The 72,089-nt window shown below is 38.4% G+C and overlaps 2 long non-coding RNA genes across 2 annotated transcripts in view; both read right to left on the reverse strand.

The window, feature by feature from the left end:
* Positions 1 to 37,568: 37,568 nt before the first annotated feature.
* Positions 37,569 to 58,979, reverse strand: LOC147579793 (uncharacterized). Its single transcript, XR_015251817.1, has 4 exons — positions 58,736 to 58,979; positions 56,320 to 56,415; positions 51,477 to 51,520; positions 37,569 to 37,652 (listed from the first exon to the last, which is right to left on the reverse strand). It is a non-coding gene; the product is annotated as an uncharacterized LOC147579793 (long non-coding RNA).
* Positions 58,980 to 67,425: 8,446 nt separating this feature from the next.
* The window catches only part of LOC147579794 (uncharacterized), a 10,314-nt gene continuing 5,650 nt past the window's right edge, over positions 67,426 to 72,089 (reverse strand). The window contains exon 3 of the long non-coding RNA XR_015251819.1: positions 67,426 to 67,809. This is a non-coding gene — a long non-coding RNA (uncharacterized LOC147579794). The remainder of the gene's footprint in view (positions 67,810 to 72,089) is intronic.

Below are 72,089 nucleotides of genomic sequence, written 5' to 3' on the forward strand. Positions count from 1 at the left end.
CAGTTGTATCATTATTTCTCCTTTCCATCAGGTGTCATAGTGTTATATTTATTCATGTGTTTGAAAAGTGTCTGTCTCCCCCTCTAGATAATAAGCTTCATGTGAGTAGCAACCATGTCTATGTTGTTTAGCTTGTATACCCCAGTGACTGACTCATAATACGCTTTCTTTGAATTAATGGATGCAACTTTTACTCCCATTATGAGAGAATATTTAAATGCCCCAGATGTCTTTGTTCACACCATTGTACATATTATTTTTTCTAACTAAATATCTTCCCCAGTTTTCTCTGGCTAATTTCTGCCCATCCCTCAAGATGAATCTAAATACCTTCTTTGGAAATACTTCTTCAACTGTAGTCCAATAGAGATTAGTAAATAGAAGTCATGTGTTCCCAAAGTTTCCAAAGTTTACAAAAGCTAATATCACACAGCTAGATAGTGGCATTGATGAGACAAGATTTAAAATTCTATTGACCAAAATTATATCCTTTTTTTTTCAATTTGAATTGCGTATATTAAACCCCTACTACATGCCAAGACTGTGTTGACAGTTGAAGATACAAAGATGAAATATACTTAAGTCCTGCTACTGGTGTGCTTTAAGACAATGACATTAAACCCATACCCAGACTTATGTCTCATCTAAACCTCCAGAAGCAAAGCTGGCGGGTAGATTGTTTGTGAAGTGACTGCAAATTTGAGTATAGTTTCTGCAAAGCAAAGAGTCTAGGCTGGATGGAAGAAATAGCAGTTGCGGGCCCCGCAGCTTGGTCACTAACTTCCCACCTCACCTTGAACGCTTTCTCTTCAGCTCTCTGCACTTCAGCTGCCTCATCTGTAAACAATCTTCTGAGTTAAATTTTCCTATTTAGCATCCATAGACTCTCCAGAAAACTGAACAGTCCTTGAGAGCCTGACTCAGATTCTCAAAACCTCAGACAGGAGCATTTTGGGAAAGAGAATAAAAACAAACCATCTGAGGTCTCCATTATCCCAATGGAAATAACCCAAAACAATAAGCCCCATAGTCCAATTACATCCAGCAGGATGTTTTCTGCTTAAGTCAGTACCTGCTAATCATATGGCTAAGCTGTCACACAAAGTGATACATGCAAAAAACAGCCTTCTGGGGAAAGAGCCAAAAATCCTGTCTTCCTAGCCAAAGAAATCAAAAGAAGTGATTGCCTCATTCAACTCTCGGGGCTCTAGTGAGAAAGAATTGTTTCAAGCTAGGTAAATAAGTCTATCTTCATCTATGCATGTTCTCAAGGACATTCCACGGCTTATGAAAAGGGCCCAGAAAAATCTAGGGACACCATTAGCTCTGAGAGGTATCTCTTGCTTAATTCATCACTGTTCTTCATGACTGAAATCAAGGAAAACATTCCCCTGACCCCCATCCTCATTTGTATCACATGCCATCACTCTGTGCTCCCTGAATCCAGATGTAAGCCATTATCACAGTACTAATTATTTATTAGTTTCTTTCATGTCTGTTATCCTGGCTGTATAGTGAGCTACTTGAGCACAGGGACTGTGTCTAACTTGTCCTTTATTGTATCTCCCATGACAAAACACAGTGCCTGACACAGAATACAAAAAATATATTAAACAAGTAAATTGCACATTTACCTACCTGTCTACTCCGCTGGATTAGAAGCTTTCCAAGGACAGACTATGTGTCTCATTCATTTTTATATTACTGTTACTTAGATGCTGGCTCACAGTCAAATAGGCTTGTCGAACAAGTGAATGCACACTAAAGTGATGGAAGCACCCTTTCTATACTCTACCTCCCGTCTTTAGGCTGAGAAGGTTTCTTTAATGCCAGTTCATTTTGAAGATGTCCATTGATGCTCCTTTGTATGGAAGCCTTTACACACATATATATCATGCTGGAAAAGCTCAGACCTTGCATGTTATGGCATATCCTATATCCTCCTATAACCCTCTTCTCTATCTTTCCATGTAGCAGAAGTCTCAATGCCCTGAAATCCAAACACCCAGAGCTCTAGTCTCAGTTCTGCCACCAAACTCTGTGAACTGGGCATGTCATCCATCCTCATGGACTTATCTCGCTAACCTGAAAATAAAGGGGTTAACTAGTGAGTCTCCAAGGCTTCTCCCAAGAAATTTAATGTGTTATGAAGCACTAAAATAGGTCAAGCCCATGATCATATGACTATAATTGAGCAACTGTTCTGGATCACTCATCCTTTCTTACTTCTTTTCTATGGTGTCAGCTATTCAGAAGCAAAGCACTACATGTTTCAGGTTGTCACTGGAGTCTTGAACTCAAAAGACTTATCAGTGTGCTTTCCTGTTTCTTGAAGAGCACCCCCCCTCCTATATAGACTGACTGGAAAAGAGTGTGATATTAATAAATGAGGTCTCCAGACTCAGAGTGTGTACAATGTCAGTTAAGACATACTCAGCTTTTAGGGCTGAAACCTGAGGTCTATTGACTTCTTCTGCTGCTCCCCAATTCAAATATTGCCCTGGTGACTTCCCATCTCTTTCCAGTAAGATTCTCTTCTGCACTGTGTGGTCTTTGGTCTGATCCTATTTAAGTCAGGGGAGCCAAAAAAAAAAAAATCATCCAAGTGATACATTGAAAATACAACTAATCGCTCAGAGTGGACCTCAGCTGAAATGAACAACAAGCAGTATTCCAGATGGCTCATTTTTACCTCCTATGGTAAACTCACCATCTCTATAGTAGAAAAATCACCTATTCAATTTCAGACCCTAATAAGTGGAAAAGGAATATCCATTCAAGACAATCGTCATGCACCATGACCCTAAGAATAGACCAAGAGCAAGTATATTTTCAGTTAACAGGGGCTGATGGCCACCCACCTCCTTTCTTTCATATACACACATGCACACATACACACAAATGCTGTATCCAGTCATGCACAGAGAAGGAAGATGATTTTGAAAATTACTGTAAAAACAAATGGATAAAGAGGTTGCTTATCAATTCTCTAGCCTTTAGAAAAGGACTGTAGGGGAATGTTTTTTTCCAGCATAGACATTTCCTCAAAGTATACTCATCTCAGCAAGCAGAAATGTAAGTTACACTTTGAAAGATTGAAGGGTAACTCCTAACAGCAAAATGGGTTGCCAATTCAGTTCAGAAGTTGAAGGAAGAGTGCCACTTCTAGGCTAGTACAATATTGTGTAAGTGATTCGGAAGATAAGCTTCAAGGTATGGGCCAAAATCAACCAGTGTGCTACAACTGGATCTCTCACAGTAATGACATGTTTACTCTGTTTGGGGTCAAAATAGATAATCTTCCAAATAATATCCCTTACTTGCCATTCATCTGAAATAGTGCTTCTTAAGTTTCAATGTGCAAATGATTCACCTAGGACTCTGGTTATAATGAAGATTCTGATTCTGTAGGGCTGCCCCAGATCCTGAAATTCTGTACTTCTAACAAGCCCCTGAGTTATGCGGATGCTGCTGTTCCTTGGGCCACATTTGAGTAGCAAAGATGTCAAATAGACAATCACCCCTCTAATTCCAGTGATAATTTAGTTTCCCTTTTGTAGTGACAAGAAATAGGAAAGATTTGGTAGATATAAGAAAGGCTTTTTGTTCTCTAAAGATAGACTCCAAATGAAGTGTCTCTTCTATAATCATTTCCTATCCCCATTTGGTTACAATTATCAGAACATTATTGGTAGATAAATCATGAGTCACTATGGTTGTATAGTCAAAATACATGGTGAGAATATTAAGGATAATACATTTTTAGAATCACAGATCTCAGAGCAAGAAAGGCATTCAATGTTGGTTTGATCAAATCCCAAGTATCTCAGGTGGGACTTCCAGCATGGAGGAGAGTGGATCTAGGTCTCACTCTTATGGATGGCTGAGCAAAGATCAGAGCCCAACTGTCCTCTTACCTGCAAGGAAGTGGTTGATTTACTTTGAGTTTGTATTACTATTACTATTATTATTATTATTATTATTATTATTAAAATAGAGGGGCATAATAGCAATTCAGTTATTTCATTTCTTTTCACTAAAACTATATCTTGTTAGCATTCTATGAGATATGGTTTCAATAAACACACTTATTCCCAATTTAAAAAACTGAATAAATCAAAACAGTAGCAAAATAAGCAAAAAATTTTCTTGAGAGGACACACACACACACACACACACACGCACACACACACAGAAATGCATGAGCAAAGCTACAATGAAGTTTTTCTCAAATGGTATCCTGATCTGTCATTAAGCTAAGCTCTCTCCTAGTTTTATGTTTTATATAAACAAAATGTGACAGATAAAACAATGTGCTGTGTTGTTGTTATTTTTCTGTGTTTCCTTTCTTTCTGAGTTTGCCCAGTGTGCAAGCATTGATCTTCTTCTCATAGAGTGTTATATTGTTTTTTTTTTTGTTTTCATCAAAACAATTAGTTGCAGCTCAGAAGATATAATTCTAGCAGCACATCACAGAAAATCCTGTTTCCTGCCTGCTTTAATGAAGTCAGGCATCACGGGAAGCTGAAACACCAGGGAAAAGAACACGTTGTAAAGTATAATTGCTTTCAAGAAGAAAGACCTTCTCCTGTGGATCCATTTTGGATTAAGCATTGTAGAAATTTCTTTCTTTCTTTTTTTTATTTTCTGGCCCTTCTTTAAGGATATTTTGTGCCATGCCCTAGGCTGAGTTGCAAGGTTTGTCCAGCTTCTAGGAATGTTAATGCAGAAAATGAACTAAGATCAAACATTAATTTCCAGCCTGTGCCCTTCATCCCAAGAATGCTTTTCAGATACCACCCTTGCTAGTGTTTTGATGTTGAATCATTAAAGTTATCTTTGGCTGTCCCACACCCCCCCCCCACTTTGACACCTGCCCACCCACTCAAATCCTGCTCACAGCTCCACTTTTCCTTTGTTTTGTCCACGCCAACCCTGTTGGCCTTCTCTGAGTGTGTCAGGCTTGTTCCTGCCAGGAGCTGTTTGCCTTCACTGTAGCTTCTGCATGGGATGTTCTTGCGTCTCATGGTTGCATGCCTGGCTCTTTAGAGGGCGCTTCTCCAAACCTTCATTATAAGGGCACCCCAGCAACTCTCATTCACAGCATTCTGCTTTTATTCTCTCCAGAGCATTCATCACTCACTACCTAATACTTCTGTGATTGGTTTAGCCTTTTGTTCGTCCCAATAAAAATAGAAACACCATGAGATCAGGGACCTTTTCAATGGGGATCATCACTGCACTTTGAACATACCTTGGCACAGAGTGGGTGCATAATAAACGTTTGCTGAATGATCGAATGAACAAGCCAAATAAATCAATCATAAGGCATATGTTTAAAATCTCAGAATCTTAGCACAGCAAAAGAACTAAATGTTCTTATCATCTAGTCACCTGATTTCCAGAAGTATAAGGAGAACTCCAGAATGCTAAAACATCATTTTGGAGAGGGCTCTCAGGAGCCTCTGCAGCAGAGGGATGTCATTCATTAATTCTTTCAGCAAACAGTTGTTAGGTGACAGGCACAGTACTAGCTTCTTTGGAATCAAATGGTGGGCAAAGCAGACATGGTCTTTGCCATAATGACTCTTGGGCTGAAATGTGGGGAAAAGGGAGAGGAGGCATCAATACTGGAATGGGTTGGGAGAAACATTATTCTCCCCACCCAGTGCACTAGTATAAAGTGCCTAAGTCTCAGAGGTAGAGGAAATTAATACAGCTATCTAAAACATGGAAGAATATAAACCATAAAAGTGAAGGAAATAGGTGGTGCCAGTTATGAACTTCTATCGGAATTCCATTGTTCTGTGACTTGAAAAAGCATAAAGCCATCAAAATGGAAACTAAAATAAGAATGAACTCTAGGTGCCATCTCTCAGAGAAGCTTCCTGCCACCTCAGTTGAGTAGGACCCTTCCCACTCAGGAACTCACTAGGATCATGATTGCCTTGGAATTCACAAGGGCCAAATGAAAAATCCTATCTTCAAGACAAACAACCTAGACTAGAATTTTATTCTTCTGAAAATGATTATTAAGGAGTTCCTAGGGAAAAGAAGATAAACTGAACTGTGTAAGAGAAAAGTTTTATCATTAAGAAGGTGCAGCAAACCCTCAGTCAGCACTATTGAAGTGGCAAATTTCAAGGGGCCCACGTATAAAAAGTGTTATGCAATAGATAATTACACTCCAGTGGATGTAACTTAATCATAACACAATTAGTGGCAGGAAAATAAAAAATATTTCACACAAGCATTAAAATCTGCCAACTCAAACAGGTCTTGCTCACTGGCACATATCATAAGCAGAATCTTAACCATAATACAGTCTTCATTTTTTTCCCCTTGGAAACCACAAGTATGGCCTCCTAATTATTATCAGTGACTCGGGGAATAGAATGGGTAGGTTTGGCTGCAACACCTACCAAACATTGCATATTTATAATAAATTTAGAGGCTGGTGGCTGGTCTAGATTATTCAGGACAAATGCGCTTGACTTTTCTGAGGCTATAAATGGAGGGGGGAAGAAAGAACATTACTATTTCAGTTACTCAAATCTCAAGAGAATTTCTTTTTCTTATTGAATGTTGAAACTGTTTCATCCACCCTATAAATCCAAGAGTCATTGGCCTTGGTTTAGGGAGCCACCAATCCAAAATAAACAAAAAAGAATAGTTTTTTTTCTCTCTGGCTGTGTCTGTTTAATACCAAATTGACTATCAGCTTCAAAAATAATCAGTCAATTATATGAAAAGTCAAGTTGCTCTTAGTCCTATAGACACAGGAAGTAAAGACTGACAAATCTTTACCACTAGTGTTAGGTCAAGTTTACACTTTCCTTACAGCTTCTATCAATTTCAAAGGCCTAAATCATAACTCCACAGATCAACCCAGGATAGTGTATTCAATTCTTTGTGCTTCAAATAGCCTTCCCAATACAATGCAGTTTAAGCTCATTGGTGTCCCCATCGCTTATACCAGGGGATGGCAAATTTTTTTGCAAAGGACCAAATAGTAAAAGTTTATACTTTGAGGGCCACATATGATCTATCACGTTTTACATATTTTTCCTTTTGTGTGTGTGTGTGTGTGTGTGTTGGTTTTTACAACTCTCTAAAAGTGCAAAAAACCATACCTCGCCCATTAGCCATACAAAAACAGACCACAGGCCAGAGTTTGCCAACCCCTGCCTTTCACCCAAAGTCAATGTATATTAGGTATATACAGTCCAAATAAAAAGTGAAAGAAATGACTTTTTCTTTTGTTTTGAAGATCTTCCCTTTAAGGAAATTTTACTTGACTACTACAGCAGGGATAATTTTTTAAAAATGTATTACACTCGGGGCGCCTGGGTGGCTCAGTCAGTTAAGCGTCCGACTTCGGCTCAGGTCATGATATCACAGTTCGTGAGTTCGAGCCCCATGTCGGGCTCTGTGCTGACAGCTCAGAGCCTGGAGCCTGTTTCAGATTCTGTGTCTCCCTCTCTCTCTGGCCCTCCCCTGTTCATGCTCTGTCTCTCTCTGTCTCAAAAATAAAATAAACGTTAAAAAAAATTAAAAAAAAAATAAGCCCACAAACCTTAACTACACAAGTTTATTTTTCACTGTATAGAAGGATGGACATGGATTGTCTCCTACACACAGTCGTATAGGAACCCAAGCTGATGGGGAATCAACCAGTACTCATCCAGGGCTCCGAAGGTCAGCACTGATGATGCTAACATCATCCAGCTAGCAAGATGCTGGCATCCAGTTAGTAGACAAGGAAGAAGAAGGAGCACAGAGTAAGAAGACCCTTGTATAAACCACCTCAAGCTAGAATTGACACACCAATTTCCTTTCACATTTCATTGGTTAGAACCAGTCACATGGCCACACTTAGATGCAAGGGTAAGTGAGAAACATGGATGGTTTTCTTTTCTTTTCTTTTTTTAGTTTTTTAATGTTTATTTATTTTTGAGAGACAGAGAAAGACAGAGCATGAGTGGGGAAGGGGCAGAGAGAGACACACACACAGAATCCAAAGCAGGCTCCAGGCTCCGCACTGTCAGCACAGAGACCAACGTGGGCCTTGAACCCACCAGCCGTGAGATCATGACCTGAGCTGAAGGTCAGCACTTAACCAACTGAGCCACCCAGGTGCCCCAAAACATGGGTGGTTTTCCAACGAAAACCCTACACTACAGAATGTGAGCACAAATCTTGGTGGAGCTAGAGTTCTTGCCCCACTTGGGACTCCTAATTGTTTCCAATTGCTCCGAGGATCATTGCCCTTCAACAGGTTATAGCCAAAGTATTTGCATCTGCTTCCAGGGATAGACACACAGGCGAAAAACAAGAAAGCCATTGTCCAATTTTTGTTTGATCAAAGTAAACTTCCATAGATCTATAGTTAAACAGTATTCCTGAAAGGAAGGCTTTCCTGGACACTCAGAAAACTGTATTTTTACATGATACAAAGCAAAGCATGAAGACGTGACCACAGAGTAAACACAGGAAGGAGCTAGGATATGATGTAGAGAAACTTTTTCCCTATAAGTAATGGGGCACCAGGGTGGCTCAATTGGTTAAGCGTCTGACTCTTGGTTTTGGCTCAGGTCATGATCGCACAGTTCATGAATTTGAACCCTATGTCATGCTGTGGACTGACGGTGAGGAGCCTCTTGGGATGCTCTTTCTTTCTCTGTCTCTGTCTCTCTTTTTGTCAAAATAAAATAAACTAAAGGGAAAAAAGGAAATTTTAACCTATAAGTGAAAGGAAAAGCCCTTCCAGCTTGAATATGGGGGTGGGTGTAGGCTGGAGGCTTAGCAGGAACAGGACAAGGGTTAAATGTGGCTTCTGTTTTCAGCCGGGCTCTGCACCCCTGGTGTTTGGCTCTGAGTATGGAGACATGCCCACCTGAGGCAGTTGAGGTGGGGCTGAAAGGAAGGTATAAAAGGATAAGTCAGAGAGAGGGATGGAGGAGATTCTCTCAAGTCCCCATTGGCCAACTGTTTGTGGCCCTATGACCCAGGGAGGGATCACTAAACTAAAACTCTCCTGGATGTTAGGACAAGGAGGCTGCAGAGACCATGAAACTGGATCCTCATAGCGGTTATAAGGACATGCCATGGCCAGCAAGGATCCAGCTGCTACTGCGTTAACCAGAGATGCCTCTCCCCTCTGGGATGATGGGCCAGAGCTTCTCCAAGACCGCATGGCACAGAGGGGGAAAAAATAGGACAGAAGTGAGGTAGTGAAGCCTGAAATACTGAGTTTCCCATCAAAAGTGAGGAAGCTCCAAACTAAACAGTGACTGAAATAATAATGCTGACATTTGACTGCAAATTCAACCAGATTCAGTATATTCAACTGAATTTACTAGAATGCCATAAAATAAGATGTCTGCTCTAGGCAGCTTGAGGGAACCTGAGAATGAAATGGAGTTGAGTTATAGAAAACTAAAACGTTATAATTCTGTGCCCCTGAGTGGTAATGTGTACATTTGTACCTGACCCATTATGTTTATTTTTGTTAAATTGTCTTGTTCCCCCTCCAGCTGAAGGCAATATGGCAAAAACGCTTTTACCAACTATAAGAAAGAGTACCCTGAGTGCAATCTCACCATGTTTGACGTGAAAGCACGCTTCATGGTAGTGTTAGATTTGTGCAGTTATAAACATAAGCTTCAGTGTCAGACAGACCTGGTAGCAAACTGTGGCTGTGCTGTGTGCCAGCCACAAGGCCTTGAACTCCTTACATAGATGTTGAGCTTCAGCTTCTTCCATCATGGAACTCAAATAATCTGTACTTTACAAGGCTGCTGTTGGTTGAATAAGGATATGTATATAATACACTTACCATAAGGACCTGGCACATGATAAGTGCTCAAAAATAGGATTGCTGGCACCAGTCCAGCCCCCACAGTTTTGGATAAGGAAATACTAAGCCAACAGGTGCAGTGGTTCACCAAAAAATAACATCCGATATTAAAAGCATTAATTATACTACTCAAGTTTAAATAGAGAATTCGTTTTCAGAAAGTAGGTCAGAGTCCTGTATCATAATTGTTTGTTTTATTTTTACTGTCAGGACCATCCCTAGGGGCAGGAAATCTAACTCATAACCAATAACTGGCAAAGAGAGGCAATTATAGTATACATATCCCATGGATGTGTTTCAAGTTTAAGGCCAAGGTAAAGCTGTAATACTGTATTTTCTATAGAAAGATTTCTTTTAAAAACAAACCAAAAAGAAGTACTTTTGTTGAAATTCGGGAAGTTTTCCTATTGATTACACTAAGTATGAACAAGCTGAACATTCAAGGCCAAATTAGCCTTCAGTCCTTGGCAAAACCCACACATTCTCAGAGATACAGCTTAAACAGTAGTGGTGGTGTGCAAGTGGTAGATGGTGCATAGTAATAGCTAACATGTATTACCAAGCATCTTCCATGCGACAGAACTGTGGGAAGCATTTCACCACACATACGCTCGTTTTATATTTAAAACAATGCTATGTCCTGTTGCCATTTCCATTTTCAGATGAGGAGACTCTGAGAGGTAGCCAACTTACAGAGCTGATGGGAAGCCAGGATTTCAACCAGGAATTGACTCAGGACTAGTCTTGCTTTCCTTTTTTTCAGCTCCTGGGAAATTTTCTGTGTACTTCCCAAGTGCAGAGAACAATGATGGTGCCCTTCCCATTTTCTTCAAAATCTCTGTTTATCAAAAGCATTCCTTGGGGCGCCTGGGTGGCGCAGTCGGTTAAGCGTCCGACTTCAGCCAGGTCACGATCTCGCCGTCCGGGAGTTCGAGCCCCGCGTCGGGCTCTGGGCTGATGGCTCAGAGCCTGGAGCCTGTTTCCGATTCTGTGTCTCCCTCTCTCTCTGCCCCTCCCCGTTCATGCTCTGTCTCTCTCTGTCCCAAAAATAAATAAACGTTGAAGAAAAAAATTAAAAAAAAAAAAAGCATTCCGGGGGGTGCCTGGGTGGCTCAGTCAGTTAAGTGTCCAACTCGATCTTGGCTCAGGTCATGATCTCAGTTTCTGAGTTCAAGCCCTGCGTCAGGCTCTGTGCTGACAGTGCGGAGCCTGCTCGGGATTCTCTCTCTCCCTCTCTCTCTCTGCCCCTCCCCTGCTCTCTCTCTCTCTCTCAAAATAAGTAAGTAAACTTAAAAAAAAAAAAAGCATTCTCTTTCCTCCCTCTTTGAGACAGCATTTATTCTATTTTTTATGAATGCTTATTGCTGGATGAACAAAGATGAAGTATGACTAGGTCTAAGCAGTAAAAAACGTAACCACCCTTGTTCATGGTGACTGTGAAGTCCATCCTCCCTGAAAACTAGTCTGGCCACAATTGCACAGCTGGAAATAGCAATGGAGCTAGGAACACAAACTGTCACTCAACCTTCAAAGACCTCACACTTGACCTCTATTTCTTAATTTTATTTGTAGCCATGGCAGCAATGGCACAAAGAGAAACTCACAGATCTCTGACATTCACTCCCAATGCCAGAGTCTTTGGCTAATCAATATCTCTGAAATCTATTTGCTCATCAGCAAACTGGGACTTAAAACACCTGCAAACTTCAGTGTACAAAGATTCAGTGTGGAATGTTCGTGAAATGCCATGGCATCGAAAGGATGGATTGTCCCAAATGCCAGGGAAAGTACCAAACCCGTTAAGATGGGTTGCCAGACAGACACTGGTGAGGGATGATGTTATCCCCTGATGAAGGATTTAGTTCCAGAATAAATGGCAAAATTAAAATAAGACACTCTTGGCTGAGAGACTGTATATTAAATGTGTAATTGACCTAGTTCTTGAAGTGCTCTTAAAACATCATTTCCTTTGGTTCCAGATACTGGAAAATATTCTTCAAGGTGACAAAGTGTATGTAGGTAATGCTGCCAGTCCCCTTTCTATTTCTCAGAACCTTTGTTTTTCATTTTCTCTCTTGCTCATGAAATCATTTTTCTTCCTTTTCCCCCCACTTGTTCTCAATTATTGGATGATGAACTTTTGTCAATGATGACGTACAGCCACCTCTTAGTAGTAAAAATAAGATCATCTTTTTCTACAGTGAACCAATCTCTCATCCTCTAGACCATTTTCATCTCAGCATCTTTCAAGGGCCCCTATTCTTCTTAGGATGGAGATCTGTAACTCTTGGGTTGAGGTTGAAGGGAAAGAAATTAATCAGAGTCCTAGTCACTTAAAACTAGAAGGAATCTTAGCTCTCACCAACCTTACCCTCTCCATTCACATCCAGCTAACAGTGAATTTTTAACATGTACTAAGCTAGAGGTTTCATGACATTAACTAGTTTAATTTCATATGATCTCCACAACAATCCTGTGAGATCTCCATTTTAGAGAAACTGAAACAAAACACGGAGATGTGATTTGCTTGCCAAACAGCTGAGTAGCAACAATGTGCCTGCCTACACTGAAGGCCTTTCTCTCCCAGGTCAGGGAACCAACTCGTTCAAATTCAGACCAATGACAGCACACTGCCCATAAAATTCACAGCACATTGCCCAGAATAATGAACCATCAACAGGCTGAAAATTAAATTAATACGAAGACTAAATGCCAAGGTTAATATCCTTCAAAAAGAAAATTCTAATTAAAAGAAAAAACAACCCAAAGAATTCTTTTGTTGTATATGGTTTACATAATGGTCGTGCTTCATTTCTGACAGCGAAGGGTGGTAAGAAATGTTTCTCTCCAGATTTTCTTAAAAAAAGAATTCACCCAAAGTTAGATTTTTCCTTGTTTCGATGGTGCGAAAGATGAGATAGAGAACAGAGACTGATAAATAATTTATGAACAAGACTGCTTCACTTATCAGATTGGGTGATGAAAACTTCTTTGAAAACCCATGAGGAACATTCTTAACGGAAATTATTTGCACTTCTCTTGGGTCGTAGGCGTCTCCCCCCGCCGCCCCCCCCCCATGCTATTAGTTTGATTTTGGCTTGACAGTCACCACTGTGCAGAAATGTAGCAGCAAACACAATGAAAAGCCTTTCCACATGATTATTTTCGAAAGTAATAAGACATGTGTGACCTGGAAAATCAGCCCCTCCAACGCGTCAGGTAAGGAGCGTGGATGATTGTATTTTTAAAAACTGCCTCCAGCTTCACACCACAGAACTCAGAAGCTAACCTCTGTGGGAGTCTAGGGTGGACGTTTGCTGCCATCTACTGGTATATGATGGAAGAGCAACATATGCTTCTGGAGTCTCTCAAAAGATGAGAGAATTGAAAGGCTGGGGGGTGGGGGGAAACATTCTTTGTGTTAGGTAAGAAAATGCCAGGGCAGAGGAATTTCTACTACCAGTCATGGAGCCATATGTAACTTGTGCTAAATAATGTTTCATAGCAGCCCTCACCTATAATCTAAGGACTCTACCTGTAAAGAGAGATGCCACTCTCCCTGTCTTCACTCATAGCATGTCGGAATGAGTCTCAATTCACATTCATCCTATTGAAGCTTAAAACTGAGGAGAAAAATCGTAATAGTTTGGCTACCCATACGAGCTTTGGTTGTCAGAACAAGCTAACAATGACTATCTGCCTGGAACTTCAGGAAATGTACTTAAACTCTTTGAACATTATCTTCCTTATATGGAGAAGATCATATTCACTGCATAGTGTCAATGCTCATCTTTTATCCGATGTACATTTACTGAGATGCTGGCATGAGGATTAAATGTGGTAAAAATGCATAAAATTCCTTGCCAAATACCTGACACAGATAAGCTCTCACTAAAGGCCAGCTATTATCCCTTTTTAACAGTATCGTTGCTTACTTTCCTTCATGTGAGAATGATAAACAACTCCAGTTTGTGGTATTGAAGGGGAAAACTAACCAGAACAATCCTACTGGGTTATACACTTCTCTGAGAAATTAGAGTTCTGCATGTGTGGTGTGTGTGTGTGTGTGTGTGTGTGTGTGTGTGTGTGTGTGGCGTGCGCGCGCGCGCCTCCAGGAAGAACACAACCTGAAGGAAGGGTGGCAAGCTTAAAAGAGAAATACAGCTGTGCAGATTAGGCCATTCCGGCATTGATTTAACCTAGATGAGTAGTAGAATATATGCCAATTCCAGCCCAGTTATCACAACAACCTGAAAGAAAGTGAAATGATTTTCTAAGGCCAAGAAGTTTGAAAGAATGAGTGCATGTGGAAACCTTGAACGATTATATTAAAATCATTTCATTTTGTCCCCCATATTTATTTTATGAGCAACACATGATTTGGGCAGATATACAGATCCAGGGAACACTGAAAGGTATGTTCTTAGGAGGGAGAGGACCACTTCCTACCCATGTCAACAGATGATATACGTAGCATGTGATAGTTTTAAGCAATTACTTTCTTAACCTTATAATCATCACTATTAAGATTTGGGGAAATAATCATGCAACAGACATAAGTCTTCTGGCATGCTCACTATAAATATCTTTTAATAAGCTTCAGGAATGTGTTGAAAAGGGTAACAATTGTGCAGGATGCTATATTCATCACAAAATTTAATCCTGAATCTGTAGCAAGTCCCTACCTCTCTTAAGCACTTTATTTAAATCAGAGACCACATCATTGCTCAAAAAGTTAAAGGTTGCGAGAAAAACAGTGTGACGCAAAATGGCATACAGCAGAGAAACATATAATGAAGTGGATTTAAAGGACAAATTCTCAAACTGGGCTGCCAAGGTTTGGATCCCAGCTCTGCCAGGTACTGGATACATGAACTTTGGGCAGGCTGTAAAACATCTCTGTTCCCATATTTCCTCAACAGTAAAGTAAGGATAAAAACAGTGCCTCCTTTATGGAGTGGTGTTGAAGATTAAATGAATTTAATACATGCAAATCCCTTAGAACAGTGTCTGATATATAGTAAGCACCATGGGTTGGCTATTATTGTGGAAGAAAAGAACATTTGGAATAAACAGGTTTACAGGGGAAAAAAGGAAAAGGAAAGGAAAGAAAGGGAAAGAAAAAGAGAGAGAAAGAGAGAGGGAGGGAAGAAAAGGAGGGGGAAGAGACAGAGAGGAAGGATGGAAGGAAGGAAGGAAGGAAGGAAGAAAGGAAGGAAAGAAAGAGGAAGAAAAGAAGGAAGGGAAGGAGGAAGGGAGGAAGAGAGGGAAGAATGAAGGAGGAAGTAAGGAAGAAAAGAAAGAAGGAAGGAAGGAAGGAAAGAAGGAAGGAAGGAAGGAAGGAAAGAAAGAAAGAAAGAAAGAAAGAAAGAAAGAGGAAGAAAAGAAGGAAGAGAGGGAGGAAGAGAGGGAAGAATGAAGGAGGAAGTAAGGAAGAAAAGAAAGAAGGAAGGAAGGAGGAAGGAAGGAAGGAAGGAAAGAAGGAAGGAAGGGAAAAAGGAAGGGGAGAAGGAAGGAAGGAAGAGAAAGAAAGAAAGAAAGAAAGAAAGAAAGAAAGAAAGAAAGAAAGAAAGAAAGAAAGAAAGAAAGAAGGAAGGGGAGAAGGAAGGAAGTGAAAGGAGGTCTTTTAAAATTTTTCTTTAGGTTGGTGATTTCCAAAGTTTTTTTTTTTCTCTTTGTTTAGCAGCAGAATTATGTTTTAAAAATAAAATCATACCAAGTCCAAATATATAAAAGATGAAAGCAAAACCAAACTGGCTGGAGCAGGTGGAGGCCAAGCCATCCAGACATCCCTTGAGGAGCTCCTGAGACTCCACAGATGAACCAAGAGGACCCCAGAAACTGTAAACAGTGAGAAAACCATGATTTTTGCCATTTGTGTTTTTCAGCACAAACTTTTTTGGGAATAGGCTTGAGCTGAGCAAATAGAACCAGAAACACCAATGGAGAAAGACACAGAACCTCTCCTTGTGCCCAGGCAGGCATCTCACTGCAGGAACCAGTTCTTAGATTATATGGGCTGAAAAAACTAAATACACTCCAACCTCCATGAGTGCCAAAGAGGTTGGAGTGTCAAGTTCCCCTACTCTAGAATCTGTTTAGTTATCAGCTGTTCCCCATAGCACCAGAGGGGAGTAAGATATATGGAAGGTTATTGAACATTGTATAATGAAGCAAAATGATCTAATATAGGCAGTTAGGACACATCCCCCCAGGTCTTGGCGTTCAGTGTCCCTCAGATGATAGAGACCTAGCTAGGTGCAGGTAAGTTGGGTCTGATATCCAACCAGTAATACATGTCTGAGGATGCCAAACACAGTCCCTAATCAATTGTTCTTCCTTATGCTGACTACAGTCTTTAGAAGACGATGCTTCTGCTCACTCTGAAGTTTTTGGTGGTGGTCGTGCCCTCTAAAAAGTGTGGCTTTGAACTTCAGCCAGGAGCATCAGTGTTGTTTCTCGCATATGTCTGTCCTGAGAGACATTTCTTCTAAATGAAACTATTTCAGCATTTGGCAAAGAATTATTTTAGTTTCAGCACTTATTTAGTAGCTCCTTTCGAACATGCCAATAATCTAGTAAGTGTTCTCCATGTATGTTTTATTTCTTAAGTTTAAGGATCAAAAATCTTTTTTTGTCTTTTTATTATTGAAATACAGTTGGCATACAATAATTTATTAGTTTCAGGTGTCCAACATAGTGAGTCAACAAGTCGGTACATACTCAGTGCTCACCACAATCAGTATAATGACCATTTGTCACCATACATCATTTTCTAGAATATCTGTAGAAGATCAGTCTTCACCTCAGACAATCATTTTCAGCTTGTGCAATATAGACACTACATAGAAGTTTTATAATAAAGTCCAACCTATATTTATTTCTGTTTTTATTAGGGCATCAAAAAGTTTTTCTAATTGTACATGTTTTATTACACCACTTGACATTGGTGATGCTTCACTAAAAATTTTCTAATTGTTCTTCCTTTTTAATATATTCCAAAGACTGAAACTTCTTTTTTCAAAAATGCAATTTTCATTAGAATCGTTGAATTTTATGGAAGAGACTTTTCTGCCAGCTGCCAGAATGTTTCTATAACACATATGCAAATCCTCAAAAATTATTATTTTCCAGTGCTGATATATCAGTCCAGTTTTCTATTTGCTGTCTAAGAAGGTAAAAGGCATATGAAATAATCTGAGAGCCCCTCACATAAGAAGTTGAGGTAGAAGGATAAAAAATGGATGGTTGGCTGAATAAATGTAAGCTTATAAAGAATGGATGAGTAATATGAAGTCTAAAATCCCTCCATATTCAATATATGTAGATATAAATCAATAGGACTGGGAGAAAAATATTTACTTTCGTTCTTTTTGTTTGCTTAAGTTTTTATTTAAATTCCAGTTAGTTAACACACAGTGTAATATTAGTTCCAGAGTACAATATAGTGATTCAACACATCTATACAACACCCTCTGCTCATCACAACAATGTGCTTCTTTAACCCCATCACCTATTTCACCCATCCCCCACCCACTTCCCCTCTGGTAACCATCAATTTGTTCCCTGTAGTTAAGAGTATGTTTCTTGGTGTGCGTCTCTCTCTCTCTCTCTCTCTTTGCCGTTTGCTCATTTGTTTTGTTTCTTAAATTCCACATATGAGTGAAATCATATGGTATTTGTCTTTCTCTGACTTTGATTCTTGTAGTGACAATTCATCACTTATTTTGGCTACTTAAGCATCTGAACCCCTTTTCATGCTTGGAGAATTCCGCAGTTTATCATTTTGGGTGGACAGCAAAGACCATCTTTAGAAAATAGAAATGACAGCTGATTGCTTTTCTGGCATCCCTTCTTCCTAGGACTCAGAAGTTGATGGGCTCTTCCAATCAGAGTCACCCAAGCTGACTTTGATCCCATGGTTAGTGATACAAGAGAGCATGGATGAAGGACTCTTTCCCCCTCTGGCAGCAGGGCTGTGGTGGATGCAACATTGAACATCTGACCCAGAATTAGCAGTCATGCCAACTCTAGAATCTGGTGTTTAGCAGCAGGGACAGCAGTCTGTTCATCGGCTATGTTCTGAGCCATGCCTTGTTCAGAAAGTTTATTCTAGGGTTCATTCTTCTGGTCTTCCAGTAGATCTGTGAGCTACATGATACGCATAAACTCCATTTTGCCTGGCTTCCCTCACAACCAAGAACCATGAATTAATAACTTAAGACCTTTGAGCCACAGAAGTTAGCATTTACTAACATATTGACCCCAATTTTTCAAATTGACTTAGTTTTACTTAGCCAACAACACCTAGCTCCTTACATATTAGGACTTAGTCATCCTTTTTAAAATACTCAATGCCCAAAGAGCACAATGCCACCTACCTATGATATGTACTAAATCAAAACTGGTCAATTGATTGAATAACTGGTCAAAGACAAAAAGGAAGAAAATAATTTCCTGCTCTCTCTTCGCCATGTCACTCATGAGGATGTTTCAAGATCCTTTTCAACCCATTGAGCAACAACGGAAGGTAAGTAATTGCTTTAAAATAATGTTAACTAAACCCACAATTGGCTATGGTTATCAGTTCTCCTCGGAGTGTCCAGACTAAAATATTCAAAAAGAAACTAACATAGCAATTTACATGTAGCACAGTGCATTCACAAAAATCAGTTGTTCACACAGAAAGTTTGGATGTTCTTGATTTTCATCACCACCATTATATTTTCTGAGGTTCCAAATTTGAAAATGAAAACACTCATACTAGGTCACCTACAAGTCACTAGAAAGAAACTTCCAAAAACAGAAGATAATCAATGAGCACAGCATCTTACAAAACAGGAAGAGGAAAAGGCCCAAACTACAAAGCTTAATAAAATTAAACTTAGCAAAATTATGATTATAATGATTTCTTCAAATACAATAATCCATCAAATCTTGAATCAATAACTGGGGAGTGTCAAAGGGTCTGGTAGGAGGTGCTCAACAAATATTTGTCCAATAATGAATAAATTAAATTAATTTTCAAAATATTCCATAAATAATAGTGTTATGGTGAGGACCAAATCTAGATAAACAATCTTCCATACTTCCTGTGAAATTTCATCAGCCATATTGTTCCTTCCATCTGCCATTCATGATCTTTCTCTCCTCTTCCTATCCCCAAATATTAGGTAAAGTGTGATCTTGCAATCACTGTACAAATCCCAAACCTGCAATGGCTGTTAACCACTGGCTTTGAAACAGGCTGCAACTTGTAGACGACAGATTCTCAAACACTGTTTTCAAAGTGTTCTAATTTAACCTTTACGAATCTCTCCATCCTTCACCCGCAGACCATCACAATCACTCTGCACATATGAGACTCAACATGTTTGTTGATTCCTACTACCATGCTGCCCCTCAGCTGGGTGCCTTTACACAGTGCACAAACCACTCAACAGTGTGCTTGTGGTCTTGCTCATTCCTCTCTTAATCCTGCTCTATTTTTCTTTACAATACTCTTACTATTGGACATACTATATTCTTGTTTATTCATTTCTTATCTATTTCTCCCACTCATATAGCAGCTTCAGGAGGGCTGTGTCTCTTTTGTTTACTGCTGTATCCCTACATTACAGAACAGTCCCTGGCACATGGTAAGTGTTAAAATATTGAGCGCAATAATTATTTGTTGAATAAGTGAATTAATTAAATTATTCTTTAAAATAGTCTATAAATAATAATGCTGTGGTCAGGTTGAATATAGATAGTCTCCTATACTCTCCCTTTGAAACTCCCTCAGTCATTTTGCTCCCTTCCACCTGCCATTAACTCTTTTCCTATCCCCTGCCCCATACCCAAATAATAACATGTGATGTTGTAGGCCCCATGCAAATCTGAAAATACAATGGTTTTTATCCATTGGCTTTGAAACACATTGCAACATATAAAGAAGAGATTCTTCAAACTATATTTATATTTATATAATCTATATTTCTATATTAAAAACTGTTTAGCCTAGCATTGCTCTGCCTTTCAAAGAGTGGCTTGCAAATGTCTCTCTTGTGCTGGGCCTGTGGAACCCTAGGCTGAATTGGGGATGGACCATTAAGCCTCAGTTAGGTGAATGAACTGGGTCACAGTGAAGAGAGCAAGTTTCACCTCCCATACTCAACCAAACAATGATAAATGCTGCATTTTATTTTCCCAAGCATCATCTTTCAAGAAAGCAGTCAAACAAGTAAAAATTGGATATCTCAGCATAAATAATACTTTATCTCCGCTTGTCACTGATACTTGCTGCTGACAAATTGGTATAAATATTTGAAGTGCTAAAAAAAATGTGAAGTCATTGTGCTGAAACCAGTGAATACATTTTTGAAGAGATAAAATGAGTTTGGTCTCAACATGAGGAAAGACACTACCCCATAGAAATGGGGGCTTTCCATATCTGCCATTATGGTTCCAAACTTCTTTAGAAGAGAGGGAAGAAGAAAAATAAATGAGAATAAGACGAAGGTGGGGTGCCTGGATGGCAGATGTCAGGAAAGCATGGGACTCTTGATCTTGGGGCTGTGAGCTCAAGCCCCATGTTGAGTGTTGAGATTACTTTAAAAAAATCTTTAAAAAAATGAGAAAAAGGAAAAAGTCAATAACATAAGACATTGCTATCTTTACTCACTCCTTGGAGTAAATGTCTTCCATATCACTCATTTGGACTCCCCTTTAAATTAATCATCTCAAAGATAGACTTAATTTTTATTTCACCTAGCTATTAAAGTTATTGCATTAAATGTTTGTTAAGGAATAACACCTTTATTGCTTTTTAAATAACATTTTAAAGAATACCCTTTGATGTTAGTAAGTTGGTTAATGGTAATAGCAAGCCCCAGGTTGGTAAGAAAAAAATTAAAGATATTATACAGAGGCAAGTGACATATACAGGTTTCTTTCAGCTTCCTTCTTCTTTTGAATCCAGGATTTTGAATTTGGCTCCCAAGAGAAGCCCTCTTATTTGAAGAATTACATAAAATTCTCTGAGAAGTAGCTCTTGGTAAGTAAGAAGCTTTGAGGTCAGAAAGACCTAGACACCTGTCCTGCCTCTAGGATAATATAACCACTTTGTGCCTCAGTTGTCTTATCTGACAAATGGGGAAAAATGAAACTACCTTGTGAGTTTGTTTGAAGAAATAAATAGGGTAAAACATTAAAAAGCACAATACCCAGCACATGGTAAGCATTCAACAACCATTAGCTATTACTAATATTATTGTTTCTATCCCTCTAAAACATATGCCAGACTGCCCCAAGCTCTGTGGTTATTTTGCTCCTGCTTGAAGATCTGAGTCATATGAAATTTGACGCTAATTCAGCTGTATTTCCTAAATTAACCGTCTTATGTAATTAGCATCTCCTGATTTGTGTGTCTGGGTATTTTTTTTCCTATAATTATCTTTTCTTTTCCCTCTTAAACAACATTGCCACCCACGTAGTTTTTCAAATTACAGCTTTCATAGCCTTAGCTTATAAAACTGCTCAAATGGCCATCTTTTTTTTTTCTTTTTCAATTGCAGTACATCCAAAGAAAAAATCCCTTGGGGAGGGCTTCTCTCTTCCTCAATCGTATGTGAAGGTCCATCCCAGATAAAAGGGGTAAAGAACCAGTTTGACGTGGGCTTTGCCCCAACAGTGCAATGACCCCACTTCTCTCTTTCACTCCCAGCTACTTCCTCAATTTTTTCTCAATCAGAACTTGTAACTAATGAAATGTACTAATTTCAAAAGCCATGCTGACCTGTGAATTAAACAAAGGTGAAAGAGATATGCCTTCAAGCCACTCATTCTCCAACCAAAAACACTGAGGCCCACTAGGTACTCTGCCAGATTTAGAGACCAATTTGGATTGTAGAATATGAGATGCCAAAAACTCAGAAATGAATAGTTCATTCTCCCATAACCCTATGGGTTCCTGGCGGGTTTGTCCTGGCAGGTGGAGCATAAAAGAAAGGGGAAAATGGCAAGGCAAAGGGAAACTTTCTTCATATCGGAAATTTACATTTATAATTAGTCCCAAAGAGCAGGCACGGCAAGCACAAAATAGTACTATGTGCTTTCACTTTGTTTTTTGCATCATCCTTTCCTTCTCTGCTTCAATCCAGCTTTATTTTAAGAAAATAACATCTGAACGCTGAACTTTACCAAGAAAATGTATTTCACTTCAAATGAAAATCAGGGAGATTGCTGGTTCTTCCATCAGTTGTAGAGATATCCCACTGAGTAACAAGTTTAATGGATGACACAGGAATGTTTCAGCAGATAGATTATCCTAAAATATTACCATGTCTAGTGCACATTAACATAACTTTCTCAAGCTGTGAAATTAATGAAGAGCTGCAAAGTTCGCTGACTCCATGTTTTTCTAAGATGACCCTTAAAAGAAGACTCCACACACAGCTCTTCTCTCCCGTGTGTTAGTTAGGCCTTCTAATTTAATAGCAGTTATTCTTCCTTTCTCAATCTCTTGGACTGAGAATGGCCATCCACTTTAATGAAACCGAAGTCCCCTTCTCCATATGAATTACTGAACCTAAAATTCTGCCTGAAATTGGGAAATTGCAAGTGTTTCCGTTGTAAGCGATGAAAATATTTTTCATAAAACTTTTACTGAAATTTTAGCATATAATCTGGGACTGAGTAATCATGGTAGAGAAATTATATCATCTAACAATCCCAGGATCCTCTGCAAAGTGTCCTGAGACTTCTCCATTTTCTCAAATGAAGCATCTGAGTGTCAGGAGGTATATCCCTATGTTAAGTAGCATGTTTCAAAATAGATGAGGACAACTGTAATCAGATCTGATTCCAAAGTCCATTTGCTTCACCATTGTGATGTTAAAAAGGGAAAAATAAAAATAATTAAACATGTCGAGTTTAGCTTATAAGTTAAGAGAGTGTAGTAATAAAAAGCATCTACAAATATTTCTAAGTTACAAACAATGAGGGGAGAATTAATGTGAAAGAAAAGGAATAATGGAGATGTGATGGAATGAAATCAGACAAGGATGAAGTCTATCTGTATCAACTGCCCTATCCCTTCCTGTGTGAAAAATAACCATGCCGAGAAGAGAATAAAGGACTCTTTGTTTCCATATGCAGAAGACAAAGCATCTGAAGCTGAGTGTTGTAGCTGCCACTGTCTTCCTGTTTCCCTGCTTGAGGGTCCAATTAAAATAGAAAAAGGCTAGAGTTTGTGTTTTTCCGTTACCAATAGCTATATATTATTCACTTTGATTTCTCTAGGTATAGAGACAGTTGGGCTTGTGGGAGGGAAGAAGCAAAGAGACCAGTGACTGCCATCTGCTCAGATCATAAGGGCAGCCTGTCAACAGAGTGCTTAATAAAGCTATTTCTTTCAAGAATGCTTATCAACTATAGGGGCTGCAGGTCACTGAACCCTGTGCAGAGTCAGTGATGGAATTCCTTTACACCCCTCCCTCTCCTCAAGTATCAGTGTCATACTTTCCAGTGTTATCCACAAGACATCAAACACCCCTGTTATTAAAAGCAAATCATTCCACCAAATAGCTGGAGACATTGAAGTGTTTAAGTAGTAAACAAATATCCAAATAAATCAATATTTGTGTCAATCGATTGTAAAGTGCTAATCAATCATAAGGTGGCATTAGGATGCAGACTGCTCTCATGCTCTCGTGCATTATATTGTTCCAGGTGCATTATATTTGATGGTAGCTGTATTGATTGTATTGTATTGACAGTTTTCAGATGACAACATGGTTTCCCAAATATTTTCTGAAAGGTCTTAAAACTAGGAAGTAGTATAGCCTATACTCAAATGTGGCTCTTTTTATTTCCATTCCAGAAATTTCTTCTCTGTATCATAACTCACTCATTTTGGTTATTTTTTTGTTGTCACATGGGTATCTTCAAACACAATTATGCTTGAAAGAGGGTGGCAGAATATGCCACCTCAAAATCTGCTACTTTGGCATGAGGATTATTTTGACCTAAAGGCAATTGAGAAGAAGCAGATATAAGAAAAACTCTCTGTCATCTTCCTATTTGCCTAAAGTAGGACATAAATCTGTAAAGGTGTCCCCCTTTCCTCTCTCTACCAGGAAGGACAGAAGTTAATCACAGGAGACAACTCTAGATCCTGATCAGCCCAGGGAGGGCACTAGAGGAATCTGTACAATCTTTAGTAACTAGTACTTACCTTCCATTGGTTCCCCACATATATTTACCTTCCCATGGTTTGCTGCCTTTGGAAGCCTAAATTCCTTTTCCTTTGTCTTGTCAATTCTCTACAAATTTATTGTCCTTGTTAAGACGCTGTATAAGCCCAAGTTCTAACCACCTCTTTGAGTTATTCATCATCTAGTTTTCTGCCATGTGATGTGTGCTGCACACAGTAGTAAACTGTTTTTCTCTTGTTAATTTGCCTTCTGTCAGTCTAATCTGCATGGCCCCAGCTAATGAACCTAAAATAGGTGGACAAAAAAGAAAATGTTACCTCACTTACTTCAGTATATCAGTAATATTAAAATAATCTCCCTGACACATTCTCTAGTATTAGTTTATTAAATGAGAATAACAACCTTAGATCTTCAAGGTTCTTTACCAACATACTATTTTTTTTAATTGGTTCATGAATGCTTATAAACGCCAACACATCACACCAATAGTCACTTCTTTTCGCATCATTTTTTCTATACCTCCAACCCAAGAATTTCTTCATATCTGCCTAGAACAAATATTTCAATTTCCCCATTCTCTCAAAATCTGAAAAAAAAAACTAATGAAAAATAATATCCTGAAATGGAAGAATATATTCAGTGTCCTTGAAAACCACCACCTGACTTTCTTTAGCCATGGCTCAATGTCCTTGAATAAGTTGTTTTATGAGCCTTTGATAATCTCATTGTATTAGAAACTGTCTAGAGTCTGTATACTTTATTAAAGCCAAGCCCCACTGTCTACCTTTTCTGTCCAGGTGAGAACTGACACTCTTGAAACTAGAATAACCCAATGTCTGAGCCAGAACTCCCTTTCTTTGCAAATTACTCACATGTGTCCCAAACTGTTGGTGAGCTGGTGTTGAGTGGCTCTTGGATTTCTTTGTGTAGTTAGTCCCTTCACTCCAAGCCATTGACTTACGGGTAATGTGGTGTGAAGCTTGCTTTTCCAATTGGAACTCTCTTTTCAATTCCAACCTTAGTCAGTGGTGATTGAATGTCATCACCTATAGATTGATTTTTGATCCTAAAATGCCACAGAGCATTCATCTCAGAATGGTTCCCAGGAGGTGACCATCAGCATCTCAGAAACCACTACCAGCAGCATGGTTCATCAATCAATATATGCAATATTTTCTTTAAAACTCTGAAATGAATCCAAGTTTTCCCAAACCTCAAGCCAAGTCCAGATGCATGGAAAATGTTAGCAATTTTTTTCCTCATAACTGGCTCTGTTTCATGTATACTTTGCAAAGATTTAGGTTTTCAGGTAAATAATGTATATGGTGGTTTTATTTGGTGGCAACCAAAAAAAACCCAAAACAGGTGAAAACGTGGGAGCTGTGGCTGGCTGTTCTTTTCCATCCATGGATTTGTTAAAGTCCAGATGATTCTGGGGTATGTTTTTACAGGGACAATAACAACAAAATGTTCAAATAACCTGAAACATCCAGCATTCCTGAAACTTCCATAGTCTGGGAAACTATGATCTGGACTAAGGAGTGTCATCCCGTAGAAGAAAGGTTATTAACCACACTGCAAATCTATTACCTAGAATAGGATCATTTTGAGCTGCTGAAAAGAGGGACAGAAGCTGAAAAGGAAAGTTTAATCTTTACATATTCATAGTGAATAAAGGGCTGTTTTAACATTGTTACTCATAATTTATACTAACAATATTAGGATGTTTAGGAAAAGAGGAAGAAAGTGAGGAAGGGAGTTGGGGAGGGAAGAAAGAAGGCAAGAAGGCAGGAAGGCAGGAAGGAAGGACACTGGGGCATCAATTATATGTTCATATCTGTTAGCCATTGCTATAACAATGCTTAAATGACAAATAAACATAACCATAATGTCATACAACACCTTCTCACTCACAAGTTTCTAGGTCCTTTGGGGTTCAGCTGAACTGGGCTCCAGGTTAGAATAAGGTCTGTGTATCTCATTCTGTATCTCACATTGAAAGGGTAGTAGCTGCCTAGGATATATTTCTTTCATTTGCTGGCTACTCTAGAGAGATGAAAAAAAATGAGTAAAGAGTTATCTTTGCCCTTGAGGAGATGATGAATTATCTACGCTGAGAGATAAAGAAGAATAATTCAGACTAGACAGTGAAAAAGAAAACAATTGGTTCTTCAACTTTTAATGCCTTTACAAAATAATGGATTTACTTTCCTAAGTATGATTCTGCAAAAACTAATGATAGTCAGCTAACATATACTGATTATTGTTAGCAGCAAGCAGTTACCCATTGCCTTTTACCCCCATCCTCTCCAACTATCACACCTTATATATTAAGTTGAGAGAGTAAGGGAATATAATGCAATCCCTAAAACTAGGACACTGTGGTGCTTTCAGAAGCCGAAGACACCTGGACAACACCCAGTCAATAAACAGGCAACCGTTTGACAGAAGAGAGAAAAGGTTTGACAATAAGGAACAGGGCAATTACTGTCCTGGAGATATTTGCATTTCTTTTACTATAAGCAGACAAATGTTACGCATATTTAAGGAGGTGGTATAGAGTAAAGAAAAGAATACTGCACATCTAAGATTCTTCCATTTCCATTTCCTTAAAGTGGATTAGAACTTAGACACTCAGGAAAGAGACTGAAAGTAGATTCTGGTGCTTGCTCTACTACTAATTAGCAGTGTGGTCTTTGGCAAATCACCCAGCATCTCTGGAAGTTGTTTCCCTAGAAACCTTCTTTGATTACTCATGCCCTCCCAAAGTTAGGATGGCCAGGACCCCTTTATTCCCTTGTATCTTATTTTCTATTATCTTGCCTATTGAATTGTTTTATAATTACTATGGCTTATATTTGCCTCTTGCACTACCCTGCTTTTTGAGATTAGAGTCAGTGTCTTACACATTTTTGTAGAATAAATCCAGGAAAGAAAATAAGACTTCTGGTGATTGGACTAAAGCACTCACACTCTATCATAGGCCCCTCTGAAATTGTGTGAAAGTCTGTAAAGTTCATTTTGGCTGAGGAAATCCCAACATTTGCCAAGAACAAACCCCACTCACTCTCTGCCCCTTACAGTATGATAATTTCTACTATAGGACCCAAGCCCAAATTCAATCGAGTAGGTTGGTATTTTATTCTTCAACATTGCATTTAAATTCTGGCATGGTTATATGACTTGAAAATAAAATTCAGACCTTTATTCTGCCATCTTTTGGTTGTTAGCAATTAATAAAAATGAACAAAGATGAAAATCTTGGTGTTTCCTGGGCTCACAATAACCCTCTCCTTAAAAACAGCCTTTTTAACAGGCCACTGGTATGACCTAGAGAAAGTGCTTGAATGTTAACGTTAGAAGAAAATTGAAGTTATATTCTATCTAAGGTTTTCTTTTTTTTTTCTAATTTGAGAAAATTGAGATCCTGAAAGATAAATTAACTTGCACAAAGTTACTCAGTCTCCTAAATAATAGGCCTGTACTTTAAAAGCCCAAATGTGTATTAAAAAAAAAAAAAGGAAAGAAAGAAAGAAAGAAAGAAAGAAAGAAAGAAAGAAAGAAAGAAAGAAAAGAATATGAAGAGAAAGAAAGAAAAGAATAAGAAGATTAAAAAGAAAAAGGAGGAGCACCTGAGTGGCTCAGTCAGTTAAGCATCTGACTCTTGATTTTGGCTCAGGTTATGATCTCACAGTTCATGAGTTTGAGTCCTGCGTTATGCTCTGCACTGACTGTACAGAGCCTGCTTGGGATTCTCTCTCCCCCTCTCTCTGCCTCTCCCCCACACTCATGTGTGTGCTCTCACACACTCTCTAAATAAATAAATAAATATGTAAAAAGAAAAAGAAAAAAGGAAAAATGACTCAGTACCTTACTTCCTTCAATGCCACATATATCACTTGTTTTTATTTGCCACCCTGATAACTCTTCATGAACACTCTTTAATCCAGAATACTCTACTGGTATTTATGAAAAGCTTTGCAATGATGGGTAAGCCATTAGACCTCTCTGGCTTTAATTGTAATAAGGGACTTCATTTGTATGATATTCCAGATACTTTCTACATATCCTCTACACAATAGAGAGATTACATTGGGGAAATATATAGATTATAGATATAGATATAGATATAGATATTAGATATTAGATTGGGGTTATATATATATGTATATATATAAAGATAAAATATATATAAAGATATATATACTATATGTTATATGTTATATATATAAAGATATATATATTTATATATATATATATATATATATATATATATCTCATTATATATATAGAGAGAGAGAGAGAGAGACTCAGAAGGCTTAGACACTGCTGAAGAGAACGTTTTCCCCTAGAATTGGAGGTTTATGTTGTGCCACCAGAGTCTTGAGAACAGAATAGTTGCCCTCAAACTTGACTGAGGTAAGTATTGATATATCACAAAGGGTTCCAAAAGCTGAAAGCTCTTATAAATAGCATGAGATTATTTAAATTAAGGCAGGAAATTAATTGTCAGAGAAAGAGAGAGAAGGGGAAGGCTCTACATATGTATAAATATATAGTCATACCTTTTGTTGTTGTTAATTCATATTCAAAGCTACCATATTGATCTTGATTTATTTTTATTATAATATCCATTGGGGATAACTTGTAATAAAATGGGCAAAATCACATACCTGGTAAGAGTTTAACTTGCTGGTTTTGTTCTGGTAATATATTAAAATTCTTATAGAGGACTACTGTTGATCTAGCTTTGGGAATTTATTCCAAAGGAAAAGAGTCATGTAAAAGAATATTCAGTATGGCATTATGAAAAACTGGAAATGTTCCATATGATCAAAAGTCATACCAATAACTTAGTAGCAGAACTGCAGTTACCACCAATCTTCCTGAAACCCTGAGCAGCATTCTCTGTTATTCTACTCTCACATCTTACCACCTGGACCATAGAAATATTCAAGGTAGAAGGGCCCTTTGTCACCATCTTCTCCAAGTTCTCACTTGAGAAATAGGAAACTGAAGGCCCAGATGTTAAGTAAACCTCCCACGTGAACAGCCATTTATAGTCAGCATAGTTTTCCTTATATAGCACAGGACGGATGACCCTCCATCTTCTTGTCTAGCCAAATAGTAATCAGATTTTACCTTTTTCTGTCACAGTTTTATTACTCTGCAAAATACCTAGTTTCTACTGGCAAAATTTCTCTTATTAGGTCAGTTCCCAGAAGTGAAATTATTGTCACCCATGTGTTCAAAAAATTAATCCACTTTCTACTTCTCTGGTTGCTGATGAGTACAAAGACATGATCACATTGCACGGGTCCACCCAGACTGTATCCCAAAGGCCTTTGGAATGCCTAGTAAATCTGGGCTCAACCTGAGGTTTAAAAAAAAACAATATCCCTGGATTTTCTCTTAAAATGAAGTGGAAAGCTTTTCTTAGCTCTGTCTTCTATCTTGCTTCCAATATAAGACTGAGCATGCTTCTGAACAGATGACATAAAATGGCCACCTCATGAAGACCTATTCCGTACTTCAACTCCTGAGCAATCATATTTTCTAGGACAATGTCCCCTAGAGGGTTAAAATAAATATTTTGTATGGCACCCAAAGTCGTTTGCAAAGCCCAGTAATCATTTCATGTAATGAGAAAATAATGGAGGAAGCTCTGGAAGGAAGCCACTAAAAGCCATCTTTTGAGGCTAACATGTGCAAATGGGTTAGCTGAGTTCTATTGCTTTTAAGGCACAGTGATTTAGGTGATTGTTTAAGTCTTTTTAACTGCATCAGTATTTAAACAGCATTTGTATGTCTGAAGACCAGAGAACCCAAAACAAATTTCACAGAAACCTACTCTAATTCTCTAATTTATTAAGAAGTAATGGCTTTAGGACCATAAGAATTCATAACATATGTGAGTCTGAGAACACACACCAAAGATGACTGGAATTCTGGTGCAATCTGCAATTGGCTATCCTCACAGTAGAAGGCAAAAAAAGAAAGAAAAAAAAAAACCTGTCTTCTCTGAAGCAGTTGAGTCTACTTCCTTAAACGGATCAATGACCTAGCCCACTTATCTCTCTGAAGTCCTCCTTGCCTTTGTCTGCTCTTCTTCCCTCTGCTTTGAAAGCAGGTTGAGCCCTCTGGGTTATGTAGACTGTGGCATAACCTGAAATACAACTTAATATAAGCCCATCACCAAAAAGTCTTCACAACTACCCTGTCTGGTCCCCTGAAAAGCATCACTGTCCATATGGAGAGGTGTTTCATAACCCTTCCATGTTTATTGCTTCTTCCCAGCATTAAAGTATGTAAGCATCCAAAAGAGATGATCTCTTGGCTGCAATAGCTCATTTGAAATGCACTCCATAATTAACAACTTTGAAAGCAAAGAGGTAAATTTTGTCACATGTATTATTAAAGCAGAGTGAGATCCCCCAGGACCAAATTAGGCGCCTGATTAAAAATGTCCATGTTAAGAGAAACAAGTAGATAGGGAGATGTGCTCTCAGCCATCCCAAATTAACATGCTGATTGCAGTGCATGTTCAAGCCATGTGGAAAGACGCAGAACTTGGGTCTGCCTTGGTGAATGAGAACTCTGGTGTCTCAGCTTGAATGCAGGTCAGCCAGAGTCAGCTTCAGTAGGGTCATCTGCAAGTGAAGACATGAGGGACTGGGATGAGTGACCCGATGGGCAAATAACCGAGAAACCAATGTGCGATAGAAAATGTAATACTGAGAACCGCATATTTTCAAGTGCTGTGCTAGATGGTAAATTTTAGGCTTCTGGTGATTTCTTCTTCCCTCTTGATTTTGGCCAAGACTCCTACCACCTCCACACCCCTGGTTCCACTTGTGTACATTGTCGGAGTGGGAAAAAAGGACTCACAAGGGAACTCTTAAACGATTTTGGGAAAAGAAGTTAAAAATATATCTGAACTCTTATTTTGTTGTGGGATGCAGTATACTTTCATATAACTGCACTCAAATTGATTTTATAAAGACTTTTTAAAGTCTAACTCCTGCCAAACTTCTAGAATGATTTACAATAATCTCTGAGAAGTGCCACATAGCCATCAAAAGAAAGCCAAACTGTGGCACAATAGACAATACTGTCACTTTAAAAGGAGAATTCCTACGGCTCCGATGCCTCAGAGAGATGAGGACTATAAAACACCCTCTTAACTTACTGGTGATTGTGGCAGGCAAGAGAGAATTTAATGAGCTTGGCAAAGCAGCTCAGTGGCTCTCTGCCTGGACTCAGCTTTGTGCATCCCACATCCAGAGATGGCTCTTTGTTTAAACAGGACTGACTCCCTAGAGTTACTTCTTCCCTTTTCCTAAGGCAGTGTGTTTGGTTGACAAGAGCTGTCTTCCCCAAATGAATGCAGCTACCAAATATACACAAAACCTAAAATTCAATTAAAAATTTTTAAAAGCTGAAAAAGAAAAGAAAACATGCTAATGTAGTAATCCCAGAGACTCTGCTTTAATGAGCATGCTGATTGTGGCCAAGTTAAAACTGTTGTGGGAATCATAATTCGAAATTTCCTGCTCTATTCAAATTCTCCAGGGCCAAATCGTCATAAAGATCTTTCTTATATTGGAATTCCATCTTTCCAGAATGTAAAGAACAATCTACCTTTATATCCAATGTAAATCAAACTTAAGAGAGGAATTTCAAGGTGACCTTGGATATGTCATTTCACCCTTCTGCATCTCATCAATGAATGAAGGTTTTTGGATCTCTTAGTCCCTTGCCAGCACTAACATTGTATGATTCTGTTTTACAGGTGCTACCCAGGAATTGCGGGTTATATAAATCACACAGGAGTAAGAAGGAACCACTAAGGAAAGGCAGTTATAAGCATACATCTCAGATCTCTTTCAAAATGTTAGCCAACAGGTTAATTTCCTTGGCATATTGCCTTCTTAGCTGTCAACATCTAGTATTACTTCCACTGCAGGACTTTAAAAATAAAAACATTTTTAAATGATCCGAACTCTAAAGGATGGCTTGAAGCTAAGAAGTTAAAAATCGATGAATAAAAGTTAAGGATGACCATTCATTGGAGAGTCTGGTCTCTGTGGTTATTTTATATCATACTCTGAAACCATTTTTCCCTAAGTTCTTATTTCAATGTATATGACACATTTCAGGTTTTATCCCCACATGACAGCCTGTGTTTTTCAGAATCCTTAGTGGGATGAAGCCCTATGACATAATATGAGGTTTAAATGACACAGAATGTACAAGTAAAAGCTATCCTCAATGACAAGGAAGAGAGTCTAGTCCATTTTTCTTCTAGATACTGGTTTATTTTTTTTTAATTTTTTAATGTTTATTTTTGAGAGATCGAGAGAGAGAGAGAGAGAAGGAGGGGCAGGGAGAGAGGGAGACACAGAACCTGAAGCGGGCTCCAGACTCTGAGCCGTCAGCACAGAGCCTGACATGGGGCTCAAACCCACGAACCGTGAGATCATGACCTGAGCTGAAGTCGGACGCTCAACTGACTGAGCCACCCAGGCACCCCTATTGGTTGTATTTTAAGTAGTATATAGTTTTTCCTCATTCTTGTAATCTGCTTTTGTCCATGTGATAAAGATCTAGCTATTACATGAAGAAGAAAATGAAGATGAAGACTAAAAAGAAAGAGGTGAAGGAGCAAAGAAAGGAAAGGAAAGGGTATAGAATATATAGTTGGTATGGGGTTGTGGGAATGAAGAGCAGTTGAAAAAAATCCAGCAACCAAACTTTGCACTAATTTGTGCTTGATCTTGACTAAATCAGTAGATGTCTCTGAACCTCAGTGTTTCAGCTATGGAATAATTTGGCTGGATTATGAGTGGTGTCTACCATTCCTTCCAACCCAAACATGTTATGACAATAAGCGACTAGAAAACAGTTATAATTTGAACACCCAAATGGGAATGTGAAAAACCTTAAAGGCCCCAGTTGTGATCTTTTTAAGATCAAGAAAAGTTTCGGTAGATTTGGCGGGAGAGATGGGGTGGGGGGCGGGTAATTGGCTTCTTGCTTGTTTTTAATCTGTTATTAACATTATTTTTTTCTCTCACCCTGTCAGCTCAAGGGGGCACATTTTACCCTTAGCACCCCTCCTAAATTCTGAATTCACAGTATGCCAGAAGATCATCAAAGTTGTCTTATTCCTTTCTCTAAGTACCCAAAAACAATTATTCAAATGTTTGCCACTTACATGGAACACTGAAAGCAGCTCTGGAAGAGTTGAGGGAGTTAGTATAAAGCTTCTGTCAGTGATGCTAGATGGAGGGGTGATAAGATTCATTGAAATGTAGATCGCAAGGAGAGAAGGTTTACAAAGCACTTACAGAGTCTAAGATGAAAAGAATTATATTAGTGCCAACGAGTATTATTCCATAAAAATTCCCTTTGTGACTGATGAGAAGGAGCTCAAATCTTCAAATAAAACATTTAATTCACACCTGACAGCAATTTTCAGAGTTTGGAACAAGCAATGTTAGTAATTCCATTCTTAGCCCAGGGAAAAACCGTGCAGCAGAATAGAGTGGCAATAAAATAAATGTCTATGGTTCTTGAAAAAGAAAAACTCTGAAGAGAAAGGCCTTCTGGCAAAAAAAAGTAAACCCCATGTGCTGGTCTGAATTCCTCTAACTTTCAATTAGTGGGTTAAGGAGATTCCAACGTTTGTGTTATTTCTGCACTAGTCTAACTCACACATTAGTACATGCACACAGTTGAGCCTCAGCATTTGTGGATTCAGCATGTGTGTTGTTGATCATTTACAAGCAACTTCTGAAGGACTTTGACTGGTGGTTGTCATTTTGCAGAAACCCCAGCATAAATAAAGCTGGGTAGGATGGCTGCTGAATGAATCAATTAATGAGCATCCTCAGTAACTACTTCTCAATGTGACCTCACTATTCTCTACTCTCCTGTTGCTTTGCATTAATTTCCATGAAGCAATATGCACAATAGCCCCCTAAATGGGGGAAAACTAGAAGCAAATGATGGATTCATAAATCTGGTCTTTCATGGACCTACATGTTGGGACTGAGGATGGACAATCACACCCTTTCTGCTACCATGTGTAACCAATTGAAAAACAGAAGGTATAAACAGATGAAGTATCAAAATATGTTTGGTTACCAGTAAACTGAATTAGAGAATGCAGTTTGGCCTATTGCCACATGTAGGCTTCCTACCATTTTCCTCCTGCAATTAAACACACCTATCCAGTCATAGCAGAGCACTAGACAAAAATAGGTCTTTGCTCCCAGCAATTTATAGCAGTAAAAGAAGAGAAACATGCATGTTTTCTGCCTTACAGGGTGGTTTTGCTGTTCCTGTGAAATAGAATAGCCTATTCTCTTTGAAATATTAAGAAGTTCTTTTCTAGTTTGTGCTTTCCTCCTCATCCCCTCACTCAGTCTTATCCAAGAGAAGAGGAAGATTTGGGTTAATGAGATTGGGAACAATTCATGGGATATATGTAGCAGAACCTTTCTTGTTAGTTTTTGGAGCATTCTGCCCTCTTCAATTTGTGTGGAAGGGTTACTCACCAAGCAGGGTTTCTTCACCTTATGGCAGAAGGTTCACTCAGGATGCTATGAAAGGAGAAGGAGCCTCAGATGAAAGTTTATAAAAGCTTTACTCAATGTCACCAAACTAATATGCCCTCCTTCCTCAAGAAGGAATAAATAAAAGGTAGAAAGTAGGGTTAGAAGTATTACTCATAGCAGCATGTGGACACTTTGTTATCTGAATTTAAGTCTTCTACACTCCCATTTTGTTTCTGGAAGAACTCATTGAGTAATTTCCAATAATGATAGCAGTAACTGCAGTAAAAATAACATTCTGCTAAGCTAGGCATGTTGTAACAAGCAACACTAAAACCTCAGTGATATAAAACATCAAAACAATTAATTCTTAATCACTCTTTAGGACTATTGCAAAATGGCTAAGGACTAAAAACCAAGGGCAAATAACAGATAAGAAGAAGATAGGTATGGAAGAGGCAGATAGTCAAAATAGTTTTAAAATATGTGATTTCGTTCAAGAAATTGCTGAAATATACAATTCATTATGGGTCTCCTGAGTTTCTCCTATCTTACAAGGAAATTTACTGACAGCTTTTATTCTGGGCCATCTTTTAAAATATACTTATGTAGAAAACAGCCTTGAAAAAGTGATAACTTCCCCCTCTGATGCAACAGGAAGATTTTCTTACTATGTAGTATAATAAAGATAAAGTCTCCGTCCAGGGAAAATGGAATATTTGCTTGCAGTTCATTATGAAAGAGTTGTATTTCCTAATTTGGAGATGCTTGGCTATTGACATAAACCCACTGCAGTACCCAGCTAAATTATTCTTCATGTGGGACTTGAAGAGCACAGGGAATCAATGCAATCATGAAGCACAGGCATCTTGCTGTGCTGTGGGTAATATGTCATATTACTCTGACCAAAAGAGCCTTATGTCTTCTGTCAAGATGCATGAAATGGTAGCATGCTAACTTGTTAGCTTGAAAATTAGATAAAATAATAGACTATTCTCAGTTCTTGACAGAAATTAGACAGTTAGATGAATAATTTCAGCAGAGAGCTGGAAACTATTATAAATGAATGGAAATCTTAGAACTGTAAATAATAGTAACTGAAACTGAGAACTCAATAAACAGTTTATAGCAAATTAGACAAAACTACAGAGAGGATTAGTAAACTAGAAGACACATAAAAAGAAAATAGCCAGAGTGAAACTTGACAGAAAAAGATGAAAAATGCAAAAACAACTGAAAATCTGTGTATCCATTCATAATTCTATTACCCTCCCCATCCTAAAACTATTTTTGAATTCAATATGTATCATAATCAAGTATATCTTTATATATTTGCTTCAAGTGTGTATATATGTACGGTATGTTTGTATGTATACTAAACAACAGAGCACCTTTGTACTTTTGAAAACTTTATCTTTGTGATATTACAATGTGCTTGATTTTTTTGCTTAATATTTGAATCTATATAATACTCTTCTTACTAAATCATTTTCATTTACTCCCCCTCTTATTTCATACAACACAGAAAAATTTTGTTTAACATAATCAATGTGTCTTTTGCACCAGAATTTTATATTGTTTTGTATATTTAGTGATTCTACAAGCTTTCCAAGCAGTCCATATTTTTCCCCAGTTTCATTCATAAACAAAAACTTAGGCAAGAAAATAAAAATTGAAAACTAAGGAATGCATTTTAAAAAAGTAAAGCACTATGAAAGAAATTTAGATCCATTATCAGTACACCACAAGACCTGGAGAAAGATGTGATATTAAAGAATTCATAAAGCTCTTTTTGAAATGTATCAATTAGAAAATTCATAAATTCCCTAAGGAAGATGAAAAAGGATCAGCATGATTGAAAAGTAATGGAAGAACAAATAATACAAAATTATCTCAGATTTCTCATGTTACAAGGTAAGAGTGTCTATTGCAGATCATAAAATGAGGCTGAGAAATGTTCAGTGACCAGGCTGAACCATAACCAAATGGGATTTTCTCTGAATGAGTTGCATCAGGCATTACAGAATGAGTGGGGTAAATTTTAGTCCATTTCAATCTTGGAAATACACAAATTTATTCACTAGAATTTCTTACTAAGATAAACACTGACATGGTTACCAGAGGGAAGGGTAAGGGGGAGGGTTTAATAGGTGGTGGGATTTAAGGAGTGCACTTGTGATGCGCATTGGGTGATGGAACTATTGAAACCAATATAACACTATGTTAACTGGTGTTAAAATAAGAACTTAAAAAGCCAAAAAAAAAAAGATAAACATTGACATATTTCTTCCAAGCCAAGGAAACTAAAGAAATAACATCTAGAATATATGGAGTTTGAAAAATACCACTGACTGAAAAAGGGAAAAGATAATTCTAGCATATGGAAAATTCATTTTATTATAGCCATTGAAATGAGGAAAGACTTGCTCCAGTAAAAATATTCAAAAGAAAGGTTTAATGTCATTCCTGGAATAGGTTTTCTGTAAAGAAAAGTGGTGAAGGTTAAGACAATATTTAACAGGTCACACTTTGTAATAGATACGTAAAAAGAAGGGTTTTGAACCATTTAATTGTATTCAGCTTAAGCCTATCCCCAGAAAATACAACCTGACCTCCAGCAAGACGGCTCTTGGCAGCTGAGACAAACCCTAAAGGAGCTGACACCTTGAGGCTATCTGATGACTGCACTCCCTCAAGCTGGGCAGCCAGTCCTTCTCTGAAAAAGAGAGAGAGAAAGGGGGATGGGGAGAGACAGACAGAGAGAGAAAGAGAGAGAGGGAGAGAAAGAAATTTGGGATGCTAGACAAAACTGCAAGCCTATTTTTTAAGACAGGAATATGTAGATATTTTCCTCTTGGGCCAGTCTTGTAATGGCAAGATTCCTCCAATTTAAGTAGCACTCTGTGCTGGATATTTTTTTCTTTGCCCTCTAAATCCACTCTCTACCCTTACCTGTGCCCTTCACCTGAACTTTATTGATTGTATCAATAAACTTGCATGCCCTTTGGTTTGCTGTTGAGTTCAGCCAATGAGAATCACCTGCAAAAGATCAAAGAGAAATACGAAAGGAAGGTCAGGATGTTTATTCCCCTGCCTCAATACTGTCAGGCTTTAAATTAGCAATATTTCCACTAGAAGTCACTGCCTCTGCTACACAGCCCTCCTTTACAGCCACTGTTCTCTCCCTGAGTGTCAGTGATGGCTCCCTCCACTAGACCCTTCAAGGTTACAAATGTGATGGTTGGTTATTGCTACAAGAGGGGTGGGTACAACACCATCCTGTATACATTACCATTGCCTGTACCTATGCAAAAAATCTCTGTACTAAGCTGTCTTCAATTACTCCTTCTCTTCCTATTAAGACCTTGGCTAACTCACTCTATTTAGAAATCTCTTTACTAATACTCTTCAATAAAGAAATAAGGAAATCCACTACAATAAACTGGGGGCAGGGAGTGGAAAAAAGAGGATAAATTATTAGAGTACAATTAATAAGGCTGACTCCAGTGAGCAGAAACAAGTTTCTTCATTTTGCCAGAAAGCCCCTCTCAATTTTGCGCATCTGTCAACACCCCATTTTGATGCCTTGGAGCATTTGAGCATATAATAGTTGAGCTGCCCAGAAACCACTTGGCCAGAACGCCTTCCAAAAAGGCCAGGTCTCTTTGTTCATGAACCTGAAGAATTAGTAAACACAGTTTATGGCCAATAAAACCCCACACACAGTTTGGGCAAATAATAAGGTGAAAGCAGTTTCTTATTAAAGTTATGATTAGGTTTATCACATCTAATCATAACGGTCTCACTAGGAAGAAAAGTAAGCAAGTCTTCATTATGCACTGCTACCTGCCAAAGCCAGAATTCTCTTAGGGAGAAAAAAAGCCCAAGGAAGCAATAGCATGCTTTTGGAATATACACTGTTACCCAAAGAATTTGGCCCAGAATGGAATGCACCTGATAAGCAATCACTTGACCAGTTAGTTGAGTTGGTTTTACCGTGAAGCTAATGAAGCTTAAGCTTTAGCTTCACTCACACAAACCGCTTTCAAGGCTCTGGGAGGAGCCCCAACAATATGTTCATATGGTCAGTGTATGTTTGTAAAATTTGCCAAAATAATAATTTAATCACAACTGGTTAAGATTTATCTTTTTCCACTCTGCTTTTCTCATCATTGAACTTCCAACTGTGTTGGGTAATTTTTGAGTGGCTATAGGCATTTTTACAACTTGGCTAAACAGCAGCTCAGTTAGGGATATTTTCAGTTTTGATTTATGTGATACATGTATGTGGTTCTCAGTCACTTCTGCATATACTTAAGTTATTGCAAGTTTTCCTTTTGTAGGAATGACCTACAAGAATATTCCCTCTATCCACTTGTGTCAACTCATCCTGCACCAGACACAAAGGTGCTGGGCCAAAGTATTACCATGATATGAACCAGTAGCATGAAAGAATTAGAAGAGAAACAAGGTTGAAAGATCTGGATCCAGAAGATATTATGTGCAATAAGGTGAAGAATTTTTTATCAGACAGGTAAAATTATACATAGATTCAGTTCCTATAAATACAGAATTAAAACAGAAGTTCCCTCCTATCAGGAAGGTACTCAATAATATACAAGATATAGTTACCAACACCATACATGTCTTTTCTTTTTTGATGAGAATCACGCAAAAGAAGGATCAAAGAGAATTCCTATGGCGAAAGAGTACAAATTTGTAGTCATCTTACAAACAGAAAAGCGCATCTGTATTTTTATTATTATCAAAAATATAAAAAAGTGTCAATCAACCTCTCTAGAGGAAAGATTGGATTATCTTTCTATTCTCTCAATAGAAAATGATATCACAAAATACTATTATGTGAAGAAGCTGTCAAAATAGGATGCAGGAAAGAAACTATAAAAGACAAGTGACTGGCTGCTAAATAATGTAAAAATCATTATTTTTCTGTTTTTTTATGCTTGTGATATTTCCCACCTTTTTAAAAATATGTGTTTGGTTGTGATTTCTTTTTCCAGATAAATATGCACTTTTATATCTAATGTTATATTTGAGAGTTTTTATTCTTTTTCTTAAAGAGGCCCCTGCTCAAATTGTAGAGGCTTCAAGGTCCATGAAAGTGGGATTGCCCTGCCAGTTGGCCTCAAATGCAGTAATGTACATTCCAGGTTCAAGTGCTGTCTAATTCCATAAACACAGAGCAGGCACTACATGAACGGGACATAGGGGGATGTCTCAATATTGGAAAGAACACCTGTCATGGGTAACATGATGACTTCCATCTGCCCAGAAATGTAACTTAATCAGTTGCCTCAAGAAGGTCATCGAGTGTATGCTGTCGGAGCTATGAAGCTGGACTTCAGAAAAACTGGCCCTTTGTTCTCTTTGTCTATAGTATCTTCTAGCCAGAAATAAGTCACATGATTTCCCTGTGCCTTAGCTTCTTCATTCTGAAAGAAGTGTGGTGTGTGTGTGTGTGTGTGTGTGTGTGTGTGTGTGTGTGTGTGTGTGTGTTTTAGAAAGAGAGCATGTGCAGGAGATGGGCAGAGAGAAAGAGAGAATCCCAAGCAGGCTCCACGCTCAGCACAGAGCCTGACACGGGGCTCGATCCTACAACCCTAGGATGATGACCTGAGGCAAAATCAAGAGTTGGATGCTCAGCCAACTGAGCCACCCAGCCTACCGGGCATTGAGTTTTTGATTGTCCCACTTGCGTCTCACTTCCTACACCTGGCGTTCTCTCCCCTCCCCACTTGGCTAGGATATATCCCTTCTTTTTTCATTCTCTAAAACAACATTTAGACAAAAATATTTTATGCAGAAGGTTTTTACTAAATAGTTTGGCAACGGAGGAAAAATAAAGCACAGTGCTCAACCCAACATTATTTTGAATAAACATCAGACACCACACTGTGTCTCAAAAGTCGTCAAACATGTCTTCCCCAGGAAATATTTTACCTAAGGCCAATATATGACTAAAAGCCTGAGCTTTCTCCTTGTTTACTCCTTCAGTCTAGCTCTTCTCATTTTCTCTTCAAGTTTCCTAAATACTTCCTTAAATCTATGGACAATTGCAATATTCTTTTTCACTTTCTTGTGTAAGCCAATTTTAATCATTTTTATCTAAACGAATCCCAAGTAGGAAAACTCCTTATGTGGGGTTTGGCTCTATTTCATAAGGAAACACTCTATTCAGGTATTAAAAAAAAAAAAAAAGGTCAATTCTCTCCCAAAGAATTCATTCTAGTTTCTTCCCTGGCCAACAAACTTAAAATACATGCAGATTTTTTTTAAGTCAATAAATTCTTCCAATTTTCAAGTAATAGAAAACTTTTGAGAATTAAATGGAAAACTTTTTAAGAATTAAAATTTAATTTTTTAAAGTTTTTATTTAAATTTCAGTTAGTTAATATATAATGTAATATTAGTTTCAGGTGTACAATATAGTGAATCAACACTTATATACAATACTCAATGTTCATCACAACAAATGCACTCCTTAACCCCATCACCTATTTACTCATACCTTCACCCACTAGTTAAGTAGGCTCCACGATCAATGTGGGACTTGAACTCATGACCCCGAGATCAAGAGTCACATGCTGTACTGACTGAGTCACACCAGGCGCCCAATACTAAGTAAGAAATTATAAAGCATACATATATAGAACTATGCTAGTGTTTATTACATTATTTCCAGTGGAAATGTTATTATTGCCACCTCCAGAGTTATCATTTTGAATTTCCTTTTTCCTGCCATTAAATCAAGTCCTGTTATAGAAATATACAAAATAGATGGTAACACAAAAATATCACAGAAGAGAGACGAATGGATATGGCTCTTCAGACCAATTTATAGGTCACTGTTAAGAAAACCCAGCTGTTTACCAATGCAGGAAGGGCTGCATTCATTCTTCCAATGAAGACAAAAAGTCCGACCTCACATATATCAATTGACATCCCAGGTCTCCAATTCCTATATGCAAAACAGGTCCAAAAGAAATTATATCCTCTTCAAACATAGAACTTTCTTTTAGATAAAAGACTTATAGAATTACAAAGGACCTTAGAGATCATTTATTCTAAGCCCCATTTTAAAGATAAGGAAAACTGAGACCCAAAAATCCTAACTGGCAGATGGAAGATCATACCCATATTCAAGGCCAAGATGGGCACAGAAAATCACTGCAGTTTAGGCAAAATCGGGAAATTGCTAGAAGGATACTGGGTGTCTTATATAAAGGTCAGAAGATAGGAAGTGCAGCTGAACCTCAAGGACAATTGGTATTGCCATTAGTTGTCTCATCTCTGTTTCCTTGTGCATTTTTATTCCATTCCCAGAAACCAACTTAAACCACAGCAGGGAGCATGACTGCCAACAACTCCCCAGCCTTCTATCCCAAGCAGTCAGGATGTTCGAACTTTGAAAGTCCCAGGGAAGAAGATAATTGGCCCAATTTGAGTGGGTATTCCTTCCTGGAGGACTTGCTTATGGTCATGCAGATGGGACCACACCAAGACAAAAATTTCATGACTGAAAGAATATAGTACTGCTGCTAGCAAAAAGGAGAAGTGCTTGGCAGATTAAAATTCAAAATAATTTAATATCCACTAAAAATATTTTCAATTGGGAAGCCATAAGTGTATCACTAGGGACAGCAGGGTATAAGTGGTTCTGGTTTCTCTTTCCAAATTTAATAACTCTGGACCTTGTGCCAGTGCCTTAATCCACTAAGCACCCTTGACCTCAGTAATTAATTCATAAAATGGGAATAAATATTTAAAATTTCTGAAGGCAGAAGACTAGAGAGAGGGCACGTGGCAGCCATGAGCGTATGCCTTGCAAACCTCCTACATGGAGAGTGTTCTTGACCAAGGGCCTCAGCTGCTGTGCTTTGAAATTCATTGCCTGGTTTGTGCCAAGGCTACTCTCAGACAATGACTGAGTGTGGGGGTAGTGTGAGGTGGGGGGAGTTGCACAAGGCAGACCCAGATTCCTGGAAGACATAGTATTCTGCTGGAATCCAACTTTGGCTCAGTATCCCCAATACCTTTGCTGCTTCATTCTGAGACTGCATAGCTGTCTACAATGTGTTGACCCAAACTTCTCTCCTTCACTTGCAATCAGACTTCCATTATGGTCTGCTGAGTCTCCCAGTTTTTTTACTCCCTCTCTATTTCCTTTCACACAAACATTTCCCTAGATAAAATCCATGCATGTTTAGCTCTGTCTTTGAACCTGCATCTCAGAGGACTGGGACTAATACAAGATGGCATCAAGTTTCCTTCATGATCTATGAGACAAATATATGTTTTTCACCTAGGACATAGTTCCTGTGAATAATTAAATCAACTGGGAGATTTTTTTTTTCCTTGTAAGTACTGATTACAGTTACTCCTCCTCCACCGACTAAATCAAAGTCTCCCAGCTTATTCCTAGAAATCTGTATTTCATAAAAAGGCTCTTGTGATCAGTGTGATAATCATAAGAATTCTTCAATATTGCTTTCATCCCTCCCTCCATCTTGAGGGTACTCAACAGAATTGAACTCCTTGACTTTCTCACTGTTGGGAGAAGGAACATATGACTAGTATTAGCCAATGAATTTTGAAAGGAAATGACATGTTATTTCTAGGTTAGAGTATTTACCAGCATCAGACCCTTCAGATCAGTAGTATTCCAAGTGTGGGCTGCACACTGGTCCATAAACTATTTTTAGTCCATGAAAAGATAAGTACAAAGATGAAAATAAAGATGAAAATAATAGTACTTTAGCACTGCTGCAACATTCAAACACGTGATCAATGATTTATCTTTACCATATTTTATAAAAGTACTGGTCCATAACAGATTAGAAATAAAATAAATAAAAACTGGTCTTTTACCACAGATAGTTTAAAAAGTACTGCTTGGAACTTTCATTTTCCTCTGGCACTATGAATTACAACGTTCAATATAATGATCATTCTACTAACTTGAATCCAAGAGCAACAAATGAGTGAAACTCCCATCCCATCCCTACCTTCAGCTCTCAGTGAACCCACAATGGAAATGTTAATGTAAATGGGAAATAAGTTTTTGTTTGGTTAATCCAGTAAGATTTTGGAGTTGTGTTATTAGAGAAAAATTTAGCTCATCCCAACCAATACAATCTCATTACCTAGGACCACATGCAAAAGATGAAAATAGAAAATCTAGTTGATATAGTTACAGATCAAAGAAACCAAAGATCTAATGAAAGGAACTGAGAAACATGGAATTTAGAATTGGAACTGGTCAATGAAGAAACTTCTTCTTTGGATAGACATGCAATATTTCTCTTAACATTTCCAGTAAGGGAAGTTAGGCTTCACTGGACATTCCTTGTTCCAACTGGGGGTAAATTGTTGATATATATTGAGTGTCAAACACCATGCTAAGCACTTTATATAGATTACCATATTTAAATCTAAAACAAACTCATGAAGCAGGTTCTATAATGAGTGAAATTTTAGTAATAAAGGAAATCTGCGTTTGAAGATGTAAGTAACTTGTCTAAAGTCACAAAGCTAGTAAATATAGTCAGATTCAGTATCAGGTAATGCTGACACTGCAATGCAATAATATGCTATTGACCCTTACCGGCCTATCCAGAGCTAAAATGTGCCTCTTTGTCTTTTCCATTCTACTGGACTTAGTTCTTGTAAATGATGAAGGAGATTAAATCCAATCCCTTTCACTGTGATGGGCAATCAAACATATTCAATAAGTGAAAGGGAGCAGTTAAGAAATCTAACAAATATTGGGTGCTTAGTGTATGCATTATAACATATAATCCTCATAGCATAACCTTATTTTACACGTAAGGAAAATAAAGATCAGGGCTCCCGGATGGCTCAGTCAAGTGTCTGACTCTTGATTTCTGTTCTGGTCATGTCCTCATGGTTCATGAGTCTAAGCCCTGCATCTGGCTCTGTGCTGACAGCATGGAGCCTGGTAGGGATTCTCTCTCTTTCCCTTTCTCTGCCTCTCTCTCTCTCTCAAAATAAATAAATAAATACTTTTTAAAAAAGAAAATTAAGACCAAAATATTTACATAATACTTCCATAACTAATCATAAGTGGTAGCAATGAGATTCAACCACATGGTTTTTTTTCATTTCACTATAGAGCCTATTGATTAATGGGCACAATAATTATTGTCTTTTAAGAGTTCATCTTTCCCAATAATCCATTCATTCATTCATTCTTTTCACTTATAATAAAACTCAGTGTTTACTTTGGCCAATAATGTCCTATATTTTCTGCACCCCCCCCCCCGCCTTGTTAATGCCATTCTGAATTCACCTTAATCTACACTTCTCTTTATTCACTTAAATTCAGTCATTGTTGATATTCTAGTTATTGCTGTATGACAAACCACCCCAAATATTAGTGGTATAAGACAAAATTCATGTAATATGCTCACAAAGTCTAGCCAGAAAAATGGAAGGAATGTTAATATCATTGTAAGAAGTGTAATGGATACACTGTCGTGGCCATCACAGTAGCCTTCTTGGTATTCCTCCACTCTGCCAGGCAAACTTCTGCCTTAGGGATTTTGTTGTTTCCTCCACCTGGAACACAATTCACCCAGATATCTGTAAGGCCAACTATCTTGTGTCCTTCAAGCCTTTGCTCAAATCTTACCTTATTCAAGGAGACTTACCCTAACTAGTGACAAAGACTGTCTTTAGCCAAATTTAATCAGGTTCTCTGAGCCCTTGTCTCAACTAGCAAGAATTTTGCTAAGTAAGCTTATTTCATCATTCGTATCTGATCATCCTTAATATCTGATCAAGTTTCTCATTCTCCAATGTTGACAAATAAGCCCTTGGCCTGCCTTTAACAAGAATCCTGTTAGGCCAATCTAGCACGAACCCCTATCCTTGATGTACCCTCTTAGTAATTTTCCATCCACTGATTTTCTCACTCTGCTTGTTGGCTATAAATTCCCAACTGTCTCTGCTATATTTGGAGTTGAGCCCAATCTTTCTCTCCTATCAAAATACCCCTATTACAATAGTTTTGAATAAAGTCTTCTTTACCATTTTAATAAGGGTCAGAATAATTTTTTTCTTTAACACCAGTCTACTTTACAGTGCAGCTTGAACACACATTAAACAAAATTTGCATTTCTTTTTTTTTAATTATTTTTTTTGAGAGGGAGAGAGAGAATGAGCACATGTTCAGGGGAGAGGGGAGAGAATCTTAAGCAGACTCCCCACTCAGCACAGAGCCTAACACAGGGGCTTGATCCCACAACCCTGGGATCATGACCTGAGTCAAAATCAAGAGTCAGAGGCTCAACTGAGTGAGCCACCCAGGTGCTTCCATAATTTGTATTTCTATGAATGGAAATTATTTGCACTATTTTCAGTTTTCTACAATTTATATTGTTGTCAAATAGCCAAGTCAAACACGAAGGCAGAGAGGGAAGGCCCAGTTGGAACAACCACTAAATTTCAGAAATTATTCACATTTTTTCCTTACCCCACTATAACTAATAGTTAAACCCAAGATGCTAGTTTAGACCACCAAACCTAAAAGGACTATTTGTGTATCTTCTAACCTTTAGATTCAAGTCTGAATTTCTGCAGGCTGACAAAAGTCTACCACTGATTTCGTAAAAGAAAAGAGTTGTCAATCTCCAATTTATTTTCTCTGCATAATTGTTTAAGTACCATTTTAGGTAGGCCTACTTGTCTACTGACACTGAGAATGCCTAAGGAACCCTTGAAGATATCCCAACACTTGGACACCTTTGCTGGGACTTGACATTGCCTCTGTGTGTCCTGTGATTTCCCTGTGGAGGAGAAAAGATATTAATCACAGTTTAAAAATATATCTAATTTGTGTAGGAAGGAAGGAAGGCAGGAAGGCAGGAAGGCCGGAAGGCAGGAAGGCAGGAAGGCAGGAAAGAAGGAAAAGGTAACTGAGTAAGACACATGAAAGCCACACAGCACCCTGCAGAAGTAGCTGTTTACCAAACAATCCCATTTGTACCCCTGATTTACCTCCTCCTAATGATGATGATAAAACAGTAATAAACAAGAAAGAAACACGTCTATCTAAAACCACACCCAGTAGGTTCACAGTAGGTTCTACTGTGCACATGGCCTTTCCTTTAATTCAATAATTTGATAAGCTACTTTGGGTATACCCAAAGTATACCCAAATTTGGTAGATTATCAAATCATACTTTCTAAGGAGACTGTAAAATAAAAAGATAGTTAAGCTGTTTAACATAAAAAATGAACAAGAATTTAAACCTGTTTGAGAAAGGAAGGTAGGTAAGGAAGTAGGAGAGAAAGAGCTGAGAAACTGATTACAGTCTAACAAATGTCAGCCAGTAGGAAATCCCTAATGGAAGCCATGGTAATTTTAAACTATTTGCATTGTTGGGATACGTATGTTTTACTGCCCCTTGCATTCATAGACCTTCAGGCTGGTGATACCTCAGGGGCATGGGGTCATTGGGATCTCAGCTCATACAGGGTGACATCGTGCCAAAAGGGAACATCACAGCACATTTCATTGAGGCAATCACCCGCTGAACTCACACAATAGAATCAGGAACTTCAAACCAGTCTTGATTTAGAAGAAAACACTGGAGCACACACAAATGGAATTTAAGCCAATTCCATTTCAGTCTCAAAGAACAGGGTGACCCTAGGTGACATCGAGCAATAATGATAATAGCAAGATTTGAGTGTACAAAGAAACTTGGAATCAGCAAATAAGATTACTGGATTTCTCCAGTGGCAAATTATGCATTGTTAAGAGCATAGCATTCTGGGTCATCTGATTCTGTCTTTTCATCACCTTTGAGCTATTTTTCAACTCTGTAAATTGTAGGAAATTAAAACGCAATGAAAACGACTCTTGACTATGAACATGTAAATGAATTGTCTGGTGAAAGGACACACTTCCCTCCTCCAAGCCAGTTTTGTGTCGGTTTGCAAATTAATTTCATTGTTTTTGATCTATAAATCTCTGGGGTTTTTTAAACATATCTTTTGAACCAGATATGCTATCTGCCTGATCCCATCATTAATAATGAGTTGAAATCTTTAACACATGTTCATTTTATACCTGTGTGAAAATTATGATTTTTTAATCCTTTTTTAAATTATCTTTTTAGCAAAGACACTTATTATAAGCCAGATGCTACATGAAATATTTTACATGTACTACATGCATATCATCTTCCCAACTCACTGGAATTGGGTACTATTATTATCACCACTTTATAGGTCAGTAGTCAACAAACAACAGCCCTGTGGGCCAAATCTGGCCTGCCAATTTCAGCCTGCAGCCTGTGTTTGGCAATAAGATTTTATTGTAACACAGCATGCCCATTAGTTTATATACTGTCTATGACTGTTTCTACCCTACAACAGCACAGCTAAATACTTGCACCAGAGACTATATGGCCCACCAGTCCTATAATATTTATTATCTATCCCTTTACATACAATGTTTGCTGCACCCTGTAATAGATGAGAAAATAGGCTTTGAAAGGTTATAAAAATTATCCAAATTCACACGCTGGTGAGTGGCATAGCCCAGACCCTTACGTCTCCTTCCCTGTATTATTTCTCAGATGTCAATGCTCCTGAGCTTTTACTTGTCCCAAAAAAGATCAACTCCCATATGGCATAATTTTAGTGTTTTTATAGTCAGTCTCTTTCTGCCTCCATTCATATACCCGTGCTTGGAATTTCTTTAGGAAAGGACCATTCTTTCATGTTGCAATGATAAGGTAAAAATGAAAAATATCTGACAGAAGAAATATAAAAAGTTTGGTTTGTGTGAAGGTGATAATGATGGAGAACAGACCCCATTCTCTGAGTAGAAAAAGAGGCCAAGCCATTTATTTGCACCTGGAGAGAAAACGGAGTGATTGTTCAAAGGGAGGTTGGCACAAAACAAAACTGAGGTTGCCTAAGGGCAGTCAGGTACCTAACTCAATTCACCTACATGGTTTGCTCTCCCTCACCGCCTCCAATCTGGTTTGCATTTTATTGTCAAAAGTAGGGGTAAAATGTTATTGCAGCAGTAACCTCTTATTAGCTGGCATTAGCCCCTCAGGGCAATTGTTCTATCTAAAGCTATTCTATGCAGTGGTATTTAACAAGTTTCCTTTTGGAATCTTGTCATCTCTCCCTCCTTCCCTATCTCCAGCTCTTTACTCCCATATGACCCCAATTAGTGTGTGTGTGTGTGTGTGTGTGTGTGTGTGTGCGCGCGCACATGAATGTGTGTATGTGCAGGGGGCCCACATGGTTTCCCTTCAAAGAAACAAGCGCACAGAGCTGTAAAATAAATGAGATCTGCCCAGCACTCATGTATTCATTATAATTTTTCAAAACCCACAAGAAGTGAAAGGGCCAAGGTGTCAATGGAAAGGCTAATCAGAATTTAGAAGGGCAATGAAAACCATATAAATGGGATTCCACTTGAAATTCTATGAACTGCTAAGGATGAAGTATTCAGGCAATTAATTCACTAGTAACTGAGCACAATCTGGAACAAGAGGGACATCGTGTTTAGATTGTATTTCCATCCCTTCAAAAAAAAAAAGGAGAAAACGCTTTCCAAAAGAATACTGCTGTCTTTCTTTAACCATCTCTTGACAAGGGTTTGACACAAGCAAATATCTTCGAGTAAACCAAACGATATAAATTTTAGCCACAAAAGAAAAGACAAGAAGAGGTCTGCACATTAACCAGGAAAAGTCATCACTGTCCACACCAACATGCTCTGAGATAGATACAATTGATTCTTGTTGTTCTTGATACGTATGTTCTATAAAGTCACTGCAAACACTGAATTAGTGAATATTAAATCATTGCTCGAAGGGGAAATCCAGGGATAGAATCTTAAGAGCATTTTTTATATAACCTGTTTTAGGTGTGGTTCTGTTTAAAGACACCTTTTTAAACATATATATTGTTGATTCATTAACATTGAACTTATGGCTAACAGCACTATAACTCATGCTTGAATGAGACTTATCTAACACACATGTTTTTTCCATAAGGCACCTTACAGCCCTCTTGCAGCTAGAAAAACTAGACAGAACTTCAGCAGTGCACTTGAGGGCCATTTTAAACAGAGAAATCACCCACAAACAAAAATTTGAAAAAGGTGACACTAAATAAACCATGAAAAGGACACTGGCTACAGTATGAGAGCTGAAACAAGAAGACAGAACATCACCTTGTTCCACCTCAGTTGTGAATATGTGTCAGGTGACTCAAATTTTCACCACCCTGCCCATGCTCATGTCTGTGAATGACTACAAAAATACACTGAATTTTGATTTGGGAATTATGAATGGCTTTTAGCAAGTAGATATTTGCAAATACAGAATCTGAGAATAATGAGGATTGGCTGTATCTATTTTCCCCAGAAGCTGCATAAGCAGCAAATAACACTGTGAGGATAACACAAACAGCATTGCCAGAATATGTAATATAAACATTTTTAATTATAGAGACCTCATGCACAAGTATCACAAGAATTCACAAATACTGTGAATTCTTTAAGGAGAATGCCAAGTTGAACAGTTGGTATGAATGATTTATGAATGGGGAAAATGTTGACTGCTTTATTATCTGGCAGGGATTGTGTAAAACAGTGGCCATTCTTGACATCCAGGAAGCTGGCAATAGTAATTGATTTCCCAGTTCTCTAAAGCTAAGCACCTAAAATCCAATCTCAAGCAACCCTAAGGGCTTCTCGAAGTGTTCTTCCAAAAATCCTTAAAACTCCAGCACATTAACCTTGAGAATATTAAAAGTCTCTGGGTAAGACCCTGTTGTACAATAAGCCTGTTAAGGAAATGGTTGAGTCAAAAAAATATTAATGGTTGAGAGAAGTCAACAAAAAATCAGTATTAGCTTTTGCATTTCATAGAATAAAACTGTGTTTCAGTAAAGAAAAAAAAACTATGCATCTTTGACATATAGCACATCCTTCCAATTTACCAGATTCTAACCTTTCTTTTTTTTTTTTTTTTTGAGCTATGTTGTAATCCCGCTGAGTTGTAAATAACTGATACACATGTAAATGCTGTCCAGTGTGGTAAAGATTTAATTGATTCTCCTTATCCCCAGGGTAAAATATAATTTTTGCCTACAATGGAAATTCATTTCAGCATTCCTTTGCTAGCCAGATAAGTTTGCAGACTTTTCCTCTGAACCAGTTATAGTTTCTGCCTGGTTCCCTCTGTCTTTCTTTCTACCCTCTTAGGTACAGTACCAGGAAGCCTGAGAATTAAACTAATAAAGGACAAAATAGTAGGAGAAAAGGCACACAATTTTTGTTAATGTTTATAGGCACTGAAGTTCACAGAAAAGAAGTAAAATGCAAAGAAGAGTTGGACTCTGGGGTTACGTACCATTTTAACAAAGAAAAGAAGGTTGTGCTTCAAGAGCTGATAAATCACTGGGAAGTTACTGGGGGAAAAATGGAAAATAAAGTCTTATTTTAGTAAGATCTGCTGTGCAAACTCATTGTGGTGTAGGCTCTGTCTCCAGTAATAAGAGTGCTCTTATCTTCTGGGGTGGGAGAAGGGTGGGGGATCTGTAGGTAGAAGGGGGCAGATACCTTCATGAAGGGAAACTTATGCCCTGCTTTAGGCAGATAAGGGGAAGGCAGAGAACTTCCTGCATCTGTTGCCTCTCAGTTGCCTTTAACTCAAAATAATCCTTGTGCCAAAGTGGCATATTTAGGGTTGGTGTATTCTGATCCCCTTTACCACATATATGAGTAAAATAAAATCATTAATGCATGTTCATCTTTTAATATCTGTATAATTGTTATTATTTTACCTTTTTCTAAAGAACTGCTCCCAGGGCCTTAATTCCTTTATGCCCTGTGGGAGAAATATGGGAAGATGAAAATGAGATGTTTGTGAAGTCTTATGTATCATTGTCCAGACACTACTTAAGAGTAGGTACAGTATCAGCTCTACTTACAGAGCACATTTCTATAATTTGTATGGAGGAGGGTGAGGAGAAAGGCCACTTTGGAAAGTGTTTCTGGTTGGGATTAATAAAAGGACTATATTAATCAGAGTGGCGAAGGACTGTAGACAACTTCCTCAAAGATTTTTCAAATCTTAGGTCGCACTCAAGCTTAGGATAGAACTTTAAGCAATTTTCCAAGATAGCTCTTAGAGAATAACTAAAAAATTAGGTTGCTGAGTAACCCAAGGCTCCTCTAGATTATTTACATTGTCCATAGCCTCAGATACCATCTAAAGGTAGTTACTGACCACCACATAACTTTCTGTTAAGAGACAATTCTAGTATAGCTTTCTTTTGAAAGTGTGTGTGTGTGTGTGTGTGTGTGTGTGTGTGTGTGTGTGTGAGAGAGAGAGAGAGAGAGAGAGAGAGAGAGAGAGAGAGAGAAGAGAGACCCTTCATTATCTAAGCAACATGTTAAAGGAATGATGGGTGGAAACTGCTCTACTTCTCATTAACAAGTCTCTATAACAATTACCAGAAATGCAGAACTTCATGGCTGGCTAGGACTCCAGGAAATCTGAGACACATTCTCAGGCCCAGGCTAATCAGAGCTATGGCATTCCTTCCACTCTCCATACTTGGAGACATCTAATCACTATCTGGAAGCTCAGCCCCATCGCTTCTCGGCCTTTTGGCTAAGATCAAGTGTGGAAGCTCAGCCCAACTTTTATAGTAGCAGTCATGAAGCATTCTGACCTGAATAAAGAGGTTCTTAAACATCCCAGTTCATTATGCCTGCATTCAGACTCAAACCAACTGCTTCTTAGCCAACGCAGAAGCAATGCCTCATTTCCAATAACAGCAATACTTTAGCTTTATTCCCAAACTTCACTCCCTTGCAAATATTCCTCTTGCCTGTGGTAGGCATTTGTTCATTAGGGCCATATAGTATCTAATTTCCTCCTTCCTATTTGCACTCTGATCTCCTTTATAGGGAAATTCTTCTTTATGAGTATTTATGAATATTTTTGGTAAGGATAACAGCTCACTTCCTTACATCACAACCCAAAGGGGCTGCATTATTTTCTTTTTGTCCTGGCATCATCAGTGAGATGGGTACATGACTTAGTTTCAGTCATTCAGATGTGTCATGTGTATGTGCTTTTGAGAATAATCAATTCTATCAAATAAATAAGCATGTATCTAATAAAAATAGGCAAAACATTTAAGGTGCTTCAGTATAGGTAAATAGCTAGTGAGCAAAAAGTTTGTTGGATGTAGGCAGATCCTACAGAGTATGATGAGCATAAGATAAGAAGCTAGCAAGTAGAGCATGTGTGTGTCCAACATAGAGAACAATGAAAGGACCAACAATATTGGTGCTATATTCTACAGCACATGGGTACTAAGCACACATACACTTAAATACACTATATTGCAGCACTTAATATATATGATGCCTTAATTCATCACCAACTGGTGATACCCATTCCAGCACCATGTGTTTTCTGCCCACAAAACACAAATAAAATCCGTGGCTGCTCTTCAGAATATTTGGCACTGTCCAGCTATGGCTAGTTGCATTTGTCCCTGTATCTGTCCAACAGAGCAAGTGTGTGTCTTTGGCCCAGGGCATCATCTGTCTGTGGGCCATTTGCTCAAACCCCAGTTTTGGTTCTGCAAACACACTTTTGGTGGAGAAGACTCATGGGGCATAGACAGGAAAGGCATACAAACATTGCATATCCTAAGAGTTAGATTCTATGGCCCTCTCGTTCCACGTGTTCCTATGCTATGTGGGTTAACTTACCTCAGCTCTTTCCCCTTGCTTCTCACCATGTGTTTAAATTCAGTTGAATAAATCATGTCATTTGAGCATCTTAATTTGGTTCATGAGGTTTTCTGTCCTGTGGCCTCTGGGATAGCCTGCCAGGTAGTACATTTGGAGACTATCACTGCCTGGTAATTCTCCTCTGTCCTGGGACTCTGAGTCAATAGTGAGTGATGCAAGGGTGTGTCGTGGCAGCCTGAGGACCAGGCTGTGTTAGCACAGGAATCTTGGCCGTGGTGCACCCCCCCCCCCACCGCCCCACACCTCCTAGAGTCCTCCTGATTCCAATATTTTTGGTTTTTTTAATTGTAAAATAAGGCATACATAAGAAAAGTATATAAAGGATGTGTAAAATTTGGCAGATAATTATAATACAAACAACCGTGAAACCTCACCAACAGGTAGGAAAATTAAAGCCAGATGTAGGAGTTAAATTTGCCCAAGACTCTTTCTCCTGTAAGTTGGTCTCTGAGAAAAAAAATTGGTTTCATGCAATGTTCCCTGGAAATGGGCTGCGGGCTGGTGTTTAAGGCAATTGATCTTGGTCAACTGTAAGGCTTGGATCACAGTCTCTTTGAATATCACAGGAGAGGGGGAATGCTGATTTGGCAAGTCCTGCCACTTACTTGCCATGTCATTGAGCTATAACTACCAGGCCAGCCCCTGGTTTGTAGGCATGGTGCTACATCATACACAGGGACTAAGCTGGTGGGGTAGGGCCAAGGCCAAGGTTCTATCACTGCAGTAAAAAGCTCCAACGGCCAAGGGTTGCAATCCCTGACTCAGAGTCTTATATCTGGCTCTGCTGGTTATCTGTGTGCTGCTCAGGGACATGCACATGTGCCACTGATACTCACTGCATGAGTTTCCCCAGTGAACTTGACTCTAGCAGGTAGATGTCATGTGTTATGCCTGGTGACTTGTCCTCATTTGCATGATGCAAACATTACCAGTGCCTACTCTCCCCTCCCATGTGCCCTTCCCCAATCATAATCCCCTTCCTCTCTCCTAGAGAGGTCTCTTGTGACCTGTCTATTGTGACTCTTATTTTCTTCTTATCACCTGAAGATTCATTACTAAATAACTCAGTTTAGTTCTGTCTCTTTGTCTATTTTGAAACATTATATAGTATATGAGATTTGTCCACGTTGCTGTGCATAGATGTATTTTATTCTGTAAAGTTATTTATAGGTCTGTTCTATCATAGATAAACATCTCCAAGTGGAATTGCTGGGTGATTGGGTACGTGTGTGCTCAGTTTTGCGGAGATAATGGGAATGAGTTTCCCACAGTGCTTGCACCATAGTTCCTGCAGTGGATGAAAGTCCTGTTCTACATTCTCACCTCTACTTAGTATTATCTGATTTATTAATGTTTGCCAATCTGGTGAATATGTAAGGATGCCTCAATGTGGTTTTATTTTGCATTCTCCTTATTTCTAATGAGGCTGAGAGCCTTTTCATGTACTTATCAGCCATTTTAATTTCTTCTCTTTTGTAAATGCCTGTTCAAGATCTATGTACAAATTTCTATCGACTCAATATGTCTTTTTCATATTTCATATTTGTAGGAGCTCTCAGTATATTTTGAATCTAGGTGTTTGGTAGCTAAATACGAAAAATAACATCTTCCACTCTTGTAGCTGGTCTTTTGACTCTTTTTTTAAGTGTTTTTTGATGGATAGAGTTCTTAATTTTAATGTAGTAGAAAAAGTGATCTTTTCCTTTATGGATAATATTTTTTGTGTCTTGTAAGAAAATTCTTCCCAACCCTGACTTCATGAAGATACTTTCCTGCACTATCTTCTAAAATGCTTTACAATTTTATCTTTCACATTTAGGTCTTTAAGCCACCGGGAATTGATTTTTTGTAAATACTTCTACTTTTTTTTCCCGCAAGCCAAGCCTCCAACCTCTAATCAATTTTGCAAGTCTCTGATCACCCTATAATAAATCCTCTTTTTGCCTTAGATAGCTAACGTAAGTTTCTGCTGCTTTCAATCAAGAGCTCTAGCTGGTAAAATGGACTACTGCCTTGGCTCCCATCCCTGGAATCCTGCCTTTTAACCCCAGCCCAGTTATGTGCCCTGTGACTACACGCAGACTGGTTTTTGTCCGTGGTTTGGACTGTGCCCAAAGATTGCCATACTCCATGATCTTGTGCCTTACCCAGCAGACTTCATATTTCAGAACCTGCAGTTGGATTGGTTCCACCAGCTCCTGTCCCACTGCCCAGTTTCACTGTAAGTTAAAAACCATGCTCCACTGATTCTCAAGATATGACATGAAATTGTACACTAGCCTGTAGACGCTCAGCTGGAAGAGCGAGAGGCCCATAGAAAGAGGGTTATAGAGATAACATTCATAAGTCATCGCCAATTGACGTCATCTGCTAAGCCAGGCAGGGGAAAGCAGGCTTAATTCCCAGTTGGGGATTTCAGATCTTATTGCTATTCTTTGTTTCTCCTATCAGGAGACCATGCAGGAAGATTCACACTTTACTTTTATCCAAGTGGTTTATTGATTTGTGGATTCAGTGAAATGTGCATCAATTGAACTAACCATTCCCTTTAAGTAAGGGGGGAATTTCACACTGTGCTGAAATTAACAGGCACAACAGTACTGCCTCTTAGAGTTCAACCACAGCACAATAGATGCACACAGTGTGAGGGCAATCTGAAGATTAAATAGCTCTACTTCATCCCTAGCAATCAAAAGCCAGTGTGCTCTTATTCCACTTTCTTTGCTTTCTCTTCCCTCACACCAGACATACACACTTCAAAGAGATTATGTACACTGTTTAATAGAAAATAGATTTCTTTCCTTCCCATCCTTCCACTTTCTTTTTATATCTCTAGGTTTTATTTTTCCTCACCTGTTCTTAAGTGTGTAGCAAACTTTGGATCCTTTTGTTCCTAGATGACTGCTTAACTTCACAACTTCTCTGATCAAGTCACAATGGAAATAATGTCTAAGACCAGACAAGGTGACAAAAATACCACATTTAATCAATGATTTTTCCTTATAAAATATATAAGCACATGGATATGACTCCACTGACCCACTGTTTTTTTTTCCTCTTGATAATGAGTAGCTATATCCCCTTTCAACCACTGTGCCTGTGGTTCTGGTGACTAATAATTATAATAATTGACAATTTTATAACTTTTACAGGTTTCACAGTCCTTTGATACACTCATTTCATCTCAAAACTACTAATAAGATAAGTAAGACTTATAGCATCATCTTTAGATTCTTGAGAAGGAAACTGAGGCTCAGAAGGAATTAGTGAATGATATGATGTACAGCCAAGATCTAATCTTGACTATTATGCCTCCTTGGCCAGTGCTCTTTCCCAGATTATTGTCCCATATTAAACAGTTCTCTATGTGACTATAATAATATCTATTTTATGGAAAACTGACCAAGGATCAAACCTGGCCATTTTCATGTCTTTTAAAACCATCTGATTCCATACTTGGCATAAGTGTGCTACTATAAGAACTATAGAGGCACAAACTGTAGGATAATGCTATTAATAAATATTACTATGTCTTAGGATTCTGGAAATACCTAATATATGGAATAGAATCTGATTTGAGGTTTCTAAGCCTTTTTTTTCTTTAGCAATTCACATTAAAAACTTATTTATTGTTGAGATTAAAAAGCCAAACATATTCCAATAAAATGTATTTAAACAAGAAAGGTAAAATTCCAGACTTCCATCTTTATTAGCATACAAAAAGCCTGTTTATGAGTAAACAGGCTTTTTACAAACATATTTAGGTCTTTATAACTTTCTTTCTTTCTTTCTTTCTTTCTTTCTTTCTTTCTTTCTTTAGAATACTTAGCTATTAATTTCAAGGCTGGGTGAAGTTCTACTGCATTAGAAATAAGGGATTTGTTTAAATAGGATTATAAGAGATGAAAGAAGAGTGTTCAAGAAAAAAGCTATTATACATGTATATTTTTTTTAAATCTTCTATGCTGATTACTCCAACTCTTCCAAAAGAACAAAGGGAATTTCTTTTTTTCATGTTGTCATTTATTTAATCTCATGCTTGTTAATTCAATCTCCATTATTCATATAGTTACTACCATATGTTTGTTGCATTAAACCACAGGCTATAGAAATATGGGTAATCACTGTAACCTTAGGGGTGAGATTACACAGGTTGACAAGAAGTCCCACAGAAAGAGAACCAATCACTGCCTTGAAAATCAAAACAAGCTTGCCAGAGGAGATACTATTTAATCTTGGAAGAGCAAACAGGAGCATCCCTTATAGTAAACCCAATTCTTCAGCTGTTGTGTGACATTAAAGCCTTCTTATGGAGTTTAGTGGGACATGAAATAGGCATGAGAATTGGAAACCTATGGATTTCAAGATTTCCATCCTGGCATCCCACACTCCTATGGCTCCATAAACTAGTTCCAATATTTCAAACAACCTAGAAGAAATCAAATGGTTCTTCTCCACTCTTGTTTGTTGTTTATTGACTGCTTTGCCTCTGAATTTTCTTTATCAGTCTGAGCGAGCATCCTTCAGAAGATAGCCCTTATAAGTCATGTATCCCCAACATAATTTATAGGAAATAACTTCAACTTCTTTATTTTACTTCAAAGTCTACTCTTCCTCTCCCATGTCACTTAAACTACTTGTGACTGGTGGGCTTATCTCCCCATCTTTCTGTAGAGGAGTTAGGAATGGCCTTGGGAGAATTTTAGCCTTCACAATTTTAATCACCCTTTTCCCTTCCACATACACAAATTACTCCAAAAGAGAAGAAATTCCAAATTTAAGAAACATTTTTTTTTTTTTTTTTTTTTTTTTTATTTTAAAATTTTTTTTTTTTTCAATGTTTATTTATTTTTGGGACAGAGAGAGACAGAGCATGAACGGGGGAGGGGCAGAGAGAGAGGGAGACACAGAATCGGAAACAGGCTCCAGGCTCCGAGCCATCAGCCCAGAGCCTGACGCGGGGCTCGAACTCACGGACCGCGAGATCGTGACCTGGCTGAAGTCGGACGCTTAACCGACTGCGCCACCCAGGCGCCCCAGAAACATTTTTTTTCTATACAAAAACAACACAAAGAAATCACCTGGTCTCCTCCTCTAACCAAAATGCTGACTGTCGCAGGTGTTTTTCTCTATATACCTAGCAAATCCACCCTCTTTCCTTGCTAAAAGAACCCTGCTTTTGTTCAAATAGTGGGCAGCCAAGCTCAGAAAGGTTGTACCCCTTCCCCTCCCCAGGGACTGAAATCTGATCAGTTTAAGACTGCCATACCAGTGTGGACTCAGATGTATATATAAGATCCTTTTCTGTCCAGTGACATCTGAGGGCAAGTCAGGAGCTTCTAGAAAATATTTCAATCTGTGATTTAAAAAAAGAGAGAGCAAAAGACATCTGATAAGAACTGTCTTTTTCTTTCTTCCTGCCTGTGGATGTCTTTGAAAGCTTTGGGACCCCTTTAGGCTCCTTTGGACAAGGATGCGATGCTACTTTGTGATATTGAGTAGATAAGCATAAAGGCAAGACCACTATGCTGGCTGTGGTAGGGTGATCAGTGAGATAGAATCTGGATCCTATGTGACATCACTGTTTCATCGTACAACTATGGAACTGCCCTGTCTCTGAACTTCTTACTCGATATACAAAATGTCCTCTTGGTTTAATTATCTTCTATAGAGAAATATTGGAGCCAGCATTGTCCTCTTGCCCTTTTAACCTGACAATGTACCTGGTTCCCCTACCTTAAACTTTGGTTTTACCCAAAAAATTTAGCTCCAATCCTGCCCCCATTCTCCCCACCCTGTCTGGATTTCTTTCCAATGTAATACAACCAAGAAAGCATGCAGCTCAATCTGATATACCCAAACCTAACTTTGAGTCATTTGGCCCTTCTTGGTCATTTGTGAAAACACAAGAGAATGAAGAAGTACTTCATTATATACGCCTTTGATAGCAAATAAATTGAAATCAGTTCTAACATGATAACTTTCTTTGGGGCAGACAAAAGTGGTTTAAAATATAAAATATATAAGTAATTTTTAAAAATTCCTGGTGCTGGGACACCGGGGTGGCTAAATTGGTTAAGCATCGGACTTCGGTGCAGGTCACAATCTTGGGGTTCATAAGTTTGAGCCCCATGTCAGGCTCTGTGCTGACAGCTCAGAGCCTGGAGCCTGCTTTGGATTCTGTGTCTCCCTCTCTCTCTCTCTACCCCTCCCGCCTTTCACTCTGTATCTCTCTCCCTTTCCCTCCCTCTCTCTCAAAAATAAACATTTAAAAAAAAATTTAATAAAATAAAATTAAAAATTAAAAAAAATAAAAATTCCTGGTGCTAAGTGTTTGCAAATCACTATCATAATGTGGGTACTGATTTGGCTTAGTGGGAAAAATCTAGAATATATAAATCTCTTGAAGATGTGGTCGACCAAAACCTTACAGTCAATAGCCAATTTTAATTCTGGGTGATGATCCAAATAAAAAATTCTAAATTCAGAAAAAGCTTAAGATAAAAAGCTATTTATACAGCTAAATATTAGAAACAATCTAAATAATAAACAATAGTAGAGAATAAATTAAGTAGATTATGATTTGGCCATATAATTAATGTAATAATTAAAATAGTATTTTGCTATTTGACTAGCCTGTGAAATGCTGATTTGTTACATAAAAACTCAAAGTACGAATATGAGATGTATAATGTGTTTGTAAGAATCATGTTTTAACAATACCCTACATAGAGAAAAGATGGAAGATGAAAATGTTACTAAAATATAAAAACAGTTATTATAGTTGATAATGGAAATGTGGAGAATTTTTACTTTCTTCTTTTTATTTTTTAGTACTTTCCAAGTGTTCTTTTGCAAAGGTTTAAAAGTTTATTTACTTATTTTTGAGAGAGTAAGCACACGTGCGAGCATGCACATGCATACAGGGGAGCGGCAGAGAGAGAGAGGGAGAGAGCATCCCAAGCAGGCTCCACACTGTCAGCACAGGGCTCAGTCTCAGGAACAGTGAGATTATGACCTGACCTGAAATCAAGAGTCAGATGCTTAACCAGCCAAGCCACACAGGCACCTTTCTTTTGCAAAAGTTTATTGCCAAAAGTCTATTGCAAAAGTTTATTTGGTTGATTGGTGGATTACTGTCAGCCACAGCCCGAAACTGGACCAGGGCTTGGCAAATGCCCCCAGATAGATAAGGCATAAGTATACCTAACACCAAACCAGATGAAAACTGAAAATTTTAAACCAAACAATCCAGATTCCAAATTCCCAGATGTTTGCTGGAAAGTAAAGTAAGCCACCAAACGTTTAAATGCTTAGGTTTGTTTTCCACTTGGCGTTTTGTCTGTGACTAGCTGGGTGTTGAAACAACAGCAGCTAAGGTTTCTGAAAAAGTGGAGGAGTGGATGCTCTGGCAGAGAAACACACAGACAGAAGTTGACTGTGCGACTGTCTGAGCGACATTTGTGCTGGAGTAACTAACTGCTTCCAAAGAAAGGTCCAGATTTTTAATAGAAGCACGTCGGGTACAGTAGCTTACTGGATACTTCTACCGGTCTAGAGAGGAGAAGAGAAATTGCCATTGACACAAGATGAAAGGATGGTTGGGTTCCATTAGGAATCTCTTATAAGCCTCTAATCCTGTCTTCAAGGACTGCAAAGAGTCACTTAACCAACAACAGGGACTGGGGTTTCCTAGAATAGGCACAGCTCCTTAGCTGCCTCCTAATCTCCCACTTGCCTGGAGAAGTGCCAGGGTATTAACATTTAAATCACCAAACAGGGAATTTGGCCTCTCTGAGTTGTTCATATCCCATTGAGGCTATTTCTCGTTATAGCCTCAAACTTCCCAAGGGGATGGAAAGCCTCACTCTATTAGTATCTGAATCAGCTTACAAGGAAACAGCTGCAACATCCTGGAATAAGAATTAGATGGGGAATCAGGAAGCCTCACTTCTAATTCTGGCTCTTTTGGGAACAACTTTGACCTTAGGCAATCCGTTAAAACTCTCAGGCCCACAGATTCTTCATCCTTAGGAACTTGATGGGTTGATCTCTAAGGCCTCAATGATTCTATTTCCTTATCTTTAAATGTAACCTAGATGGTTGCCACTCAAATGAACACAGAATGCTCTCAGAATCACCTTTTACCTTAAAGTGTAGAAATTCCAGTGTTCTTTCAATGTTTTCTGCAAGTTCCCTGGAAATTATATTCTTATAGTCACCTCATGCTCTAATTTCCTGCATCCAATGCATCTTCCAGCACCTCACTTGTCTTAGGTCCAGCTATAGTCTCTTCTCTCTCTACATTTTCACCCTACAATGTGACACTTCCCTTTCTTGTTTATCCACTCCTCTCTTCTCTACATTTCTTCCCCAAAACAAGCACTATAAACTCTAGAGACAAGAGAGAACTGATGACAGAGACGGTATCCAAAAGAAAGCAGGTTTGGGAATTAAGCTGAACAACAACAACAAAATCCAGCCTAAAAAAGGAGACCAGGCAGGGGAATGAAAATCAGGTCTAGTGATTTTAATAAACAATCGAATAAATAAACATAGGAGGGATGCCTAGTTGGTTATGCATCCAACTTCATCTCAGGTCATGATCTCTCAGTTCATGAGTTCGAGCCCCACGTTGGGCTCTGTGTTGACAGCTCAGAGCCTGGAGCCTAGTTCAGATCCTGTGTTTCCTTCTGAAGCCTGCTTCAGATTCTGTGTCTCCCTCTCTCTCTGCCCCTCTCCTGCTTGTGCTCTCTCTCTCTCAAAAATAAATAAAAATAAATAAAAATTTAAAAAGTTATTTTTAATAAACAAATGTAGGAAAGAAGACAGATCTTTCTCACAGAAAAATTCCAAACAATTTATGTAGAAAATGTAGGGGTGGGAAAACTCCTCTGTACCCCCATGATTTTTGCTGAGTCCCCACAAAAGAATGAAAAAAAAAACCCAGATGAACAAGAGAAAAATGAACAAACGTTATTAACACATGGAACAAGCATTCACAGGGGAGAAACACAGTAATGGGTAACTCCAAGAGATGGTTAAACTTTTGGCTTATATAGCATATTAGCAAAGACCAATACATTTGTAGAGAGGTGGCAAAACAAAGGAAAAGGGTTTTAGGCTTCCAAAGGAGGCAAACTATGGTAAGGTAAACCAATGAGGGAAACCACATCAAGATAAGCACTGCTTTTGCAGGTTCGTCTTGGCACCAACTTCCTGTCTTCTTCACGGCCATAAAACTTCCCCAGGAGAGGGAATTTATGGCAGTCTTCAATCCTTAGAAGTTTCTTCTTTTAGTCAGATATAAAGGAAGATATAGGAAAGCTTCTTTCTGCACTGTTGAATCTCAAACGCCTTTACCTCAAAATAATCCATCTGCCAAAATGCCATAGGGTGACATATTTTGACCCCCTAGAATATTCTCCCCTTTGGGAAATGAAGCCTAGTTCCTTCCCCACTTTCTTTGGGTATGGGTGCACTGGTGACTTACTTCAAAAGAGTAGAGTATGGAAAGGGAAAAACCAAGAAAGTAACATTACAGTGGATAAAGCAGACCAATAGCCACCTCAGTCAGGTGACAAGATCAACATCAACAGTGATAAATCATGTGACAGTATATGGCCTTGATATCATGTGGCAAAAAAAATGGCACTTTACTTCTGTGACCTTCCTTCCAAAGACCTCTAACCACAGCCTAATCATGAGAAAAATATTAGAAAAATTCAAATGGAGGAACATTCTACAACATATCTGACCAATGATCCTCCAAATTGTCAATGTCATCAAAAATAAGGAGAGCTGAGAAATTGTCAGAGCCAAGAGGAGTTTAAAAGAGAAATGATGACTGAATATAATGTATTTAATGGATGAGGGACATAATCCAAAAGAACTAGTGAGATACAAAGAAGATGTAGAGTTTAGTTCATAGTAATGAACCAATGTTCATTTCTCAGTTATGACAAATGAACTACAGTGATGTAAGATGCAAAGAATAGGAGAAACTGCATGAAGGTATGTATGTGGAGACTCTCTACAAAGTATTTGCAATATTCCTGTATTATCTAACGCTATTCTAAAATTTAAAAGTTTATTTGAAAAATCCACCTCTAAGGCCAGTGGGCTGAATTTGGAGATGAGCAAAGTAATTTTAGAAGGAAAATAGGAGATGAGCCTGCAGAGGTTATGAAGAACAATCCCCAGAAAGGGACCAAGGACTTACTCAGGGATGAAGAGGAATGTGGGAAGGCATAGCACTAGAAAACAGAAAACATTATTTATAGGCTTTTGAAAAATTATTGGCTCTTTTTTTTATTCAAGGTGTCATATAAGGGACAAGCCATATGCCCAGAGAACTGTATTTCCCATTTAGAAAGCCCAAGACAAGCCATGGCCTCAGAAGCAAGCATTCACTTCCCTCAGCCACGTTTATAACAGCACATTGTCCTTGAAAAGATTTTGAAGAAAACCAGAAAGCCCTGCAAAAATACCTTGCTGAAACAAGGAGAAGTGACAGTGACTGACTGGCTTGAACAATGTGAGATTAAGATTGTGCCTGAGGATAAAAGTGACAGGAAAAGCCAGGTGGGAATCTGACTAAAATTGCCTGCTATCTCAGAAAAGAGCCTGAGCAGAAATGTCACCTTTTCACTCAAGGCATTGGTTTCAGGCTCTCTCCAAGTCACATTGACAGAGCTTCCTGGAAAAAAAATATTTTTTCCTCCCATTAACCCCATAGCTCCCCCACACAACTGTCTGGAGGCTGAACTGCTTGCCCTTTCCATTTCCTTTCACTGTGAACTGGGGCATACGGGCTCTGTGGGTGTAAGTGAGTCAGCTGGGCCCAAGGAACAACAGTGTGAAAGGCCAGCTGCCTTTTCCTCCCTCCCATATTCTCAGGGAGGATGCCAAGTCCCAAGGATGAAAGGGATCTTACCTTTCTTAGTAAATGCACCACCAATCACCAGCCCAGCTGCACAGTCCTCAGATCCCCACTTCTCCTCATGCCCTTAACCTATCCTACCAGCAAATGGCACCAACTTAAACACTGAAACATTGCCTGAATCTGCCCGTATCTTTCTGCTTCCATTACCCTCTTCGTCCACCTTCTACAATAAGCTCATTTTGCCTTTAGGGGTTCTCCAGTTTCCCTGTATGTCTATAAATTTTCATACTGGAAAATTCAAAATATATTAATGAATATTAACCATCTCTCACATGCACATGCTCTCACTCTCTCAATTTCTCAGAATGTACATAGTGATAACCCACCAAATCAATCTTATACATAGAAGGTAATCAGTTGGGAAGTTGGGAGGGCAATTTATGTCACTTCTCTACAAGAATAGCCCAGTCAACAATTTAAATAATCAACATCAGGGTGCCTGGGTGGTTCAATCGGGTAAGCATCCAACTTTGGTTCAGGTCATGATCTCATGGTTCATGAGTTTGAACCCCACATTGGGCTCTGTGCTGACAGCTCAGAGATTGAAGCCTGCTTCTGATTCTGTGTCTCCCTCTCTCTCTGTACTTCTCCCTGCTCTCTTTCTCTCTGTCCCAAAAATAATAAAATAAACGTTTAAAGAGTTTAAATAATCGACATCAATACCAGACATCAGTGTTCTCTGGTTTTCTCAGCTATTCCCATTTCTAGAATGATTTTCCTCACCATCTCCTGCTTCACTTGAGTCTCATTTCTGCCACATTGTTGGGTCTCTAGCTCCCTTCTGTTGAACTCCTCATTCTCCTCCTGGGGCTCATTGATTCCAAACACTCATAGTTACCATCATTTCTAGTGAAGAGCCATTTATCTAACTATAGCAAGTTTAGACTATGCTTGGAGGGACTAATCTTCAAAATCAAACATGCCCATTACTTTATGTGCCAAAATGAAATCAGGCTTCTCCTTGCAAAGAATCTCACCCTCAATTGCCAACAAACAAAAAACAACAACAAAAGAAAATCTTTTCTTCCTATTGTGAGGACTCACTTGGAACCCCATAGTTAATATGAAAATTATTTTAAACTGAAGACATTTGAGATTCAACAGATGCAGAAAAAAAACCTTCTCAGAACTTCCTTTATATGACTAAAAGCAACAACTTCTGGGAAATGAGGCTGCCACAAATTATCTCTTCAGGGCGGGTCTACTCCCAGGAAGAAGAAGGAGAGTAAACCTACCATAAATCCCTCACTCTGGGGAGTTTTATAGCCCTGAAGAAGATGGAAAGACCATTCACATCTGCATAGACAAACATCATCACAAACTTTATCTCTTGTTCTCCTAAAAACCCATTTGTCTTGCCTAAAGAAATTTATTTGTTCTTCCCATAGAAGCCTTTTCTTTCCTCCCACTTTCCCCTATTATATCTCCCCTACTAAGCCTTTAACTATTCTGGGGCACCTGGGTGGCTCAGTGGGTTAAGCGTCTGACTCTTGGTTTCAGCTCAGGTCATGATCTCACAGTTTCATGAGGTCGAGCCCCATGTTGGGTTCCATGCTGACAGTACTGAGCCTGCTTGGGATTCTCTGTCTCCCTCTCTCTCTCTCTGCCCCTCCCCAACTCGTGCTGTCTGTGTCTCTCTAAACAAATAAATAAAGATCTACTTCTTTTGTAAGCTTCCATATACACACAAATAAACTCTTCTCCTGTGATCCTGTTGTTAATCAGTTTAATTTGCATGTCCCAGTCACTAAACGTAAGAGATTCAGAGGAAAAGTTTTATTACAGAAGGATAACCCCAATTTCTATATTTGGAAACCATGGTTTTCTTTTAAACCTAATATTAACTTAGTATTAAAATCAGCTTGTAGCTGTCACTTAGTACATGACATCCAATAGTTAGGTTTGCTCCCCTAAAATATTACCAGCCTCAAAAGAAAACCAAAAATGCTTTCTAGGATCTACATCCCCCAAATACCTATAGAGTTAGTGGAATGTACTTTAGTACTTTTTGATAATTATTCCTTGACCAGACTTGACCTCCTTGCAGGTGAGGCCTTTTTCTTATTCACTGGTCTAAACGTTGCACCAGTAAAGAGGTGCTCAGTAAATGTTTGCTGAACTGAATTGATCAGGATTTTGGTTGTAAATTTAATCTTGGCAGGAAGATGAGATTTATGACAACCATTTTTAGACACTTTATGAATCCACTAAAAGTACTATTTACTGGTCAAAATAATACCATTTAAGTACAACTTAAGCCCTATTACCCAGGAACTGCAGGAAACAAACATAACACAAAAAGTACAACCCCCCCGCCCAACAGGTTATAGAAAAATGAGGGGCTTACACCCCATGGGCAACCTTTTGCCTCTTCCTCAGCCTCCCCACTCTAGCTCAGTCTGTGGAGAAGGAGGGAATGTTTTTATGGCTTCTTTGAAAGAATACACTTACACATAAAAAAAAATGCTTAAATTCCCCCACCTATTTCAAGCCCTTAACAAGGTTAAAAAAAAAAAGAGAGAGAGAGTGACAGGGAAGTTTTGGGATGGGCTACTTCTCTTGTACACTCCCTAGAGTCTTTATGGTATCTTTTTAGGAATGCTTTCCCCATCAATTTTACATTTGATATATTTAATTTTTTATTTAAGTATCTTACATTCAAAAAAATATTGTTTTATCATCAGAGGTTTTTTTTTAACATAATTTCATCTCTGCACCAATTGGGTAAGGGATTGGGTTGAAAAGAATCTCATAATTCACACTCTCTCATCTCCTTTGGGACAGAAAGGGGTTCTGAAGAGAAAGGCATGGTAAAGCCAAACTCTTAACTTTGTTTTTCATATCTGCACCTGCATCTAGGATTTCTCGAGTATACTTGAAATGGAGAAGTCAAGGAGAGACAACTTCTAACCCTGCCCAAATCCTCCTGTTCTTAGTAGAATATCAAAATAGTCTGTGTTACAAGCAATAGATGACATACAAAAAGAAAAGATCCATGAAGACAGACACAAAGGGAAGGTAAAAATGAATTTTAATTTTTGCCTGTGTAGCCAAAGGGCTGAGGGTGGTGAGGGGAGGGGGGAAGACAGTGAACAAAGATTCTTTGAAAAGTTACTGAACTCCCAGTGGAAGTTGGAGTTGTTAATTGAGCTGTTCATTCCCAGCCCGTCAATTCACTGTGGTAAGAGATGCGGCCTGTTTCCAGAGGAAGAGGGAAAATTAAGAGCTTCACACAGCTTCCATTATTACATCTTAGATGTATTCTCGTCAGCCTCCAAAAAGCAGTCATTACTCTTCACCCACTTAGGACCTGAAGCTGGAAAGACCCGAAGGGCTCAAACGTGACTTGAAGAACTTCAGGGCATCTTCATGACCTTTCAGAGTCCTTAAGTTTAACTCTGTAAAAGTTCCAAAGTCCCCAATTACGAATGATCAAGCAATTATTCAGGTTTAAATAATTTAGCACTAGCTGACTCTCTTGTTTTAATTGCAGAGATAGTTTCCCTGAAAGTTTACAATTTGTACTCATGGGGATGGAAGTGAAGGTCAAAATCCACCCAGGGACGGGATTTGAATGGTTTCACCCTCAACAATCCTGCGAGTTATTTAGTGGATGGTGTCTCTAGCCTCAAAGCATTGACACTTCTTTTGCTTTAGACTGTTGCTTTCATGCTTGTGAATTCAGTCCCAGATGAGTATAATAGCGAAAAGTCCTTATAAGGTATGAAGGCATACGGTCTGATTACTCCTGTAATTATGTTCAGATTTCTGGTCACGGCACAGAAAACCCTCCACCACTACTCACTCCCTTACATTCCCAGCTTCGCTTTTCAGGCAATACCACCACCTACCCTGCATCTAACTGCACTGGACCATGCAGCATTCCTGAATGCACACATGTCCTTTGGCGACTCCATGTCTGTACATAGTCTGCACCCTCTGCCTGAAATTCTCTGCTTGACTTTTTTTTTTTCTGGCCAGGTAAATTCATTCTTCAATACAAATATTAGATATCACCTCCCATGGGAAGACTTCCTAGATTTCTTTGGGGAGAGTTATTTTGTTCCTTCTGTGCTTCCACAGTTCTAAGTACACCCCTTATTTGTGTGATTGGTCTTCCACAACAGAGCTCGAGTTTTTTTTAGGATAAGTTTTCTTCAAGCCTGAGACAGTACCAGGCACATAGGGAGCGTGCAAATAAATGATCATCAAATACACGTGGGTGACTCTCTCACTTGTGAAATCCTGTTAACAGCTCTCAACACTCATGACTAAAAGAGGTGCTGTAACATTTATTGCTCTTTTAATGCTTGCGATTAATACACACTACCTGCCCTGTTTCAAAATGGCATTTTTAATGATTCAATTAAAAACTTAAAAAAAAAACTGTCCTAATTTACTCCTTCCACTTTCACTGTTTTAAACTTTGCCTCTCATTTTAAGCCAATCCTCTCTGGGAAAATATATCAAACTCTGAACATGGATCCAATTATCTAGGAGCACAATGGTGTTCACACTGGGGCCCTGAGTGTGATTGCACAAGGGACCCAAACACTACGCAGTATCAGGAGACCCAGTAAACTCTTGCCTCTTCCAAGAAATTACTAGGACATAATTAAATTTTACTCACAAAGAAAAAGCTTCCCAGCATTCATTTTTCAGACAGCAAATGGAGAAGAGGAAATCTTGATTTTCAAGGAAATAGAAAAAAAAGCAACGCTGTGTGTGTTTCTTCTACAAAGTCCTTTCTTCCTTTCACTCCAAAGCACAAACATTCAGGTCTCGCTTTCTACTCGCTCTACATTTTGCCTTTGTCTTTGTGTCTCATTTAAAACTAGTGGAAATGTGTTGGGAGCCAGATGAGAGATGAGACAAATGACTGGCCTTCAAAGAGTTTACGATCTGTGAGAAAGACCAACATATAACATAACTAACTCAAATACAGGAAGGGGTGACATAATGTGCACTTAATTTGATGGACGAATCCAAATGAGAGAGTATTTAGTTTTGACTTAATATCAAAGAAGGCCTCTCAGAGAAGGTAGCACTTTAGCACTTAAGGATGAGAAGAAATTATGTAAGTGGCACCATGATCATAGACACAAGGCATGACCTAAATGACATATTCAATAATAGTAAGTATTCCATTGCAATTGGGCTAAAGTGGGAATGAATATAAGGGGATATATATATGTTAATTCTGAAGGGATCTTTGGAGGCTAAATACTTAAGAACATAGAAGTTATAAAGAGGCATTTACACATTTTTCCCAAGAGTTAACTGATTTTGAACAATCCTAACAACGACTAATAACAAGTAAAGTCGATGGTGTGCATAAACTACATTTTAATTGTCCCTTTCTTTAATATATCCCACCAATAGCACCTCTATGGCTTTCCAGCATGCTAGGAGGAATGTCAAAGAATAGATATAATCCAATGGGGAAATCCAGCTAATGTAGAAGACAAGAACAATAACAACAGTACCCTGAGATCTCTGATGGAGTTCTTAGTGTTTTCCTTTCTTTTTTTTCAGATGGAATTTTAATTATAGTTAAGATGCAAATTCCCTCTAACTTGAGGATGGGGGCAGGAAAAAATTTTAGTCATGCATAGTTTTAATTGACTTCAAGGCTTCAGTCCTAGCAGAAAGGCAACTTTCCAACATCAGAACCTGGAAAACGATACTGCTCAATATATTTTTTCCACTCCAGTCTGTTTCCGCTCTTCTACTCCCTGCGTCCTTGGAGCCATAGTGAATGATGGGGGCTATTTGCTGTATTGACTGGCAAAGATGCAAATTCACACAAAAGCAACATCCATCTCTCTGATCACTTAAAGAAAGCTCATTACAAACCAAATAATTCATGAACGAAGGCCCATCCATAAGGAATAATTTGCACTAATTGTACTAATTTAAACTGATAAATTCTACAAGATTCAGAGAGAAAATTCTTGTTATGTCAATATGGAGAAAATTTCCAATGTTTTGAAACATAGAATGTCACTAGCAGGTGCCGGCAACTCCGCTTTGTGATATACTTTCCAACACATTAAACATTAGCCCTTGCAAGTAGTTGTGTCCAGCAGCTTCTATGAGCAATCTGGAAGTTGTCCTGTCCCTTGACTGGAAGAGAATGTTATATCCTAGACTCTGGGTTCTCCCTTAGAATTAAACCAAGTCAGGCAAAACATGTCCAGCAGATTCTCTCAAGAACACTCTAGGAATAGAATAGCTGCTGGCTTTTTTACCACCACTAGAAAACAGATTATTCTGCAGGTCATGAGGCAACATAGAACTGCTGGGATACTCAGACCCTGGGCTGATTTCTGACCCAGCTGAGAAGTCGTAGAATCCCTCCTGAATCTTGGCTTCCAGCAGCAGAGCTGCTATTTGAGTAACACTCACACTTGCTCAGTTACTCACACTTGTCAGGTCCTGACAATCACAAAGGCATGGGAATGGCGGTGTGAGCAGGACAGCACAATGGAAAGAATGTGGGGTATGGAACTAAGCAGAGCTAACTCTGATGCTATTGGTTTTTGATGTCAGGTAAGATCACGACCCTTGAACCTCTTATTTACTCACCTGTAAAATAGGGAAAAATGATAGGATTTCTTATAATTATTGTGAGAGTTAAGTTAGACAATGCATGCAGATAATCACATATAGACATTCCCTAAATGGTAATAGTTATAATGACATTAGTGGTCAGGTTATGAGAACAATCTCCACTGGATGATTATACACTGGGTCATCCTAATTGTGTGAATCAATACAAGTCAACACATCTAATATGTAGGGAGGAGAAAAAATATTTCTTAGAACTAAGGGCCTGGAAATCCCTTTTATCAGCTTCTACTGGTTTGTGAGTAAGTCAATTCCTTTTTTAGTTGACTAAAGCCAATGTCAAGAGAAAACTAAAGTACATGTTAAAAATATCTATATATCTATATATCTATATATCTATGTATCTATAGACTGGGGCACCTGGGTGGCTCAGTTGGTTAAGTGTCCAACTCTTGATTTCAGCTCAGGTCATGATCTCATGGTTCGTGAGTGAGCCCCGCATCATGGGGATTCCCTCTCTCTCCCACTTTCTTTCTGCTCCTTCCCCACTTGCTCTCTCTCTCAGAAATAAACTTAGAAAAAATCTATATCTATATATTTCCCCACATTTTAATAAAATAATTACTTATGAAATTAATCTCCATTAGGTAGGAGATATATCCAAATGTCTAGTATAATATCAACATACTCAATAAATATAAGTTCATATTTTAATCAATAAATACAATCAGCTTTTTATTATTTACTACTTATAAAAAAAGTTTGTTTTCCAAGACATAGAGTAGGGTTTCTTTTAGTAAGGTAACTTACAGCTGTATGTATTCCTAAATGCTTAAGGATTCATAAAGATATGAATTGATCACCCAGGATTTTAAAAACTTAACTCGTACTCTAGCTTTACTTTGGGGAAAAACAGGAAGCAGTTTACACTCTGGAGAATTAAACCTTAACTTGACAAAGCAACTGGCAGTTACTAAGGTTTCAATTTCACCTGCTCTCATGTTTTCGGAAGGAGAACTCTGAATTAACCCAAACTGAAAATAAAAATTCCAATTCCAATCTGCCATTTTTGTTTTATTACAGTTCAACTTAATGGGCACCATGGAGC

This window comes from Puma concolor, chromosome B3, assembly GCF_028749965.1.
Source record: "Puma concolor isolate L17-30 chromosome B3, mPumCon1.1.hap2, whole genome shotgun sequence".
NCBI classification, from domain to species: domain Eukaryota; kingdom Metazoa; phylum Chordata; class Mammalia; order Carnivora; family Felidae; genus Puma; species Puma concolor.